Source organism: Balaenoptera acutorostrata, chromosome 5, assembly GCF_949987535.1.
Source record: "Balaenoptera acutorostrata chromosome 5, mBalAcu1.1, whole genome shotgun sequence".
NCBI classification, from domain to species: Eukaryota; Metazoa; Chordata; class Mammalia; order Artiodactyla; family Balaenopteridae; genus Balaenoptera; species Balaenoptera acutorostrata.
Genome location: NC_080068.1, coordinates 6,210,250 through 6,282,338, shown reverse-complemented (window position 1 = coordinate 6,282,338; position 72,089 = coordinate 6,210,250). Strand labels below are relative to the sequence as shown.

General features: G+C 35.1%; 1 pseudogene; it reads left to right on the top strand.

Moving 5' to 3' along the window:
• The first annotated feature begins 23,421 nt into the window (after nucleotides 1-23,421).
• On the top strand, nucleotides 23,422-38,187 carry LOC130708261 (tubulin beta chain-like; annotated as a pseudogene).
• The last annotated feature ends 33,902 nt before the right edge of the window (nucleotides 38,188-72,089 follow it).

Below are 72,089 nucleotides of genomic sequence, written 5' to 3'. Positions count from 1 at the left end.
TAAATTGAATGAATGAATGAATGAATGAATGAATAAATAGAAAATCTGTTTTACACGAATAAGTTAATACTGACCCTCAAGAGTCATTTTTACATTATTACTGTATTGCCTTTATCTACATGAAATGCATCTGTTCATCTTTTTATCCTTTATGACTTATGCAAACAGATCAAATTCTTACTTTATTCAAGGCCCAGATAATGTATTAATTTTTATAATGTTACTTCATTCTTTCTTTTTAATTCTTTTTTCCCTGTTCTTTATGTCCGATGGGTATATAACATGATATAACAGACATTTATGTGTGTCTGAATTGTCTACATATTTTACTATGGAAATTTAAATATACATGAATAATATAAACTAGTGTAAGGTACCTAAGTATTCTACCTTCAGCAATTAACTTCTCATGTCCTATTGTGTCTCCTTTAAACCTTTCAACTCTCCCCCCTCCTGTATTGTTTTAAACTAAATCCTAAACATCATATTATTTCATTCATAAATATTTGAGTATATATTATATTTATGAACTAAAAGATAAATTATTTTCAGTAAAATCACTTGGTGGTGAATAAATACATGCTTCAGGGTTGATTGAAAAGTTTAAGTTTTGGTTGAAATCAGTGAAAGGGATCTGTGTTAGCTTTCCATGATAATTACATGAAATTATCAAAAGTGATTATTAAAAACTGTTATTTTACCCTAATACCATTTTTTTATTATCATTGTTGAACCCAATGTTATAACGGCAGGTGAGAAACACTTCAATACCATGAAGTCCTGTATGACTCATCCAATTGAATAAGGGTTCCATTAAAAAAATGATACTGGTTATAGTTGTTGTTGTTTTGTTTTTGTTTTGTAGATGCTATTTATCAGATTGCTGTAATGTATTTCTATTCCTAACCTGCAGGATTTTTAAAAATCATGAGTGGGTGTTGGATTTTGTCTAATGATTTCTTGTGTCAGTTGACAAAGTCATATGATTTTTCTTCTCTAATTGATATGATTTATTGCATTATCTGATTTTAGAGTGCTGAAACAACCTTGTATGTCTTGCATATATCTCACTTGGCCGTTGTGTATAATTATATTCGTATGTTGCTAAATTTGGTTTGATAGTGTATTGGTGAAGATTTTCATCTCTGTGTTGACCTATAGCTTTCTTTTCTTGTGATGTCTTCATCTGTCTCTAGTTTCAGTAATATACTGATCTCATATGAGTGGCTAAAAATTACTTTCTTTTATATTTTCTGGAAGAGATTGTGCATAATTGTAAATTCTTTCATATATGTTTCCTAGAATTCTCCAGTGAGCCCATTGATTTATTTTTCTGGAGTTTTTAAATTATTCCCTCAATTTATTCGATGGTAATAGAGATATTGAGACTATCTCAGTTTAGCTGAGTTTTGTTAATTTGTGGCTTTCAAGGAAAAATTGACCCATTTCTTCCAAGTTGTTTATAGCCATTATTTTTTTAATGGCTAAAAAAATCTGCAGTTATATCTCCTTTTTCATTTCTGATATGGGCCGTTTATGTTTTCTCTTTTTTCATTTTTGTCATTTAAATAAGCTCATCATTTGTACTGATACTTTTTTCAAATAACCAGCATTTTTATCACTGATTTTCTCTATTGTTTTCCTATTTTCAACTTAATTGATTTAATTTTTCTTCTGCTTGCTTTTGGCTTATTTTGTTCTCCCTTTTATAGTTTCATGGGGTGGAAAATTAGTTTATTCATTTGAGCACTTTCCTTGTTCCTAATATGAGCATGTAATGCTATAAATTTCCCTCTCAGCACTGCTTTAGCTGCATACTACTTATTTTTATATTCATTTCTGTACATTTTTAAAAATGTCCTTTAAGTCTTCTTTACTTTACTCTAGAATTATTTACAAGTACATTGTCTAATCTCCACATGCTTAGAGATTTTCCTGTTGTATTTGTATGTTTTACTTCTACTTTGATTACATAATAGATAACTCATTCTATGATATCTTTTTTTTTTTTTTTTTAATTTGAGATGTATTTTACAATCCAGGCTATGGTATATCTTGGTAAATATTCCATGGCCACTTGAAACAAATGTGCATTCTGCTGCTGTTGGGTAGACTATACTATGTATGACAGTTAGATCATATTGATTGGTTGTGTTTTCAGGTATTTTATATCCTTGCTGATTTTCTGCCTAGTAGCTCTATCAATTTTCATTATAGATTTGCTCATTTCTCCCTTAAATTCTGTCATCTTTCTTCATTTATTTTGAGGCTCTGTGTTTGATGCATACTGATTTAAGTTGATTATGTCTTCCTGGTGGATTGTTTCTATTAGCATTATAATCATCCTCTTTGTCTCGAAATTTATCTGTGCTTAGAAGTCTACTCTAATGGATAATAACATACTCATTCCTGCTTCTTACATTTTTTATTCACTTTCAAGACATATTTAATATCACACACATCTATTTTTATGTTTTTTTAAACAAATATCTCTTAAAATATATTAATTTTATTATGGAAAGATGAACTTTTGAAAATAATCCTCAGAATTACCCATGCTAATTTTAAAAAAAGTAATGTTGAGTAATCAAGAAATATACATTATGTAATTACTTATTGAGTCACTAATCAAATTATGATAGAAGAAAAATCTGAAAACCATTCAACTGCCCATGATCAGATCTAGAAATATAGGGAATGAGACTCTATGAGAGGAATTAACACACACAAGTCATGATACCAGTAACACAAGGCAGTTAGGTAGGGTACCATGTGGGACAACAATCCAGGTTTGAAAAAGGGAGAAATGAAGTAAATAAATTGTCAGAACTAGTACACAAAGATGATGCTTAAATAACAGCTACATTTACTTGATGCTGTTGATATTTAAGAATCAAGCTATGTTGGGATAAATAATGTATATTTTGATGTAGTCTATCTTACACAAATCACTTCTCCCACAAGTATCATGTGGACAGTGAAACAGTCAAGATTATTATGGCTTGAGCAAAAATAGCACAGTGATTACACATATACAGGGATAATAATATTGATGATAATACTAGACATGGACCAATGTATTGAGCTGAATACTTATGTGCCAGGTACTCTGATAAGCAATTTATATGCATTTCTCCGTTTAATTATCCCCCAAATCACATGAGATTGATGCAACAAGGAAGTAATTATTTTCCTTAGGAGAATTACTTTCTGGACTATGTTAGTATACACTAATATGAATCCAACTCCCCTGAAGTTTGTGTAAGCACTGGATTTTCTGATTTATTTTCTATTTATTTACTAATGTTTTAATTGATTTAAGTTCTACTGATTATGATGATCGTTGTTAAGCATTATCTAGCTTTTGTATTCACTGAATTGTTTTAAATCTGATTTCCATCATCAGGCAGTTAAAAATAAAATAACTATGCAAAATTTGTATACAGTGAGAGGAAAAATTTTACTTTTCTAGTGTTTGAACTCTGTACTGTCAAACCATCTCTCTTAAGTCAGATATAGTTTTCCCTATATAAATTCATTTTTCTTACTATTTTCAATTCATTGACTAAAGCTTAGCAGATTTACCTAGAGCAATGACAGTGGTGTTTGTAAAACGATGAATCTTTCTTCGATTCTAGAATATATAGCATATATGAAAACTTTTATAACTTTTAAAATGTTATTAAAAATAAAGCACTGTCAAGGTATTATTTCAGCCCTGCTGTGACACATCTGAGGACATTTTTTTTTCAATATTTTTTTTTTATGATTGGAAAATATATGCCAGAAACATAAAAAAGAAATTCAACAAGAAAATACCCATTAATTACCAAGGGTAACAATATTCTATAAATAAAAAAAACATAAAAAAGAGAAACATAAAAAAGAGATTCAACAAGAAAATACCCATTAATTACCAAGGGTAACAATATTCTATATGTTTCTGGTTATATCCATAAATATGTACAAATATATACATATATACACTATTATATAAATATTTACATTTTTGAAAAGTAAAATCATGTTATAAAGCTTTATTTCATTTATGGTTTTTATCAAAAATATTTCCCTGCACCATTAAATATTCTTTCAAAACATAATTTTAAAAACAGAGCCATATTCTCAAAATGCACATACTAGATTTCCTTTAATTATCTCCCTATTGTTGGGATTGTAACTGATTAAAAACTGATCATTTTAAACACACTGGGGATATATTTTAAAAGAATCCAAGGTGTTGATGTATGAGTGCAGTGGGGTGTCTTCTTAACATATGCCTCCAAAGAATTCATCAGCCTTCTGTAAGATCGACCTTCTAGCTCTCCAAGGTTCTATTTTTCACTAGGAAATGTTTTAATATATAGCAAGCAATTATAATAGTGCTATCACAGTACCTGAGGCATTTAATCACACGTGATTCTACCCTCTTTGCCCAACTGTATCGGAATTATCTTGATGAGAAAAAAAGTACTTACCCTCAGCAGGGCTGCAGTAAAACCAGTGGAAAAAAGAAATATAAAAGATCAAGCAGAAAAGGCCTGGGAAGTGCATGAGAAACTGTACCTGGGTTTAGGGGACTGGTTCCTACTCTCTGCTGAGCACTTAAGTATTGTCATGCCTTGGGGAAAGTCACTTAAATTCTCTAGACCTCTGACCCCTCATCTGATAATTTACCTCGAATAGTAATTTTTGCTCCAAAAATTTTAATTTATCCTTAGAGGGAATAAATGCCTCAATCGATGTAATCTTGTATCAAAGTGACCTATCTGAAACCAGGTGAAAATTATACACATTAATTCCATATATCTGGCTATGTTTACCAATGAGGTTTATGTAATTAAAGCTTGAGTTACTCGAGATGATTAATGTCATGTGGTTAAAGTTCAGAGCATTTTTCTAAATGTTTCTCTACTATTTTTTACTCCTGCATAAACTCAATACATTCTTGTAAACTATACAGTAAATACACATATTAACTTATCTTTCATATAAACATAAGAATTTCATTTTTATCTCTAAAATAATTCATTTTATATTGAGTAGACATTCAAATCAAAAATAAATTTGGGGGCTTCCCTGGTGGCGCAGTGGTTGAGAGTCTGCCTGCCAATGCAGTGGACACGGGTTCGAGCCCTGGTCTGGGAAGATCCCACATGCCGCGGAGCAGCTGGGCCCGTGAGCCACAACTACTGAGCCTGCGCGTCTGGAGCCTATGCTCCGCAACGAGAGGCCGCGATAGTGAGAGGCCCGCGCACCGCGATGAAGAGTGGCCCCCGCTTGCCGCAACTAGAGAAAGCCCTTGCACAGAAACGAAGACCCAACACAGCCAAAAATAAATAAATAAATAAATTTAAAAAAAGAAAAAAAAATTATAAAAAAAATAAATAAATAAATTTGGGAATAATTAATATTATTATACTATTGAGTCCCATCAGGATGAAATTTAAAAATCCTTCTGGCAAAAAGAATCTCTTAGAATCTGATATTTTCACTTTCAGAAGAAATATTACTCAAAAAGAGGTTCTTTCTGACAACATGTACTAGAAAAATAAATGGATGGGACTCAGCCAGCTTATTGTGTATGAGCAGAGAAATGAGAGAGACCTAGCCCTAGCAGATAATAAAATACTCCTACAGTATTAGATCAATATGGTATTGGCCCTTGAATAAAAACTGAGATCAAAGAAGTAGAAATGAGAATCTACAAAACAAGTCTGACATTAGTAGAAAAAAATATTAAATATTCAAAAGTAAAACTGGGGCAATTGTTAGATACTTGGATCTAAAACAAGGATATAATCTTCCTTCTCAATTTCACCAAATGAGTTCAGTATGAATCAAAGTGAAAGAAAGAATATTTATAAAACGGAAAATAAAACACCATAATTAGCAGAAAAAAATGTTGATGTATTTTAGTTACTGATACTGTAACTGAGCAGGACCCTACGAGGCCTTCCCAGAATAGACCCCCACCATGTCCATCGCCTGCCTTTTGTCTGTAGAAAAACTTTAGTCAAAGAATAAATTTAATCAAAGAACTGAGAAAATGCAGAAAGAAAGGAAAACAGTCAAGTAAGAAAAAATAATAATACTTTAGCCATTAAACAAAGTCAAGGACCTTTAGCTCTTCCTCCAGGGCTATAGATAATATTCTGAGTGATGTCCTTTGAGCTGTTTTGCAGCTACTGAAACCCCACCAGGTGGAAGAAGTTAACTGTATGCTTCCCACAAGAAGGTAGATCCCAGACCTCTTGGAACCAGAAGGTTGATGATGCTGACTCCCGATTACCTCACCACCAACCAATCAGAAAAATGTCCATGAGCTGACCATGCCCTGCTCCTTGAACTCTGTAACACTCCTCACTACAAGCTCCAGGGCGGGACACACAGTCTTGAGTCTTGGCCCCCTTTGCCTGGCAAAACAATAAAGCTATTCTTTTCTGCTTCACCCAGAACTCTGTCTCTGCGTTTCGATTTGGCACCGATGAACAAAGACCGAGCTTCGGCAACATTACTATGCTATAAAACTGTTTCTTAGCAAAAGACCAAAAATAAAAATACATGAAGACTAAAAGTGGCAGATTTGACAGCAAAAAGCTACAATCAAAATGTAACGAGGGAAGTCAAAGGTAAAATAAGAAAAACTGAAGAAAGCAAGTGCATCATAGCCAGTATCACAGGTGAACTATCTGTTTAATATCTTTAACAAATAAGGAGATTTTATAAATCAATATGAAAAGTTTATGTGTGAAAAAGAAAAATGGCAAAGAAATGAAATTGATTAATTAGAAAAGAAAATATATAAAAGACAAATAAGCAAATGTGACGTATTTGACCATGCTTGTAAGCAAACAAAAGCAAATCAAGGAGACATACGATATATAATATTTACCTGCAACATTTCTATTACAAATGATGTGGGACACTATCACAGATTACAGTGCAGAAGCGCCAACTTTATTTTGTCCCATTTAACATCAAAAGCTTTCCAAGTTCATGGCGTTTGTTCAATCACTTCAATTCCAGCAATTTATCTTCAGCTAAAACGGGCAAGTGTATAAAGGTGTGATTAAGAAGATGTATTGGAGCAGTTTATACCAGTGAAAAGTTGGAACAACTTAAATGTTTTTCAACAGGAGACTGGTTAAATTAATCATGGTTTATTTAAGAGGAAAGTTCCATTGGTCAAAATAACGACAATAAATGTAGATACTCACTAACAAGCAAAAATGTATACAATAGACGCTAGTAGTATTTCTATTTATTTTGTATGTAATTTATTGACTGTACTTTTAAAGAGCCAGATCCAGATCCGCTTGTTTCTCCTAAATGGCATTGCTATAAATGACACTTTTGGAAGAACCCAATTAGTGAACATACAAACACATTTATAAAAATACAAACATAGATTTTTCTGTCATATCTTTTACAATATAAGGTAGTTGACAAAGTGTTTCTGTAAATATGTTTAAATTAATCTGATCAAATAAGTGGCTATACAAGGTCATTTTGAAAGAAAATATTAAATGTTTTAAAAGAAGCAAATTATTTATATAATTTAATACAATTTTTATAATATAGACCCACTGTGAGGAAATTAGACAAAAATGAATAGTTTTTACATGTTGATCAATATATCCTGTATGCCTTATGTATTTACAAGATGTGCACTTATAAACTCGCATACACTTCAGACTGTTAATAAGTTTTCCTTGGACTTGCATAAACATAAGGTTTTTCTGATGTTTCTGGAGTTAAATATCTCTTAGATAATGCTCAAAATGAGTTAGCCTTACAGTATATATCACAGTGACTTGAATATTGTAAATGAGTTAAGTAATTGTATATCCATTTGTATGCCTTCTGACATTTCATTAAATCCTGTAGGGTGATGTAGAGTTTATAACTTTAAGGAGAGTATTTCTGGAGTGGAATTGAAATTCTTTGCTGCCAGGCAAAAGAAAAAAAAAAAAAAAAGGTCTGAGTGGGAGTTATTAATTCTTGCATAGTTTCAGTCTTTTTTAAAATATTGATACTTGAAAATGTGCACTGAAAGTGTTGGTTTGTATGTATGTCTCAGAATTAGAGGAAATGTGACCTGACTTTATGTATCTAGTAGTTATCAGTAAAATAGTTTAAATATCTATCATCCTCCACAGCTAACCTTCATTGTCCAGTACAAAAAGGAGGAAAATAAGGTCAAGGCTATCTGAGGTCTGTCTGTTTCAAGATGGAAGAAGTAAAGTGAGAAGAAAGCCCAGAGAAAACTACATGTATAGGAGGCTTTACTTTATTCTTATCAATTTTTAAAACAAAATTATCAAATATTTGTTATCTAAATCTGTTCTAATTTAAGATATTTGAATAGTCAAAGGGGCTGCAGCTACCACGTGTCTGATCTTTCAAGATTGTCCTCGTACGTAAAATGGACCCAAACTGCAGTGGGACTGCTGTTAAAGCTGCTTGGGTGACAGTTTATAAAATGTCATATAAATTTTGCAGCACAAAAGAGGTGTTCTGCGCTTTATCTCTTTGTCTCCTGGATAAATACTTGTTCTTCATTTTAGCTAGATGCCCAGCAAGTTTCAGGCGAACTTACCTATTTTTCATTTCATCATGTATTCAGTACAGTATTTTGTTAGGTAAATCTAACAAAGCTGACTTGAGAATCAGTGTTTCTAGCTCCCGGGGGCGCAGCTTCTTGGTTGTGTGACCTGATGAATAGAACTCATCAGGATCCACCTTTGGAAGGACTCCACACCTGGTTCATGCTCTGCTGTTGCCGTCTTGAAATTCTGAATAGTTTTGAACCCTTCAAATTATGTGGTCAGCCCTGCTCACCCCTTACACACACACCCCTGATGATGCAGACAGTTGGGACTGAGCTAGTGGGCTTGGTCATAACACAGCACTTACAGGGAACTTTTCTAGACTCTGAATGTTTTAACTATTAAAATTTAAAACAATTACAGACTCATAGAAAGTTGTCAAATTAGTACAGAAAAATCATGTGTACCCTTCCCCCAGTGGCAACATCTTACATAATTCTAGAGCAGCATTAAAACCAAGAAACTGACCTTGGTACAATCTAAGACCTTATTCAGATTTCACCAGTTTTTACCCGAACTCAGGTGTCAGTGTGTGTGCATGTGGTGCGTGTGTGTTTGTGTTTCTATTCAATTTTATCCCTCAAGATTCAGGCGATTACTACCACAACCAAAACACAAACTGTTCAAGCTCCTTTTCTGATGTCCTTTTATAGCAGGAGTTTTTATTTTAAAGACATAGCAATTTACTTAAACAAAACAACTTGTGCATTAATTACATCTGGCATTAACTTTAGCATTTACTATTTGTTGGGACCATTTAATTCTTTTTAAAACATTAACACTTGTAATCCATCTAAGAAGCCCATGAAGTAGATACTATTGTCCCCATTTCACAGCTGAGGATATTTATATATGAATTGTCAGAATATGTGAAATCCTAATTCCTTAACCTATGGAGGCTATGCTGTCTCTCCAAATAGTGAACACTTATTTTTAAAAGTCACTGTTTATTTGCTATTTATTCATCTTCAAACTTGTCCAAATGTTTTATTAATTTTAAATGAAAAATATTAATTATTGTTAGAAAATGTTTCCTTATTTTGGACCCTTGCCCATAAATCCCAATCACATACTATTTTAAAAAATATGTTCTTTTAAACAAGCATTTGCAAAAAATATTAATATAAATGATTAATGTTTTATCCATCCTAAAGTCGTTATGTATGATATCTTAAACATGTAAATCAATTTATGAAACACAGATTTTGGGTTAAGCAGTAAAATAAAAAAAAATAATAACCTTCCAATAAGCCAAGATTCATGGAAATAATTATAAATTGGGCAATTAAAATCAAGTTTTTAAATTCTCAAGTAAGTTAATTATAGAAATTATTTTACCCTATAAATACATTATTTTCTACTTTAATGTAGGGAAGTTAAAATTTATAATCAAATTTATCATGGCCATATATTGAAAACTGCATATTTAAGCCAATTTCCATTCTAAAAAACTATAAAATAAGTTGTTTTTCGAGGACTAGTCTGTACGTTTGAGCCTTAGTTATCATGTATGCTCTATCTGAATATGTACAACTGACATGCTGTGCTGTATGTATTTAAGTTTAAATATTTCACAGGAATTTTGAAATTAGATGTGTTATGTATGCTCAGGAATGATATTTTGGTTTTATTGTTTTTTTAGAGAATGCTAGAGGACAGAATGATTTGGAGAGTTGGGCTATAATATATATTATTTGCTGTAGAATAGGGCTGTTTTATTTGAAGCTCTGATTATTACTTATCTACCTTATTTCTAACAAACATAAAGTCTTGTGATAAATCTAGTCTGCTACAAAAAAAAAAAAAATACTTTCAGTGTTAGCTTGTGCTTGTCAGGGCAGTAGGGAGCGTTAATTGAATAATATATCCCATATGCTTTCTTTTTATATGTGCATGAAAATCAGAGACAGTAAAAGTATAGTCCTAAATGATAACAAGAAGGCATAAGACTAAAGACAGCTAAATGGTGGTCAAAGGAAATATAAAATTGATTCTAAATTTGATTATGTACTCTGGGGATATATGGAGCTTATCACATTTTTAGTGCACATACACTTGAGATAAAAATATGCTAACTGAAAACCCAGAACTCCTTATCCTTTAATAATGAACAGGAAAAAGATCTCATGGCACTTTTCTTCAGCTGTAAGAGAGACCCTGCTGAGATCATAGTACTCACAATCTATGCACCTGGAAATGTAGCTTCCATTCTTTGCCAGGTGCACTCATTCACATTTTGACAACTCACATTCTGAAATGCACATTTCAATGAGCCTCAGGGCCTCCTACTGTCTCCCATCACTACTCTAAGGGAGTAAACCAATTTTACATACACATATATCCATTCTTTTTCAGAAACTTTTCCCATATAGGTTATTACAGAGTACTGAGTACAGTTCCCTGTGCTGTACAGTAGGTCCTTGTTGATTATCTATTTTATATATAGCAGTGTGTATATGTTAATCCCTACTCCTAATATATCCCTCACCCCACCTTTCCCCTTTGGTATCCATAAGTTATGTATATGTAAAACTGAGTCACTTTGCTGTACACCTGAAACTAACACAACATTGTAAAAAAACTATACTCTAATATAAAATAAAAATTTAATTAAACAAACAAAACAGAGTAAACCAGCTTCCAACAAACCTTCCTAGGAATTGTCCAAATCCAACAGTCACTTCAGATACCAAGTACCCTGCGCTGACTCTGAGGTATAGAGTGAGTAAATAATGTTAGTTAGTTTGATTTCTTTAGTTAGTTTTCTTTTTTTCAGGCATCCCTTCCATTGTTATCATTTTGAAACACAAATATTAGTTAATAAAATGATTGGTATGCAAAGTTTTTTATCACTAATAATGTTCACTTTCCCTTCATGTTTATTTTTGTCTAATAAAGCTATCTGTGCTCTTTTTGGTTGTTGCTTTTATTTCCTACTCAATCGTCTTTCTTGTCTTGGGTGAATGCCTAGTAAAGTACACATTGCTCATTTTTGCTCTCTCTTATTTATCCAATTGTGATGATTTTTAAAATAGGACCTTAAAAAAATAGGACTTTTTAGACCATTTCTGTATAGTGTGGCATTTCTTTTGTGCTTTCTGTTTACCAGCTTTATCTAAAATATCCATTATTCCCTCTCTCTCTCTCTCTTAGATTTCACTATTAATATGTATATAGGATTTCTTCAACAGTAGAATCAAAAGTTAATCACCATTTCTTTCTTCCACCAGAGTGAAATATGAACCTTAGAATCAATTCAACGAGATCACTCTGTTGCCATTTAATGCTATTGTTTTCTAATATTTTAATTCCACATTTAGATTTTTAAAATTTAGTCATTATTATTATATTTCACTTTGTCTGTGTTCAATTTTCTTCTTCCAGAAGAGCATTCTTTAGAAGTCATTTCAGTGAAATTCTATTGGTGACAAATTCTTTAAGTTGTATCAGTCCAAGCCTGTCTAGTTCAGCCGTTTTCTTGTTCTTAAATGATACATTACCAAGTTTAACATTCTAGTTTGGCAAATTTGCTCAGAACAACATTATTCAATTCTAGGTTCAATTTTTCCTCTTTTAAAGTCTTCTACTCTGTATAATTGCAATTATTTGTGTGCTTCCCTCTGATTTTACTTTGAATTTTTTTCTTTATTTTGGGTGTTTGGCAGTTTACTTTAAATAAGTTTATGCTTTATCATGTTTGGGATTTGTGAAGCTTCCTGAATTGGTGATATATGCTATTTCTGTCTTGAATAGTTCCTCCCTTACACATTGTTTTTTGGTCTTTCCTCTGAATTTCCTATTTCTTTCATTTTGTATTACTTTTATTTTAAACTCTCTCACATTTTCCCCAACTCTTTATTTCTCTGTGATCTATTATGAAAGAGTTTACAGACCTATTTCCTAATGTAATAATTATCGCATAAGTTATATCTAAACAGAAGTGTTAAGCATCTTTATTTTTTGAATTTCAATTATTATATATTTCATATCAAGTAATTGTATTTCTTTTAAAAATATACCAGTTAATGGTATATTACTTTATCATGTTTTCAATTTCCTCTAATATTTATACATTTACATTTTTCATCTATAGCCAATATTTTTATTTTCTGGAGTCTGACAATTTTCTAATACAGCTATTTTTTGTTTCCCCTGATTCTCTTTTATGGTGGTTTGTTTTATTACTTATTTTGTAATTTGGAATTGTGACCTTGTATTTCATTGCTTTAATCTGTGGAAATGCTCTGAGATTCTATTTGAAGGGTATATTTTGGCAATCGAGATGTTTGCTTGCTTCTAGCAGGTGATCTAGTGATTAAATGGTCCAATACTACATTTTGATGCTAATGTCCTAGCATCAGCTTTTGTTAGAGTGATCACACAGAAGGTGTAGTTTGGAACCCCAAATCCATTTGAAGATAGGCCTGTGATTTTGAATTCTTAGAGGAGACTTTTTTTTCTTTTCTTACCAAGATATCAGGTCAAGATAGAAGCTGCTTTAATTTCCCTTCTCTTTTCCTGTGGGATGTTCCTTTTCTAGTCTTCCTTTCACTTACCTGTAGCTACTGAAGTTCACAGTTTTGCCTCAAGTGGCTCCAAAGCATTGTCTTCCATACCTGCATGGACTTTATCAGCAAAATTCCCAAGAGGAAGTGAAAGTTTTGTGAGGAACTTAGCTCTGTAAGTTTTAGCACTGTATTTTTGGCCCCTGGGAATTTCACCTCTTTATATGTTTTCCTACCATTTAAAGCAATGTGTACTAAACGTTTTCAATAGTTTTTAAAAAGATTTGTGTACATTCCTAGCTGATACCTGAATTTATCCTAAATAACCCACTTCCTTTCCATCCCACTCCAGTAGGAGTTTTTACTCATTCTTACATATCCTAACATAGAGCCAGGAGGAGAATTCTTCTTCATCTGTACTTTCATCCTGTTTCCCAACCACTAACATTACAACCTCCAACTAAAGTCCTCTCCTTGGAATCCTTCTGAACTTGTCATCATCAATATCATCACCATCAATCGAGTGCCTGATATCAATCTAGGGAAAAGTCTAAGCACTTTTGCACATACTGATTCACTTCCTACTAGGAAATGATTACTATTACTGTACCCATTTTGTAAATGCAGACTCTGAGGTATAGAGTGAGTAAATCATGTGGTCAAGTGTGTAAATGATGAATTCAGGATCTGATTCTAGAAAATTTGTTTTCAGGGCCTATGCTCATAATGACTATTCTATGTGTTTTACTCCCCCGTGTTCTGTTTTCTGATTTCCAACACTAATTAAGTATTTAGCAATCTGGTTCACCAGCTTCCTCTTAAAACCAACTTCTGCCGTAATTACAAACATTTTAAAATATATGGGACAACTCATCAAAGACGCTAGGTTAATGTCCATTGATTTTTTTTCAATATCAGTCATTTTCAATTCCATTCCACTTCAACAGCGTACTCCAAATTGTCAGCTCTAGACCTTATTCTTTATATTTTTGCAGTTTCCACCTCTGGAATCCTTAAATGTATTTTGCTATAGTTTCAGCTCTTTCAATATCTTATTTACAAGGCACCTGTCTTTTGAGGGAGATCTCTACATGGAAAGGTCTCATAATCTCTCTGTGCTTCAATTTCCTCACTTACAAACTAACACTTTCTCCAAATATTTTATAACTTCAGTGAGATAGCATGTGTAAGGCTGTACCATAAATCCAGAGAATGGTTCTGATTAAAAGCCTGAATTGCACGCCTCATTAAATAGTAAATTCTCTCCTAGCACTTCAGTTGTGTCTTTTTTTTTTTACCATTATTTGTATTTTTAAAATCGAATTTAGCTATTTAATATTTTTCATTTTATTTATTTTTATTGAAATATAGTTGGTGTACAATATTATGTTAGTTTCAGGTATATGACATAGGGATTTGACATTTAAATACATTACAAAGTGATCACTGTAATAAGTCTAGTAACCATCTGTTCTGGTAGAAAGTTATTACAGTATTATTGACCATATTCCTTATGTTGTATAATACATCCTGTTGACTTATTTATTTGTGCCTTAATCTTGCCTTCATCCACTGACCAATTCTGTTTTCTTGTAAAATTACTATTCCTTGTAATTATTTGGTTTATATAATTTACTTGCTTACTGTCTTACATTGCAAGTATCAGTAGAAAATGTTAAATAGCTGTGGTTGTGTTCTGTGTGGTGCATCTGGGTTTCAGGAGCAGATTATTGACTTTAAAGTGTCTATCTGTATTTGGAGAAATGTCAAAATGATAAAGCAATTCTAGATTAATAAAGAAATGACCTTGTGTCTGAATTTTTGTATAATATCAGAGAAGACAATCATGGGTTTCACAGCAAACTTTTAATAACTTGGCAAGTGTGAAATATTTGCCCAGTGTGAAGACTGTTCTTTGCTTGTAATCAAGTCAAATATTTATAGCAAATATAATCTTAATATTTAAACATAGTTTAAAATCTTTATATTTGTAACCTAGGTATACTTGTAAAAATCCTTGAAGATAATTAAATACAATTAAGAAAAATAATCAAATTATACTTTTTACTTGATTTTATGTGGTACACCACAGACCTATTTAAAAATATCAACATAGATAATCTGCCAGTTTCTACTAAAATTTAAAAATACTGGTTAGATTCTATGCCTATTAGCTTACATACAGTCCAACTAACAGTAGCATGTTGGTAAATACAATATAAATATATCAAGAGAATTTAATGCCCAATTGATTTACTCATTTATCATAGAATTTTACTCTAACTGTATAAAGGATATTAGCCATTTCTAGGCAGAAAAGGAATGTGAAGTAATGAGCTGATGGAAAGTTTGAACAAAATGGAAAAAAACTTTTTTAACCAATTACCAGCACAACCATTTAATCTACAAGAATTCATACTACAGTTTAACAGCCTATTGAAAATGTCAAGTCATTTTAGAAATCCAGCCCCTCAATTCAAATGTTTGTAAAATTACTCTGGAAGTGCTGGAAGCATCAGCATTTTTTCTCTCTATCCTTTTATTTATCTATTTGTGCCTACGGGGAGACTTAGTTCCTTACTTTCTAGGTAGTTTTATTTTGTGATGTGAGATAAAAAGACTGTCTGAGAAGCATATTCTACTCCTCCCTGAGGAAGAAACTAAACTGATTAAAATCTTGTCTACTGTACTTTCAAGAGTGTCACTTTTCATTTGCTATTCTTACAGCGTTGTGCACATACCTAAAGAGAAAAAAAAAAAAAACAACTTGGCAATTGATTTTATTTTTATAAAATGTGTTTTCTTTAATGGTTTATTTCTACAGTTTAACTTCCTGTTTATTCTTGGTGTAACTTAAAATTGTTCAGCTAATGATGTCTCATGACTGCTGATGTTGGTAACAATGAAGGTAGGACCTCAATATGTTTTTCTTTTCATTGTTAATTAATATATTAAACCCGAATTCCAGGGAGGTGTATATCCTGTTGCAGAGAAGGAAACTGCATTCAAGTAAGAGATATGTAAATCGTTCAGAGTGAGTCCACATACTTCTATACACTTTATTTCCATCAAAGTTAGATCAATTTTAGGCTTAAATTGACTTTCTAATATTCTGATACAGTGGTAATCAGTTTAATCAGGTCTGTGGTCAAACAGAGACCCCTATCTGTAATCAGATGTTGCTGTCTTTGCCTTACCTTTTGTGACTCATCTGTTTTGTTTGGAGTTGAATACAATTTCATTCACTTGAAACATTACTTTTGGATTAATATACAAACATACATAGCAGCTTAGGAATACAGATATTTCTGACAGCACAAAAACCAACCTGATATTTCTGTTAGTACACTGGTCATGGGTAAAATGCCAAATGCAATATGTAATGCAGTGTATTTAAATCATCCTGGACATTACTCCTTGTGAAACTTAGTGCTCACAGAAATGACACTGCTATACTCCTAGGTATTTCTTGGGTTTGGGGGGGACAATACTGTAGCTAGTACTTACTTTGGAAGTTTGTATTGCTTGCAAAATGTGGTTGAACAGCAGTTTGTACCTAAATCTCCTTTAAGGATATTTGTAAGCAACTTATTAAACCTGTTACTGATAGCATGAGGAAGACCCAGAGTTTTTCCCGTTGTATATGATGATTCTTTGAAAAAGATCTCAAGATTAAATATATTTAAAACATAAAATTTACAAAAATGTGGCCAATGTTTTGAAAACAGATAATTTCTAAGAAAATAGAAGAAATTACTTAATGAAAACATTATACATATATATGTAAATGTACAAATCAATCCTTTGAGGGGAAGAATTAGTCTGAGTTTTCTATCACTAGTATCAACTTCTTCAGTTTCCTACTATAGTTGCAAGAAAATAAAGGCATTTATTGTATATTCCAGGACCCATTGCTCTTCACTGGTTTTTTTCTTTAAATCCCTTTTAATTTTCTGGTTTATGTTTGAATTTGAGACTTGTTGTTGAAGCAGATTTCATTCATATTCATGACTTCATTTACCAACTATACAAAAATGACTCTCATGTTAATATCTCCACCACAGAGTTCTCCTTTTTTTTTTTTTTTAATTTTTATTTATTTATTTATGGCTGTGTTGGGTCTTCGTTTCTGTGCGAGGGCTTTCTCTAGTTGCGGCAAGCGGGGGCCACTCTTCATCGCGGGGCGCGGGCCTGTCACTGTCGCGGCCTCTCTAGTTGCGGAGCACAGGCTCCAGACGCGCAGGCTCAGTAACTGTGGCTCACGGGCCTAGTTGCTCCGCGGCATGTGGGATCTTCCCAGACCAGGGCTCGAACCTGTGTCCCCTGCATTGGCAGGCAGATTCTCAACCACTGCGCCACCAGGGAAGCCCCAGAGTTCTCTTTTGACTTCCATACTTGCATAGCCAATGGATTCCACCAAGTTATCTCCAGGCTATCTCAGTGTCACCTCACATTGACTGTAGCCAAAATTACGCCTGTGACTGAGGGACACTGTTTCTCATCTCAGTGAAAGTATCCCTAACCAACTGTTTTTCAAGTCAGAAACCTTATAACCTTGATGATGTTCTGCTTATAGAACAAGTAGTCTATCATCAAGTCCACTCTAATTTATTAAATAGCTCTCAAATAATTAATGTCTTTTCCCCTAATGGTACCACTACAGGAGTCCAATGTTTTATCAAGGCAAATCGCCCAAAGCTAATCCTCTCCTAGTTAGTTCGTTCACACCTACATCTTATTCAATGTAGTTGCCACACTCAGGCCACAGAGGTCACATCACAGATGAAAATCTGAGCTTGCCTGTGCTCCTCTTTTCATTCCTCAAACCTTCCTTATGGCTCATGGAGCAAAGAGTCAAACCTTAACACGGTTTCAAACTCCTGCATCATTTTGCTAATTTATTTTCCACGTGCTCTCTTTGTTTCAGTTACAGCAACCTCTTAGCACTTTCTCCAAAATGCTGTGACCGGTGCCACTTAAAGTCCCTGTGAAACTGCTACATCCTTTGCCTAGATGATAATTTTGCCCTTTTCTTCTTGGTTAATTTCTACTGACCTTCAGTCCACTGCTCAATGTTACTTTCTTAAAGGAGCCTTCATTAAGCCTAGGACTAAATTGGATTCCCTGGTTATACGGCCACATAGTTCCCTATGCTTTTCTTTCATTGCACTTATTATAGTTTACAGTTTACAATTTGGCGTTACTTAATTACTTTCTGTTTACCACACACAGCTCTAAGTTTTGTATGGCCTGGATAAACAGTCATACCTGTTTATTCCACCACTGAATTTTTGGCCATAATTAATTGCCTGGAAATCACCAAATATACGTTGGCTAATAAATATTTTGTCTGAAAAATAATTTTAAACTTTTACTGGTTTGGTACCTGTTCACAGCTACCCACATACCGTGATATCCATAATATTAGTGACTATGGTTCTGAAATTGGGTGTGTGAACCCCCAAATAAATAACCCACAAAATTATCATTATAAGATTACTCATTTGTGATTATAACAGGTCAGAATATAAGCAAATGGTTTTCTCTGTTCTTTCACATTTCCTCTTCCTAAAATCATTGCTTTGTCATACAAATGTCAGCATAGACCCAATAGATCCCTGTAAAAGTTATCATTCTGCTTCTGATCTGTTTCTTCCATTTTCAAAATGGCAATATTTTGTTTAAAAAAAGAATAAAACAAAAGTTGAGGAGTTGAGAAGGAATAAAAAAGGCAGGTTCCAAATTGTGCCTACTATTACTTGATTAATATTCTTGTGAGATATCCTCCTAAATAATCAGATCCCAAACCAATTTTCTACATGAACTAAACAGTGAAGGTCGTATGAAATGTACTTAAAGCTCTACTCCTATCTCACAGTAGTAAAAAGAGGGCAGTGCATTGTGATGCAGACTTGCTGAAGCATTCAGCTTAGTTCTCTAGCAGTTTCCCATGAATATCATTATCCTGCCCATAAAAAGAAGAACAGGTAGTAATGGGCAAAGCACTACCCACAGTAAGATGAAAAGCCCTCTCAGCTAGCAACTCAAACACTTGACATTTGAATGTTTGGGAATTACCAACAGGGGCAGGGAAGCAAGGCAATAAGGATATTAGGTTAAGGTGTAAGGAATTAGGCAGAGAATCTACTGTTACCACTGAGAGATATTGAACTGAGCTTGGCATTTGGCAAAGGTTATATATTTGAGAGTTACAATAAAATATGAAAAGCTAATGGAAATGAGTGTCCTAATCAGAAGCAGTATTGAGAACAAGTCTTAAAGGTCTTTCTTTAAAAAAATGGAGCATACAGTAAATGAGGCAGTTTCATATCATTATATTTTTCATGTATGTACTTTATAGCATTCAATATATATTGTAATGAGGCATTTTTTAATACTAAATAAGCATTCTCAAAAGGAAGGTAGATGCACATTTAATTAATAACTGAATTGTTTTTGAATAAAATTTATTTGCATAATCTAATGTGAACTACATATTAAACTATAAGGACTACTAATAAATAACTTTTATCGTCAAAAGAAAAATAAAGTTCAGAGCTAAAATCTAGGAGTTCTGAATGAATAATAAACATACAAGAGTCAGACTTACATTAAGTTTACACGTGATTTTAATAGAAATATGCCAAGATAAACATTCTTTATCTAATATTTTGTCATTGTAAACATTCTAAGTCATTAATATTAAACAAGAATATTAATTTTGAAGTAAATGTTCTTTACTGGTTGTTTAGAAATCAATGATTATTTGCTACTTATTTTAAACTTTAACTGTATTGCTATTGAAAATGATCATAAATTATTCTGACATTTAAAATGTCACAAGTATTTAGACAATAAAAGAACAATTATAGGGCTTCCCTGGTGGTGCAGTGGTTGAGAGTCTGCCTGCCAATGCAGGGGACAAGGGTTCGGGCCCTGGTCTGGGAGGATCCCACATGCCGCGGAGTAACTGGGCCCGTGAGCCACAATTGCTGAGCCTGTGCGTCTGGAGCCTGTGCTCCGCAACAAGAGAGGCCGCGATAGTGAGAGGCCTGCGCACCGCGATGAAGAGTGGCCCCCGCTTGCCGCGGCTGGGGAGGGCCCTCGCACGGAGGCGGAGACCCAACACAGCCATAAATAAATAAATAAATAAAAATTTAAAACTTTAAAAAAAAAAAAAAAAGAACAATTATAAACTCTGGACAGAATAGAAAATAAAACTACCTGAGGGCTCTGACGAATGAATAAAAACAGGGAGAATTTAGAGAAGTTCAGCCTGAAAGGAAGGGACACACATGAATGTATTTCCTGTTTTAGGTCCAGAGGGGCTGAAACACCATCAGGAAATACAGTCGTATTTCTAGAAAGAAGAAACAGGTGAAGGTGCCCCGTCCCGGAGAATCAGGGTCACCAGAAAGTGATCAGAAAACCTGGGGAAGAAAAGAACCATAGAAAGAAACTCCACATTCTGTGTAAGATCGTGTACTTGTCCAGGAAAAACTGAAAGCAGTCTGATTGGACATCTGAGCTCCCGGCCATCAAAGGTACGGCAGACTTTTGGTCCAACCTAGACTTTGCTAGACAAAAAACATCAACTCCCTTCAGAACAATATAAAATAATTCAGAATGCCCACAACACAAGGTTCAGAGTATCCAGGAGACAATCCCAAATTACCTGACATATAAAAAGCAGGGTAAATGGAATCATTCTCTCAAGAAAATGAAAAGCAGCAAACACCAAATGACCCAGATGTGGGTTTTAACAGACAAAGACTTCAAAACATTTCTTAATATTTGTAATTGTGGCAAATGAATTAAATATAGAAAATTTCACCAAAGAAATAAAAAATATTTTAAATGGACTATTTAGAATGGAAAAATGAAATCTCTGAAATGAAATATTGAGAAGCAGGGCTTAATTTCAGAAAGGAGATGTCAGAGGAAAGATTTAGGAAGTTTGAAGATAGATTAATAGAGATAATATCATCCAACTTGAAGAGAGAAAAAAAAAAAATGAATAAAATGGTCAGAGCCCCTGAGATGTGTGGCATATTTTTCCCCAGAAGCTTTGGCCATTTTATTCACTCATTTATCTACATATGGATAATTGAAATGCCAAAGAAGAAAAGTGAGAGAATTGAACAAATAAAGTGTTTGTACAAATAATTGCTGACTATCCCCCAAATTAGAGAAAAACATAGATTTAGAGATTCGAGAAGGATAATCCAAACAGAGTAAATAGAAACACACACACACACACACAAGTACATCAAAGTTAAACTATTAAAAGCCAAAATTAATAGAAATGATTGAATTCAATTAGAAAAATACACATTAAATATCGAGGAACAATTATTATAATGTTCTCTGACTTCTCTGCAGAAACCATGCAGGTTAAAAGAGTGAAGAAACATTTTTAAGGCTAAGGGAAAAAAAGAACAAAGATGAAGTAGATTTAAGTAAAGAAAATCTAAGACAAACTTGATACTGAACCCACACTGAGAGAGAAATGTTAAATAAACTAATTATTATTTAATTAATTATTCCAAAGAGAATTCTAATCTTAAAGAATGAATAATGAACATAATAACTGGTAAATATCTGAGTGAATATAAACATATATTTATAAATATATTATTTATTTATATATAAATATATGTTATACATATACCAAATATTTATATATGAAACAAATATATATATACCAATCAAAGTAAAGCACACTTTTTGAAACAAATAACAAGGTCAATTCTAAAGTTGGTAAAGAAACAAACTTAACGAAAGAACAAATTTGGGAGAAAAACATTACCCAATTTCAAGATGTAAGTTTATAATAATCAAGACTCTGGGTTCACAGACTTGTTCTGAAAGGGAGAAGATAGTAAGTACCTTAGCATTTGCCATCTATGTATATGGTCATTTCACCATTCCAATGGCAGAGTTCTGCCATTTTAGCATGAAAGCTGCATGGCCGACTTTGTAAACAAACAGGTTGGCTTAGTTCTAATAAAATTTTATGAAAATTGGCAGCAGGCCCAATTTCCTTGTGGGTCATAGTTTGCTGACCCTGAACAAGACTGTGGAATTTGTGAAAAGCCTCAACCTATAGATTGATGGAACAAAATGAAGTCCAGAATAGACCCTCTTGTATGGTCAGTTTTCAACAAAGCTGCTAAATCAACTCATTGATGAAAGATGGGTAGTAGTTTCTTGATGTAGTTATAATTTGCATTTCCCAAGTAATGATGTTGAATGCCTTTTGTCTTTAAGAAGTTTATCATTAAAGTCTGTTAAAATCTACTTTGGGTGAAAATTTTAAAAGACTAGCAGTGCAAAGATTTGATGCAGATGCGGAGCAACAGGAACTCATATACTGATTATGAGAATATAAGTTACCCATGGATTTTAGAAAATAATTTGGCAACTTCTTCAAATGTTAAACAAACACCTACCATATAACCCAACAATTTTATCCTCAGTTATTTAGACAAGGGAAATAAGAAAAGTCCAAACAAAGACTTATAAATGAATGTTCACAGGAGATTTATTCATAATAGCCCAGCCTGAAAAAAATCCTGTGAGTATGGATTGATGAATAAACAAACTATGACATCTCCATACAATTAAATAATACCAGCAATAAAATGTAACAAACCTCTGAAACAAGCAACAACAGGGATGAATGTCATAATCACTACACTGACTGAAAGAAGTCAGATATATATAAAATTTTAGAAAATGCCATCTAATCTATAGTGACCAAAAAACAATCACTAGTTGCTTATGATTGGGAATGGTGGACGATATTAAGGAATAAGGGTTCCTTTAGGGATCATAGAAATGTTTTATATTTTGATTCTGGTGGTGGTTTTACAGAAGTATATAATTTTAAAATCTCATCACATTTTTAATGTTAAATGTATGCAGTTTACCATAGGCAATTCATATCTCAATGAAGTTCATATAAGTGAAAATTGCATAATAAATATACTATTATATTATTTACATGTAAATCTAATTTAGGAAGATGTTTTTAATGTAACAATGCAATATAAAGGACTCTTTTTGTAGTTAATGCTGTTTAAGTATTTGAAAGAACTTTTTGTGGAATAACAGCCCAACAACTTATAGTGAGGTGAAATCCATCATGCTAAAATTCTGAGACTGGCCTTGTGTATTGATTTCATTGGTAACAAAGAATGTCCATTTTTTTAACAATCTGAGTCCATTCAGTAACAGAACTCACACAGTAGTTTGAAAAAGGAACATTTAATATAAAGATTAGACTACCGTTAACTAGTAACATGATTTCCTACGAGGATAAAGAGAATTCTGGGGAACATAAGAATAGCAGTTGTAGGAATAAGGAGTAACAGGATCTGATGGTAAGAATATCCTTACTTCATTACCTTAAACGACAGATAAAACAACAGAGTAATATGCCAAATATGAATAAACAAAGCACAGTCTGATTTGATCGTACATGGAATTTTACCTTAGTGGATTAACAGCTGGTCTTAATTCTTTACCTATTGCTTTGCCAGAAGCAGAGCAGATAGATATTTGAAAATAGTGTCTGACTTACACATTTATGCACAAACGCCTTGCTTTCTAGTTTTCCTACTTAAGGCTGATTCCATTCTCCTATGCAGTCTTTCCAGAATTTTTTATTACTTTTCTCAAAGAAAAAAGACATTTTTGGTTGGACACTATTTTACTTACTACAGTAGAATAGTTGTTTGCTTTCCTGTGCTTACAGACTCATCAAAGCTGTCCTCAAGAGATCATCTAATATGATCTCACATCCTTACATCATATATCTGATTCTATTAAATTTTTAAAGCACAACAGTAGTTCTTATTCCGTAACAGTCAAGTCCCCTAAATGGGTTCCCTATTTCCAGTACTCTGTTTTATCTTAAACCTTGCCTCTCGTAATCTAATTTATGTATGTTATCAGACATTATTGCTTCATGTTCATTGGGATCAATATTTGGCTGGTTAAGGTAAAACACCGACTCTAGCAGAAGATCATTAACAAAATTATACTATATATCATTAACATTGTTTTTTAATTTAAAACATAAAAAGTACATTCGTTCAGTAACCTATTATGTAGAGCCAATTTTTCCATAGGTATAATCTTAATAATGACTAACATTTGTCATCGTTCATTTAAATAGTACACCCACGGGACATCTACAATATTCAGTTGAGCTCTCTAAGCTAAGAATAATTCTAAAGACAATGGCAAATTAATCTGTATTCATTATCATTTACAAAACTTACAGAATTTCAAATAAATATTATTCTTTCACTTTTCACTCCTTCCATTGGCTTATATAATACATGGTACATACCTCCTTTATTGTGCTTCACAGACACTGTTGTTTTTTGGTTTTTGGTTTTTTTTTTTTTACAAATTGAAAGTTTTTGGCATTGACCATTTTTCCAACAGCATTGGCTCATCGTCTCTGTGTCAGATTTTGGTAATTCTCACAATATTTCAACCTTTTTTGTTATCATATTTGTTACGGTCATCTGTGACCAGCCCTCTCGCAAGGTGTCCCACCAGTGGGGGAGCCCTACAACTTACCCTCTCACTCCACCAGCTCTTAGAAAACGCACATGAGACCTATTGCATTGATAACAAGGCCCATCTGCTATGGAACCCTCAAGCTGACCACACCACCTGTGCTCCTCCGGCCAGCTCAAAGCTGATCTGTGTGAGCTGGATGTGAACAGGGGGCCCTTCCCTTGCCTGCCTTTCTTCATGCCCATCTTCACCCCACTGACCAGCAGGGGAGCCAGCAGTACCGGGTCTTCAAGGTGCCAGGGCTTACCCAGCAGATGTTCCACTCCAAGAACATCATGGCCGCCTACGACCCCGCTATGGCCCTACCTGACTGTGGCTGCCAAGTTCGAAGGCTGTTTGTCCGTGCAGGAGGTGGCATGAGCACGTGCCTAACTCTGAAACAAGAACAGGAGCCATTATATACAGAACAGAAATAGGCCCACAGACATAGAAAACAAACTTATGTTTACAAGGGGAAAGAAAGGTGAGGGATAAATTAGGAATTTGGGATTAGAATATTCTCACTACTATATATAAAACAGATAAACAACAAGGACCTACTGTATAGCACAGGGGACTATATCTAATATCTTATAATAACCTATAGTGGAAAAGAATCTGAAAAAGAATATATACATAAATATGTATATATATATATATATATATACATATATATATATATATATGTTTATATATATATATGTGATTCACTTTTCTATACACCTGAAACATTGTAAACCAACTATACTTCAATAAAAAAATAAAAGAAAAAGAAAGAACAGCAGCTATTTTGTCAAGTAGATCCCCAACTATGTGAAAGCAGCTATCTATGACATCCCACCCCAGGGGCTAAAAAAGTCCACCACCTTCACTGGCAACAGCCCGGCCACCCAGGAGCTGTTCAAGCACATCCCTGAACAGTTCACAATCATGTCCAGAGCAAGGCTTTCCTGTACTGGTGCTCAGGTGAGGACTGGATGAGATGAAGGTCACCCAGGCTGAGAGCAGCCTGAACGACCTGCTGTCCAAGTACTAGTAGTACCAGGATGCCATAACCAAGGAGAGGGGCAAGCTGTCTTATTTTAAGAAATACCACAAGCATCCCAACCTTCAGCAACCACCACCCTGATCAGCCAGCAGCCATCAACATCAAGGCAACAGGCTCCACCAGCAAAAAGATTATGACTCACTGAGAGCTCAGATGATGGTTAGCATTTTTAGCAAAGTATTTTTAAATTATGATATCTACATTGCTTTTTTAGACATAACACTACTGCAGTTAGACTGTAGACTGCACTTGTCCTATAGTAGTGTAAATATAGCTTTTATATGCACTGAACCCAAAAAATTTGTGTGACTCACTTTATTGTTGGCTTTATCTTATTGCAGTGATCTGGAACCAAACCTGCAACATTTCCAGGGTATGCCTGTACTTCTTTAAATTATTTGGTGCTATTATAAGTAAAACTAACATAAATAAATCAAACAAAATAAAATCATAGTGAGCATATATTTCATCCGATAAAGTTGTTCCTTAGCATACTAGTGAATAACCTAGTAATGTCAGCATTAAGTATCAGTCAATATGGTAAACAGATTAATGGTGGTAAAATGACAAAGTCTTTTGAGTTAAAATTGTTTTTCAGAGTTTCTACTTACTTACTCTTCCTGTTCTAATATACACTAACAAAATTGATCACTTACATATTTAATGAATCTCTGCAAATATGTACAATACAAAGACATGCACCATGTTTTACTGAAAAAAAGTACCAACTTCAGAAATACTTACTCAACCATACATCTATTTATCATTTACTCAACCATGGATTTAATCTCTTCTTTCACACTGGGCACTGTGCTAACGCTTGTATACAGAAGGACAGAAGAGTTCAAAGCCTGAGTGGATTCAAGTCCAGCTTTTCTTACTACATGAGTGATTCAGAAAAAAAAGTCACTTTCTTATTCTAATTATCAATGTTTTCTTCTGTAAGATAGAAAGTATACATTGAACTGATGAAAACTAAATGAGTTAGTACAGAGATGAAACTCACACAAACATTAATATAAATAATTGTTAACAGTACTTGTTTTTATCAACACAAAGTTTTTAAAAATGATGCTTATTGTAAGTAAGAAAAAAGAGAGATAAATGAAAAGTGAGAGATAAGTAACCATAACTTCAAACCGTATGCAAGCTTGGGAGACACTGACCAAATAAGAGTAAGTAGACCAATCTCGAGGTTTCTGAAGGAGAAAAGGGGAGTCAGTATAAACTGCCCTGATAAGCATTTTGTTAGTTTGTTTGGCTCTGTTTCCTTTCTCAGATATGGAATAATTATGAAAGAGGTAAAGTCATCAGCACTGAAGAGAGAAATCATAATATCTCCTTAGACACAAAAAATGAGGATCTCATTAAATTGAGCTAGGAAAATGTTACTTAAGACAAACCAGTGTTTATCCATGAAAACTTCCAAGGCACTGCAAGTGTGCATGGTCTTGACTGTATACGGTTAATTATCACAGACCTCCTTTTTATATTCTTCTCTGAAAAACATCCCCTCCTTTTATGAAACACATGATCATACATGTCATCGGGATATGGAAAGAATGGATATCTAAATCCCCAGATAAGTTGCAATTTAATTTTTAGGTAAAAGAACTTCACATTGATTTTAGTTCCTGTAATACTAAAGTGAACTATTTTTGTTTTCAAATTAACCTCTCAATGTAAACCCTCTGATAAAATGCTAATTTATAAGAAGATACATTCATACCTCTTACTAAAAGTATACCCTGAATCTTCATCAAGAATTTCTCTTCTGTGATTTATTTTATTTTCTTCAATTTTAAGTTTTACGGTCAAAGTTTTGGAACTTTAGTGTCTTTCATGATTTTTAAGCTAGTAGTTTACACTTAGAAAATAATTTTATCCTACTATGTCCATAACAAATGATGTTTGGCTACTATGAACCAAGACAAGTGTAGCTGAGGCAAGAATTGGACATTATGGGGTAAATTTTACACATATCATGTTTGGCAGGAATGTATTTATGTGGAGGCAGCAATTAAATCTAGAAAATGGATTAATACATTTATTAAACAAATATTTTTAGACAAGTATCCATGTGTCAGGCACTTTGCTACACACTGGGGATAAAGCAGAGAATAAAGTGTACAAAAATCTCTGCCTTTAAAGTGCTGCAAAGATATTCTATTTTTATTATCTTATGAATCTGGGTTTATAAGTAATAAGAAATCAGGAGATTGGGTATAGAAAGTTTGAGTGAGTTTTAGGTGATTTAAACCAATCTTATGCAAAGCGAGCTTATGCAGGAAGGAGCAGACAGGAGTCTAAATCAAATAAACATCACAGTCAGCACCTAAAGATTATCCATGATGGACCCCGATAAAGGGGGAATGAGTTCTGTACCAACAGGAATAATGAACTTGGGGGAAGTAAGGAACACTAGATGGCCTGCGCCATTATTGGGTGAAAATGTAGAGCAAAGCATGGCTTACTGTGAAGCTTCCTAGATGATTGAAGCAGCTGTCTGGCAAGGGGATGATCAGGTTGGCATGCTTAAAAGTGGAGTAAAAAACTTGTACACATTCTTCCTTCAAGCCAACCTTTAGAAATCAGTTATTCAAGATAGTTTACTTCTTCGCTGAGGAGAAGGAACTTTTGACTTAGTTTTAATTGCCATTATAGAAAATAGTAAAATCTGCCAACTCTATGTTTTCTACTGAGTTATCAACGACATGGTACAAGTATTTATTTCTTCCTTGTGTCAGAGAAGGTTAAAATTACTAAGAAAGCCGATTCATCCCTGAAAAACTACAGTTAAATCACAGGAAGCATGGCCTTGGGGCTTCTAGGGTAAGGCAAGGTTCACTTTGTCCTTCAGATTGTGGCTTTTGTATTGTACAGACATGACGTTTTGGTTGAAATTTGTGTTTGACAAGTCTGTAATGTAATTTTCCAGAATGTGTTGAAGTGGAACCCAATATCATTGGCTTCATTCAGTAGATTTTCTGCCTGAAGGAACATACCATTACTATTCTATTTACTTTTACAACCAATGAAAAAATGGATTATTTCAATTTGTGAAGTTCTTTTACACATAATTTTCCAAAAGATAAAGATCATATAGCAATCCCTATATTTGTTCATGATTGAGCATTGATTGACTCTGATCTGTAAGAAATTCCCTATGTTGAGTTACATTTTGGCATTACTTGTCCTAACAGTTAACAAGTAGTATATTGGCTTAAGGAATATATATGAATAGAGGGAGAATTCTGTGGAATGATTTAAAGGGGGTTCATGTAAAAGTCATCCATAAGTACAGAGAATGAAAAAGGGATTTTACAATATAAAACCAATTCACAATCTGAGAGGAGAAATGATGCTGAGTCAAATACCTGTGCCAAGTGAAAAAGCACTGGGGTCTTGTGACACAGGCCTTTTGGGAATAAGAAGCAGAGATAAGGCTGAGGGTATTGGAGCTCAGAGATCAGGTATAGGTCATGCTGTCATCAGAGGGAGACCTAGGTTTTTCTGGCCAGGAATGTAACAAAGAAAAGAAAAGATTTATAGGTTTTAGGTATTGGAGTAAAAAAGTTAAGCCAGACATGATTTTTTAAACACTAGCTAACATGAAATTAGAATTTTAAAGTCAAATATTATTTAACTTTTTCCATCAGATTAATCAAGGTTACCCTTGTGACTGTAGGGAAACTATGACAACTTGAAAAAGAGGCTACTACTGGACATTATTGCAATTTTTAAATGTTTTCCTAAGTGTTTTTTTTTTTTTTCTGCATGTCTCGTTTCCATTAATAAAAGGTGGGAAATCTATATCTCTTGACATTCAAATTGTAACTTTAATCAATCTATTTAATGTAGTGAACTTGAGAATAAAATAAATAAAATACTTTATTAATATAAGAGAAACCTAAACAACAGTGAATTTTTGATATTAAATGTATAAAAAGTTCTTATTTGCTTTTGTTCTCTACTTTTCAACATGAAGATATTGTATGCAGATAGAAATCATGATGCTGAAATCGTAGGTAGGTTATGCAAGAAAATGGAAATCTTAGAACTTCAGCATAAAAGGCCATCATATAACATAAGACTGATTATTTTTTATAGTAGGAGCACGTGCATAAAGTGTTCAAACAAAGGGTATTATGAATCAGGTACCTGACTATATCCTGTGGCGCCAGACTGTACAGTCAATCCAGCTTTTTAAAAATTTTCCATTAATTTTTCTGCCGGTCTCCAGGAAGCTTAGACAAATATGATAAGAACCCCCTGGTACTTCTCAAGCCTATCATAACCAGCAGGAAATCATTCATGTGAGGTTATTTGAAAATGAAGCAAGCATAAACTTCTGGGCTCTGGGTCTTTTTAAAGAGAATATGAAATATTCACTTTGCTTGAGTCAGAGCTGACTTTGCTTCGTCCTTCTCACTGATGCTTTATATATAAATCTCTATCTCAACTTGCCCAGGCCTGTGAAAGTTGCCTGACCTTTCTGCCTTAGCTTCCCTCCCTATGGTCCAGCCTCTTCTTTTGCTGGACTATGATGAGAGAACTTGGCTGATGCCTCTTATCAATCAACAGTCCATGGCATGTGGTTTCCATAGGAATTAAATGAGATAATACACATAGGGGCTTAGCATATTTCCAGTATGATACATTTTATAGTTAAATGCTCTTTCCATACCTTAAAATTTTGAAATAAAATTTAAATTTCTCATGCTACACAACAATTCCACACCTAGATATCTACATAAGGGAAATGAAAACTATGTTTACATAACCACATGCATGCAAATATTCATAGCAGTGTTACTCATAATAGCCAAAAGCTGGAAATATCTACATTTCCATCAACTGGTGAATGATAAAATATGTATACTGGCTGTATATTGTGCCCCATAAATCCATGTCCATTTGGAACCTTGGAATATGACCTTATTTGGAGGTATTTGCAGATGTAATTAGTTAAACAAGGTCATGTTGAATTAAGTTGGATCCTAATCCAATGATTGGTATTTTTATACTAAAAGAAAATAGAGGAAAAACATAGACAAAAAGGTAGAACCTCATGTGACGATGGAGACAGAGATTGGAGTGATGTCTTTACAAACCCTGGAACACCAGGGATTTCTGGCAATCACCAGAAGTTAGGCAACATCACTAATCATTAGAGAAATGTGAATCAAAACTACAATGTGGTATCACCTCACACCAGTCAGAATGGCCATCATCCAAAAATCTACAAACAATAAATGCTGGAGAGGGTGTGTAGAAAAGGGAACCCTGTTGCACTGTTGGTGGGAATGTAAATTGATATAGCCACTATGGAGAACAGTATGGAGGTTCCTTAAAAAACTAAAAATAGAACTACCATATGACCCAGCAATCCCACTACTGGGCATATACCCTGAGAAAACCATAACTCAAAAAGAGTCATGTACCAAAATGTTCATTGCAGCTCTATTTACAATAGCCAGGACATGAAAGCAACCTAAGTGTCCATCGACAGATGAATGGATAAAGAAGATGTGGCACATGTATACAATGGAATATTACTCAGCCAAATAAGGAAATAAATTTGAGTTATTTGTAGTGAGGTGCGTAGACCTAGAGTCTGTCATACAGTGTGAAGTAAGTCAGAAAGTGAAAGACAAATACTGTATGCTAACACACATATATGGAATCTAAAGAAAAATGGTTCTGAAAAACCTAAGGGCAGGACAGGAATAAAGACATAGAGAATGGGCTTAAGGACACAGGGAGGGGTAAGGGTAAGCTGGGACGAAATGAGAGAGTAGCATGGACTACTATATGCTACCAAATGTGAAATAGATAGCTAGTGGGAAGCAGCAGCATAGCACCGGGAGGTCAGCTCGGTGCTTTGTGACCACCTAGAGGGGTGGGATAGGGAGGGTGGGAGGGAGACACAAGATGGAGGGGATATGGGGATATATGTATACGTATAGCTGATTCACTTTGTTATGCAGCAGAAGCTAACACAACAATGTAAAGCAATTATACTCCAAAAAAGATGTTAAAAAAAAAATTAACCCCACAAAAACAACAAAAATTATCCACTATATTTGAGTAGTTTCTCAAAACCAAAAGCATAATGAAATAGTTTAAAATAGGACATTTCATTAGAAACTGTCAATGAACTGAGAAAGCTGCATAAGTGATTAAATAAACATAAACATGTAGTTCATATACACTTGGATTTAAAAAAGTAACTCTAATATGCATATAATTAAATCATTCAAGTTGATTATATTTTAATAAGTAATACTTCATTTTACAATGCTTATGCAGTATCATATGAGAAGTCTCTCTTTTCTCACTTAGTTTACAAATATGTCCTTTTGCATTTATTTCAAATTTTGCAGGCTGCAATTTAGAAAATATTTAAGAAACAGTAATGCAAGACCCAAGTAAACTAATTCTAAAGACTATATTAGTTCCGTTTAAGGCTCTCACCATTATTCACCGTGTTCTATGTTTTCTGCATTTCATTTTCCTTACCTTTCTCTCCTTTTTCTTTTTCTTTCCTAGGATTAAATAAGTAAAGTTCTTTAAAATAAAAGCAACAATGTATCTATTATTGATCCATCCCGATCATTATTCTCCCTTTTCCAGCCACTAGCGATTACAATGTTGTATGTTATTTATGTTTAGGAACAAAGCCATAATAAGCATTGTACATTTTACTTTCATTATCAAGAACCTGAATATTAAATGGCAAAAGCAGGCACAGCATGGATCTACAAGTGTGGTGTGCGATCTCTTTCATATGTCTTGTCTTTACACTTGTGAATTGGATAAATGCAGCCATACATGTTTTTGACAGCTAATTAAACGTGAATATGTGCAATTATATGCCAGTTTACCACCACTATTTGTGGAAATAAGATGGGGTTTTTATAATTTGTACTGAAATACTTTAACTTCTGTTACTTTACAAACCTGATTTTATGATACCTACTGAAACATTCAAATTGAAATTTCCATTGTGTGTGGGGGTTATATACATATATATTTATTACTTATTTGTTTTTGTTTTTTTTTTTTAACTATTAGGCTTCTATTTAAAAAAAATTTCCTTCTTCTCATGTACCCTTCCCGCGTGTGTCCTCTACTTTCAAGTTTCTTTCAACCCCCTCGGTAAGTTCCTCTCTTTTTGTGGCGAGCTCCGTCCTGAAAGCACATTTTAATAAATCTCATATAATGCCAAATCTGTGAGAAGCAAATAATGTTAGTTTGGAAATAAGTTTGAAGGCCTTGGCTTTTTCATTATTTTTAGCTTTTGTCTTTTGTAAAAATTCTTAGGGGAAGAACACACTGTAGGGCTTCTAAAATACTTAGATTCATGAGAAAACATATGTTCTTACTAAATTGGCATGCCATTATCTTGAGTTAGTCACAGAGACCAGGAGTAATTAGTCAGCCTCTGAGTTATGATGGAAGATGATGTGTCCCAGAATGATATATGTATCAAAATATAGCCTAAACTGAGCCCAAATTCAACAAAATATCTTGGATTTCAAACAGCTTATACTTTTAACTGTGTTCTTCCATCCTGCTTTCCCCTATAAAGTTGATCATAAAATATGAGAAAAATGTAAGGAACATAAGATGATCATAAAAAGAGGAGTAGAGATTTAAAACGGAGAATCAATTAGGACCACAAAAATGTATAAGTCCAGTATAAACGAACAATGGGCCACAGATCTGGCTGTAAGCTTTGGAAATTAAAATGAAATGAGGAATTAAGTAGATTGATATTGCACAATAACAAAAAAAATAGAAACAAACCAACTGCTCATCTTAAGGTGAAAAATTAATTTTATCCCAAAGTTCCCTGTAAAATTGACACCACTGTAATTAGCAATGCCTTTAAAAGCAGGATTATAGTAAACATCGAAGTTTTTCTTCTAACTTCCCTCAAAAAAATGTTAATGAGACTCATGTTCTGTAAAAACATTTCCAAAGGGCAATCATAAATGGCAAAATCTAAGCTCTCTGTTGGCCTCGTTAAATTACAATGTAGATGTTTACTGAATATTTTTCAAACATTTCTTTATAAATACCATTATTTCTCAAAACTGTATGTCCTATATAAATGTGTTAACAACAAATTGCTAATATCCTAAACTAATTTTGGTTAAAGAGTTTCCAGAATTGCCTTTGGGAAACCACCCATTTGATCTGCATGCTTTTTCCCATCCTGCTGTTACCCTGGAGGGCAGTAATGGGTCCTAACCACTCAGTGTAGAGAGATCCAAACAGGCATGCTTTCTAAGCAAAGACCATGAGAAATTGAGATGTTTGCTGAGACTTTTGAGACAGAGTTTTATTCTTTCTTTAAAAGACAAATTTAGATGTGTATCTTTTTGACATTCTGCCACAAATTGTTGTTACCACTGTATAGCACCTGAGCATGACTCCATCACAATGTAGGACAGCATCACATGGGTTCTGATGTTACGTGTGAGTGGTAGTCGAGTAGAAACAGGGAGCAGACTACTAGTAACTTACTATTATTTAACTATGCCATTTTGCCTAAGTCAGATTTGTTGTATTTTCTATTAATTTATGTTTAAATGTTCCATACTTATGAAGTAGTATATACACAGGGATAAAAATTTAAAGGGTGAAAAATGGTATCAGGGTACAAAGTAAATATTTTTCTATTCCTGACTCTGAAGATGAACAGAGTCAATTTACCACTGCAAAGGTGAAAATTGTTAAGAGTGCCTGTGTGCTTCCAGAAATATTCTATGCATACACAAGACAATATATTTAAAATTCCTTTATTTACTACACAAGTAGTAGCATATTCCTCACCCTTTTCTACTTAATTATTTCACTAAAAAATGTATCTTGGAAATTCCTCCATATTAAAAGGACTGTCTCTTGTTTAATGACTTTATGATTTATATAACTAATCCTCCAGAAAAATCTGGTTGAATTGATCTAATTTTTTGCCACTATATATAATGATGCAATAAATAACCATATATATGTTTTGTTCAGTTTTTTGTACGGTTGCAAATATAAGTATATATGTGTATGAACACACACTCACAAATGCAAAATTGTCCCCACAGTGATCGTACTAATTTACTTTTCTACCACCAGAGTATGAAAATATTGACACCCCCCCCCCCCCCCCCCCCAGATCTCCTGACATAGTGTGTTATCCACTTTTGGAAACTTTGATCACCTGAGGGATTAAAAATTAATCTACATGGTTAATTATTAGAGAAATGCAAATCAAACTACAATGAGATGTCACCTCATAGCAGTGAGAATGGCCATCATCAAAGAGTCTACAAACAATAAATGCTGGAGAGGGTGTGGAGAAAAGGGAACCCTCTTACACTCTTGGTGTGAATGTAAATTGATACAGCCACTATGGAGAACAGTATGGAGGTTCCTTAAGAAACTAAAAATAGAGCTATCCCAGAGATGGTAGCTTCTCCTGCCTCTGTGTCACCTCACCGTTTGCTTTTTGCATTTTTAGTCCTCCAATGTCTGTTTAACCAATTCTCTGTTTTAAAATGAAGGAATGAACCCAGAGGACATTATGCTAAGTGAAATAAGCCAGTCACAGAAGGACAAATACTGCATGATTCCACTTATAAGAAGAATCTAAAATAGTCAGACTCATAGAAGCAGAGAGTGGAATGGTGAATGTCAGTGACTGCGGGGAGAGGAGAATGGGGAAATGTCTGTCAGTGAGTGCAAAGTTTCAGTTACGCAAGATGAATAAATTCTAGAGATCTGCTGTACAACGTTGTGCCGATAGTTAACCATATGGTTAAATGCACTTAAGAACTTGTTAAAAGGGTTTATGTTAAGCATTCTTACAGGAATTCCCTGGCAGTCAAGTGGTTAGGACTCCGAGCTTCCACTGCTGGGGCCCAGGGTTCAATCCCTGGTTGGGGAACTAAGACCCCGCATGCCACACAACAAAGAAGCATAAAAAACAAACAAACAAAAACAGTGTTCTTACAACAACAAAGAAGAAGCACAAGGAAATTTTTGGAGGTAATTGATATATCTATTACTTTGTGGTGATGGTTTCATGGGTGTATGTGTATGTACAAAGTCATCAAACTATATACGTTAAATATGTACATCAGTTGTATATCAACTGCACCTAAATAAAGCTTTTCAAAATAAATAGATAAAATAAAATGTCTCCATTAAAAAAATAAAAAATAAAAAAAATAAAAAAAAAATAAAAATAGAGCTATCATATGATCCAGCAATTCCACTCCTGGGCATATCTCTGGAGAAAAAGATGGTTCGAAAGGATACATGCACCCCAATATTCATTGCAGCACTGTTTACAATAGCCAAGACATGGAAGCAACCTAAATGTCCATCAACAGATGAATGGAGAAAGAGAATGTGGTACACATATACAGTGGAACATTACTCAGCCATTAAAACAAATGAAATAATGCCATTTGCAGCAACATGGATGGACCAGGTGATTATCATACTAAGTGAAGTAAGACAGAGAAAGGCAAGTATCATATGATATTACTTATATGTGGAATCTAAAAATAATGATACAAATGAACTTATTTACAAAACAGAAACAGACTCACAGACTTAGAGAACGAACTTAAGGTTACCGGGGGGATGAGTGGGGGGAGGGATAGATTAGGAGTTTGGGGTTCACATGTACACACTGCTATATTTAAAATAGATAACCAACAAGGACCTACTGTATAGCACAGAGAACTCTGCTCAATATTCTGTAATAACCTAAATGGGAAAATAATTTTAAAAAGTATAGATACATGTATATATATGACTGAATCACTCTGCTGTATGCCTGAAGTCAACACAATATTGTAAATCAGCTATACTTCAATATAAAATTAAAATGTTTTAAAAATACGTAATAAACTAAAGGACAAAAAAAAAACTAATCTATGTTTTTTCTTATTCTAAATAACATTGAATTTTCATTTTAATTTCTTGGTTTGTGAACTAACTTCACATCCTTTGTCAAATTTCTTTGGATTGTTAATCTTTATTATTATTTTTTTTCTTATTTTTTAACTGGTTGTGGAAATCAGTCCTTTGTTATAAGTTACAAGTTTTCACAAGTTTTGTATTTGTTTCTTCATTTTGTATATGCATTTTTTCTTCATGAAAAATTTAAAATTTTGATTTATTTAAAATTACCATCCTTTGTTTTATATCTTTGTATGTGTATGTTTGCAATTTATAACATATATTTGAAAGTCTTTTCCAAGATTACTAAAAAATTGTATAAGATTATCATTTCCTTTTTGGACATTTATATCTTTGATATACCTGGAAATAATTTTAGTAAAAGGTGGGAGTTATGGCTCAACTTATTTTCCCAGAAGACTAATCAGTAATTAACACTATTTTTTAAAAATTCCACTCATACCTCATGGGTATGAAATGCTACTTACCCCTTCCATTTTTATTTCTTTTTCATGTTATGGTAACACCATGTTGCTTTAATTATTTCAGTAGTATTATATGATATTTATTACCTAGCAAGTGTCATTCCTACATCATCTATTATTACTATTTTTGTTGTATTTTTTCTTATTTCTACTTTGCTTTTTATTTATAAACTTTAAAATCAACTAGTCTACTTCCCCTTTAAGTGGGAAAAAGTGTGAGTTTTTTTTTTTTAATTTCTTAATGTATAGACTAATTTAAGAGACTTCACTTATTTTTGTAGGTCTTTATTTTTTCCCAATAATATGGTAGAATCTTCTCTTTTTGTTTAAATATCCCTTCTGTTCCACAGAGTCACATTTTAAAGTCTCTTTATACCTCTATTATAAATGTCTTAGTTTTATTAGATATTTTAACATTTATTCTATTATGAAAAAGCATTGTGGTAGGCATAATTCTAAGATGATCCACAGTTATCTTCTACTTGTATAATCCTTTCTACATTTTTGTGGAAGCTGTGAATTTGATGATTCAAATGATTATACCTACCATGACTATATTACATTATTTGGCTAAAGGGAGATGATCCTGGGTAAACCTGGTTTATCAGATGAGCCCTTTAAAAGCAGAGTTTCCTCCTCGTGGTCATAGAAGAGAAAGACAGATATGGGAAGCACCAGAAGGATTTGACATTCTGTTGCTGGCTTGAAGATAGAAGACGAAGAGGGTCATCGGGTAATATCCTGAGGGTCATCCCTAGGGACTGAGAGTGGTCCTGGGCCTACAGGCAGCAAAGCAACAGAGACTTCAATGGGACAACCTTAAGGAACAAACTCTGCTAATAACAGGCATGAGCTTGGATAACGATCTTGAGCTTCAAATAAGAAGGCATCAAGCTGACAGCTTGATTTCAGTGCGAGCAAAGAACCGAGTCATGCTGTGCCGGACTGACGAACAGAACTGTATACTGAGTACATTAGTGCTGTTATAAGCCACTCAATTCTTGTTAATTTTTTATGCTTCAATAGAAAACTAATGCAGGCACGTCCATCATTTTATCTTCTAACAGCCTGTTATTAGTTACTTATTTTCATACTCTATTTTTGTGCTAAATGATCTCATTTCATCATTTCATAACTAGCCAAAAATATCAGTTTCTGTTGTTTAGTTTTTCAGGCAAGCAAATATATCATCTGCAAATAAAAATGAATTTACTTTTTATTTTTCTTTAAAAAAATTTTTTTTAAATAAAAAGCTCAGAAATCAGTGTTTATTAATTTTACATTTGCTAAAAGCAATTTATCAGGAGAGAAGATTAACAGGCAAATTAAAACTTAAGTCCCATCATACCGATGTAATAAAGTTTGCCTTGTCATAAAGTATTCCTAAAAGCTTCAGAAGTATGAAAACATATTCAAAAGGCTGATGCTTATATGCATTTGGTAACATTAAGATGCATTTGATTACACTTAATACATAATTTTTTATGTATTAAAATCATGTCTTCTAAATTGAAAGTACCCTGGTTTGCAAAAAGTTTAGATATTCATTCATTCTTCTGGTATGTCCTTTTTAGAAATCCAATTTAAATAAATGCTCCAGATAGTTGATTTCTTAATTTCAATTTCTCTGCTTTTTATTTTACATTTAAAAATATTTTCCCCTGCTCAATATTTTTGACCGTTATTACAAAATAGTGCTACCTTATAAAAGAAATTGCAGACATTCTTATAGCAGACACTGCTGTCACACCTATGTTTTTGTTTGTTTGTTTGTTTTTAACTGGGATTGCCCAAAACTCTCTGCTTGACAGCTATTTTCTGCTGCAGAAATAGCTACAGTCATTCTACAGAACATGGCATAAATGTTGAAGATGATTACTACTTTCCTATTGCTACTATAAAAGATTACCTCAAATTTAGCAGCTTAACCAATACAAATGTATTATCTTATAGTTCTGTAGGTAGAGATCTGACACAGTCTCACTGGGCTAAAAAGCAATGTGTTGGCAAGATCATGTTCCTTTGTGGAGACTGAAGGACAATCTATTTCCTTGTCTTTCCAACTGGTGGAGACAGCCCACATCCTTAGTTTATGCCTTCTTTGCTCCATATTCAAACCCAAAACAGTGGGTTATATTCTTCTCATAACAGGTCACTCTAACCTGATGCTCTTCTTCTGCCTCCTTCTACTGGTTTTAAAGTCTCTGATGATTACACTGGATCCAGGTGGATAACCAAGGATAATCTTATTTTTTTAATACATATTTATTGGAATATAATTGCTTTACAATGCTGTGTTCATTTCTGTTGTACAATAAAGTGAATCAGCCATATGTATACATATATCCCTATATCCCCTCCCTCTTGAGCCTCCCTCCCACCCTTCCTATCCTACCCATCTAGGTTGTCACAAAGCACCAAACTGATCTCCCTGTGCAATGCTGCTGCTTCCCACTAGCTATCCATTTTGCATTCGGTAGTGTACATATGTCAATGCTACTCTCACTTCACCAGAGCTTCCCCCTCCCACCCTGTGTCCTCAAGTCCATTCTCTACATCTACGTCTTTATTCCTGCCCTGTCACTAGGTTCATCAGTACCAATTTTTTTTTTTTTAAATTCTGTATATATGCATTAGCGTACCGTATTTGTTTTTCTCTTTCTGACTTACTTCACTCTGTATGACAGACTCTAGGTCCATCCACCTCACTACAAGCAACTCAATTTCATTTATTTTTATGGCTGAGTAGTATTCCACTGTATACATAGCCTTTGCCAAAGGCTATGTATCCCCAGTTTAATAAACCCTGAAAACAATAAACCTGTCTTCTTGTTTCCAGACCACACTGATTATTTTCTAGGATCTATTTCTAATTTAGGACAATGATTTGATTTAATATTCTATTTTTTCATGAGATTTCTTTTTTAGCAAAGAGCTAATTAATTGAGCAACACAGTAAAGTGAAACAATTTTTCCTTTAAACAATTTTTTAAACCAAAAAAAAAGTAACAAGTAGAATCTTGATAAACAAATGGATCATTTACAAAACCCCATTTTTATGTCATGTAGAGTATTCAAGTCAATGGCCAACAATGTGAAAATATATAATATTAACTAATTATATTTTATATATAACTAATATGTATTTTATATAAATATATTATAAACAGTGGCATACATTAAAGAATGCTGCATTTATCTTCCAGAGTTTTAAATTTATCATTTAATGGATTACATTATTGTTTTTCAATTTTCTGAAAGAAAAGTTTTAGTCATTATTAGAAACTAATGTAAAACACGCCCACAAGACATGAAGAAAAATTAAATTTCAATCATTATTGTACATTTTTTCAGAAATCAAAAATTCTTTCACATGATATCAACAAAAATCTCTTGCCCTTCTCTGGCATGTTAGTCTAGAGTTGATGATATATTATTCCTAAAGTTAATAAATACTATAAGCTAAATGAGGCTTAAAGGAAACTAATTATTCTTGTCCCATTTTCTCTTCAAATCTTTCCTTTTTATTATTGACATATTCATCACTTATTACAGAAACAATGAAAATTAAAAATGGAAATGAAATGATAGCCAGATTAGCCTACATCTCAGGCTGAATGTAGAAAATCACATATTTCATGGATTTTCCAGAAAAAAAAAAAAAGATAGGTGATGATGGTGATGATGATGATAATATAGACAGATTTATCAATAGATATCTGGACACAACAGCCAATGAATAATAGCAGGTGTAACCACTCTCCCCCAGCAACATAGTCCATTCATTCTGTTGGAAAGTGAACACAATGACTCAAATGAACAGATCCATTTGGAAAGAAAAATAATAAATTGGAAGCAACACAGTGATCACTGCTGTATCTCTCTGAGCATTTTCTTTTATTTTCTCTAAGTTTACTCTCTGGGAAGTTTCCTTGTATATACTATACTTCATGACCAGAGATGAGCTGGAAACAGAAAAATAGCTCTTCAAGAATCTCTACCTATTGTGTGGCTTACCTTCTATATATATGTTTAGAAATGCCTAAACTTTTCTTAGAGTTTGAAAAATTATGGAACATTGCTGAAAAGGCCTGAGGTTTGTTCATTTTGCAACTAAATGTACAGACACACACACATACACACAGAGGATCTTACTACAGGATGCAATAAATAGCTGATAGAATATGTATACATTTTACTTTTCAAGTCTGCTATTGCTGTAAGCTTGGTAGACACACAGTTTGATTCCCCACTTATATTAGTTTAAAGTGTATTCAGCTATTTGTACCTCAGAGCAAGGATTGCCAACTCAGCCAAATCCACAGACTGGGGTCTCTCACTTACAACACCCAGGTTATGGTAGCAATTTGTTTCAGTAAGAACATCTGAGGTTCAAAGACTCAAAAAAACACCTGAGGTTCCAAACCACAAAGCCAGCATCAAATTTAGGGTGAGACAACATCAATATTTCCATTGATGATAGGAAAAGAATAACTCCTGTTTTAGGGTGAATTGTCCCGGAAGAGCACCTGAGACATGGACTTAGGAGCAATTATTTTATTGGCAGGTTATCTTGGGAAATATCAGTAGTGCAGAGCTGAAATAGAATGTGTGGGGAAAGGAGCCAGGGAGAGTGAGGAAATGACAAGTTTACTCAATGGTACCAATGGGAGATATTTGTCAGCATCAGACTTTTCCTACAAAAAGGGAGTGTATGTTGGTTTCCTATCACTCCCACAACATATTACCACAAACACAACATCTTTACACAACACAAAATTATTAGCTTACAGTTCTGGAGGTCACATGTCCAAATGAGTTTCACATAACCAAGATACTGGCAGGGCCGTGTTCCTGATTCTGGAGGCCTTGGGGGAGATGTGTTCATTGCCTTTTCCCAGCTTCTGAAGTTGTCTTCATTCCTCTGCTGTGTCCTTCCATCCTCAAGGCAGCAGTAATGTTTGGTCTTTCTTCCATCACTCACTTCTCTGCCTCTCTCTTCCATTTTTAAAGGGCACTTACCATTACTCTGGCTGACCTCGTTAATCCAAGATAATCTCTTTAAGGTCAGCTGATTAGAAACCTTAATTTCAGTTGCAATTTCTCCCTGAAATGTAACACTATATCAAAAGTTTCCAGGGATTAGGATATGGAAGTCTTCGGATGGACGTGAGGGGTTAATCTGCCTACCACAGTGAGGAAGTTTGGTTGCAATTTTCATCTGCCATTATGTTGGGGGCTTCTCTTAAGCACTATGACTCATGTTGCTGAACACGCTCCTGTAGCAAGGTGAGTAGTTCTTATAAGGTCTCAGGTGATTGCACTAAGAACAGCATATATGTGACTGCTAAGTTGTGCTGTTGCCTTTTACACTGCTTCGTTGCATAACTCAGACCCACCCATGCCTCCACAATACCATCTGTTCTGTCATTAACTTATCAAGGCAGTAGTCAGTCAGAATTTCTTAATTAAAAAAAAAAAAATTACCAAAGAAGAATTAGAGAGAAAAGCTATACCTCTAGACATCGTTGCTCTAGTTGGTTCCTAAACTGGAATTTATAAAAACCATCATCTCCCTCCTCTGCTACACGTTCTAGATTTCCCCTCACAACCCACCAGTGTGTGGTCTAGTGCAGGATGCTCTTCTCATGTAGTAACTAATACTTTCATCCCTGAAGAGTTTAGCCTCTGGCTAGTGTGCCCTTGTGAGGACATGGTTTCTGTGTTTGTCTGTTAATGATTAATATTGAGCAAGAAACAATAGGAGACATCTACTTAGTGAGTGCCTTGAGTTTTAGATGTAATTCTTCCAGCCCTGGTCGTGAAGAATCAATCTCTATCTCCTTATGAAACTCTCAGTTAATTATTACTGCCTCTATAGTAACTTGCTTCATTGCTTGCCAGTCCAGAGGCATAAAGATTGCAAAATGATTAGGTGACAGTTATAGCTTCAGGTTTAGTAGAAACTTTACTGTTGACCAGAGGTATATCAAAGATGGCAGCATTCTTTCATAGGTTCAGACAAAAAGAGTGTGCTTTGTATAGAATTCAGAAACACTAATGAGCTGTTTACATTGTGGTTGTTGTTTTTTAATCAACATGCACCAGCAACTAACCACTAACAACTTCAGTGATAAAATACTCATCCTTGTCAGGAATGCACACTTACACCATATCTCCCTCCACCTTCCACTCCACGCTTGGTTGGTATGCCACTGCTATTGCCTAGTTGTAGCAGCTATCACTTAAGGACCAGAGTCTCTAATTCAGGAAAGCCTTTTCCAGTGCAAATTTCCAAATAGATCACTGGCATTAATGGTTAGAGGAGAGACACATAGTTCTACATTTAAAAATTTTTTCTGGACCAGTATATTTTAGTTGTTGGAATTAAGAAACATATAACGACCATTGTATGTGTGTGTGTGTGTGTGTGTGTGTGTGTGTGTGTGTGTGTGTGTATGTATACACACACACACACACATAGGCTGCTCATTCATGCAAAGTGTCACCACTAAGCCTTAGCTGCACATTTAAGAGTCCATTAGAACATTCTTTCAGACTTCCATCTTCCAGATGAACTAGTAAAAGAAAAATGTTCTGATGTTTAAATGGAAAAATAGATCCTGAAGAAATACGGCGATTGTCGCATCTTCTTTGTTATGAAGTAATATCTTTATCCAAAGTGTTCTTAGGTAACAATCATGTCAGTAAATCAGATACTCTAAAAGGTTCACAAAGCGCTGCTCCATGATGGGTAAGAAGACAAACCTTAATCCGGAACGTATATCAATCCCAGAAAAGATGATGTATTGTTCTCTCGAGGATAGAAGAGGTCTAATAAAATCAACTTGATACCGATGTAATCATATCAAAGGCTCAGCCGTCGATTCTGCTCCTGTGGGACATGGTGGACTTAGCATGTCTCCCCAGCAGGAAAGTTGATTCAGCTACTATCACAGCTGCAATTTCATGCCTGATGGGCACTGACAAGAGACACAAACATCTACACGTTTTGTCCTAATTTCCATGGGCCCATCATCAAACCTCCTTCCAGGCCTCTTTACTTTCAGGTACCTGACAATCCAATCAGGCAATTTCTTACTATTCAGGAATCAATATATATATACTCTGCTTATCTCCTTATCTTTAACCACTTCTCCTTCCATATCAGGTTGGTGGCCAGCTGAAAGGTGGAATGATTTCCCCTCATTCTGCCTTTTGGTTCCCCACTAAGTAGCGGAGTAGCAGTCTCTTCTCAGTTCACTTCAGCATACTGAGACCCAGTCTCAGGTTTTTCTCCTCTGGTTGCAGGAAATTCTCCAGAAGGCTATAGGGATTAGCTAGAAGAGAGGCATTAGGTAATAACTATGCACGTCCTGAGGTGTGAGCTTCTTATTTCTGAAAATTAATTATTCCTCTGCACCTGCTTGCTTCCTACCCTGAGCGTACTAATTCCATTTTATGAGATTGTTGTTGTTCATACTCAAGCTTTTGAGGTGGTGGATCTTACAATGCACAGTTCAAGATACCCAACTCTGGACACCGTCAAATGATGTGTGAAGGTCAGATAGAGTGTCTACTAGGACCCAAAAGCATCTCAAGAGCTGATTTTCAAGTGATGAATGATTCCTTGTTACAGCAGCATGACTCTGAATCACACCCCAGGGTGTATTCATCCCCTGCAAAGCTCCTATTTAGACTGGCCAGAGAGTCCACACACTATCCTATCTTTTATTTCTTTTATGTTCTGGCATCTTCTGGGTCCTATGAACTAAATTGCAGTCATTTGAACATCAGTCTGAATGTCCTACAGAACACTCTCTTGCTCAGGCCCATTTAAAACTTGAAGCTTTATGATTCACCTGATAAGTGGGTTGTAGTAGTATGACTAAGTGATTTATATATTACCTTCAAAAGGCAAAGAGGCTTAGAGAACTTCGTGCTCTTTTCAGTGGTAAGATGTGCAAGATGAAATAATTTTTCATTACATTAGAAGGGATGTTCCAGCATACACTAGACAAGGGCAAAAGCTTTCTTTGAAAAGGTCCAAATAGTATACTTTGGGCAGTAAGGGCTATGTTGCAACTACCCAACTTGATAATGTGGCAGGGCAGAAAAGTGACCTTAACCTGGGGAAATAGTGTGAATATACATTGCCATGTCTCTCAGGCAAATGCTCTTTCTGATTATCCTTTCTCATGGAAATCAAAAAGAACCCTGTTATTAGATTAGCAGAAAATTCCAGAGTCTGAGTTAATCATTTTTATTTTATTAAATAAGTAAATTGGTTTATTTAGGTTAAATTTAGGTTAAATTTGGTTAACCTAATTTTGCTTAAATTTAGGTCCATGTTATCTGCCTATGATTCTTCTTGTTTCTGTATACATCAAAGCTATAAATTAAATAGTGATGTGATGGTGACTAGCACTTTTACATCCTTTAATTCTTTGAACATGGCTCTGATCTTTGCCATTTCAAATGGAATAAGATATTGTTTCTGATTTATTATTTTGTCCCAGTCTAGGGTGGAGGAAGAGGTACAGTTTCAGAAATGTTCACTTGGTCTTTTTCTTTAATTATAATGTGAATGACTTCACAGGTCAGAGAACCCATGTGAGGATTCCATTGCCATCTATTTATTCTTATGATAAAATCAAGTGTGGGGAAATCGTTTTAGAATTATTCAGCAGACCACTGGACCTATGATGAGATGAGTTTCGGCATTGACTCTTTCACCTGGGCTTTATAGGGAAAGAGCATTGTGTTATTTTGATCCCCATGACATTAATGTCAACTAATACCCTGCATCCAGCAGTCCATGAAATTCTGTATATTTTCCTTTCCCAATGGATAGCTACTCTCATACATGGGCTCAAGTCCCTTTGAGAGAAAAATAGTGATTGTACATACTTGCTGTGACATTTTGTACTTCCTCAAGTGTACCTGGCCTCCAGTTTAATCAATGTCCTCTAGGCTGAGAAATATCTCAAGTCTGGAAAACTTTCAATGTATTGTGATCGTTCACTGTGACATTTAACATCAGCCTTCTTTTGTTTAACAATCATTCACTCTTGATATTTTCTGGTTACTTATGTCAAGCAACAACTTCATTGACTGCCCACCTATTTTGCTTCTAGGCAGAAACAAACTGGTCCCTTGCCACCATCAGTGATGCCTATGGTTAAAGTGTGTATGGATTGCCAGTCATCGTGCACCTAATGCTTATATGTTGACACCCTATGTCTGCTCTTCAAGAATCCTGACCTCTCCACTGACATTAGGTAGGCAAATCAAAGCTGAATATCTCACCATCATTCCTTGATCACAAAGGACAGCCACCACTAACTTTCTCAGATATGCCAATGCCTCCCTCACTAGTACATTTCTTATCTCCGTGTGTGTGAAGGAGTGCTTTATGGGTCATCCTGGGAATCATTTTCAGTCACCAGGTTCTCAGGTCTTAGATAACATTCATTCCAACATGCCTACATTTCAGAGCCATTTGAGCTGAAAATCTGTACTTTGTCGAGACAGTTATGACAGCTCTAACTCATTTACTATAAACCATAGCTGTTCCAGATACATATGATTTCAGGCATCCTTGCCAATATGTTAAATTTTGAGTCCTGAGAGAATTCCCCCATATTGACAAATTTCCCCTTCCATTCATTTATCCTTCCTTCACTGGTCCAGCCCCGTCAAGATGCACACTCAGGCATTATCTTGCAATTGCTGCCAGTGTATGCTAACCACATTTCTTAGCTCCTTGGTGAATACTTTCTCTTTTCACAGCAGGGACAGTCCTTTAGGCTCTATTATGCTGAGGTTTGACTCTTGCTATTGATGTAGAAACAATGAAGGGAGACAGTGGAAAACATCTTTCTCAGCTGAGAGCTTTTCATGGTCAGGTAATGAGAGACTGCATTCCTCTAACAAAAAGGAAAGGAGCCATTTCTGCCAACCTAGAACATTTAGAAGATTTGAGTTCAGATATCTCTAGCACTTCCCCCAAAATACCAATCCCAGGTCTCTGAGTTCCCCTCTTTTCATAATATTTTAGCATGGGAGCCAGTGATTGAACTTTAGCTTGCTTTATAATTCCACTGCTTTTGCTACCAAACCCTGGGCCTGATTTCCATCACAGTTTGAATTTGCCGGTAGGGGATGAGTGTCCCTTTAAGCAGTGCAATGCCAGCCTTTTAACTTTCACACTGTGCCTTGGATCAAGTGTTTGCTGACCTCAGCCTGTTATTTTCTTCAAAGTTTTTATGGCCATTAACAACTGTCAGACAACCTCTCAATCCTTATTACCATTCCTCCCTTCACCTTCTAGTTCTCAATCTACTGCACGAAATCGTCCATCCCTTTCTGCCTTTTACCCCCATTCTCAAGTAAAAATATTAATAATTTGTGATGCTTATGTATATTAGGGATAACTATCACCCTGGTTTCAACAGGCAATGGATTTCTAGCTAACCATATGACCAGTGAGTAATCTAGTTGTAGAATTCCATTGTAAGAGTCTATTCCCAAGGACAGTTATGTTACTAATTGTCTTAGGTAAGATCTTCATCTCAATAACAGGAAAAAAAAAGATTTTAAACACTGATTTGAGAACACTGAGCATATGAATTAGAGCAAGTGGGGCTCAATCCCACTTGTAACCTATGAAGACAGTGAAGATCAGATCTTAGAGGTGTACCATCGCAGGGGTGTGGAAGCTGGGATATTCTCCTAGGCAGAATAGTTGCCCCCCACACCACCAAAGACACCCATGTCCTAATCCCCACAAATGTGAATATTTTAGCTTACATGGCAAAGGGGAATTAACATTGCCTATGGAATTAAACTTCTGAATCATTTGGTTTTAAAATGAGATTGGGGGCAGAGTCAAGATGGTGACCTGGGAAGACACAGAGTTCACATCTCCCTACAGCTAGGGTGCCTGCTGGATGCTGGTGGGGGAACTTGATGCCCAAGGAGATGGGAGGAACCCCCAAGTGAACTGGTAGGACGTGGGGAGACTGAGGGGGAAGGAGAAGTGGAAGCTGGACAGAACAGGCACCCCTGAGGGGTGGCTGAGAGGGGGCAGTGGTTCCCACGCCTGGAGGGACCTTCTGGGGCTCGGATGGGAGGAAAGTGCTGAACATTTCCCAATTGGCAGGAGAAATCTGCCTGGTTCTGGGGCCGGGTCCTACACCCCCAGAGGCCCCATCCAGACTTTGTTGGTCCTCAGGGCATAGGAGGGAGGCCAGGGGAGAACAGGAGAGGCAGGAGGGAGGGGAACCCCAGCATGGGAGGAGTGAGAGAGGAGTGGAGGGCATTTGCCCCACACACTTGGGCTCAGGAAACCTGCTGGGCTCCCCAGCGGGGTCCCCAACCCTCTGAGACCAGAGGCAAGTCTGGGCTCCGTCTGTGCCATTGAGCCTAACCCACACTGCCTACACACCCCCAGGGCCTTTTCCAGCCCTGTGTGTCCTAAAAACAGGCCACACTCTCCACAGCCAAGACCTTTTCCAGCTTTTTTTTTCTCCTCTTTTTTACGCTTGTGGTTCTGTTTTACCTTCCAGTTACTGTTTCATCTACATTTTTATTTTTACTTTATTTCTAACATATCTGTTAGTTTCCTAGTCTAATTTTATTTTTTACTCTTTGTTATTGTTCTTTTTTTCTTTTTTTTGCCACTTCGCACAACTTGTGGGATCTTGGTTCAAGAGCCGTGGGTCAGGCCGAAGCTCCTGTGGTAGGACCTCAGAGTCTGAAACACTGGATTGACAGAAAACCTCAAACCCCAGGGAATATTTATCAGAGTGAGGTCTCCCAGAGGTCCTCATCTTGGCAAAAATATCCAGCTCTACCCAACAGCCTACAAACTCCAGTGTTGAAAGCCTGAGGCCAAACAACCAGTAAGACAGGAACAATCTCACCCATCAAAAAAAAAAAAAAAAAAATGGAATGGCAAAATAATATGTCACAGATAAAGGAGCAAAGTAAAAAGCTACAAGAAAAAATAAATGAAGAGCAAATAGGCAATCTACCCGAAAAAGGATTCAGAGTAATGATAGTAAAGATGATGCAGAATCGTGGAAATAGAATGGAGGCACAGATTAAGAAAATACACGAAATGTTTAACAAAGAAGTAGAAGGACTAAAGAACAACCAAACAAAGAAGAACAACACAATAACTGAAATGAAAAATAAACTAGAAGGAATGAAAAACAGAATAACTGAGGCAGAAGAACGAATAAGTGAGCTGGAATACAAAATGGTGGAAATAACTGCCAAGGAGCAGAATAAAGAAAAAAGAATTGAAGACAATCTCAGAGACCTCTGGGACAACACTAAATGCACCAACATTTGAATTAAAGGGGTCCCAGAAGAAGAAGAGAAGAAGAAAGAGTCTGAGAAAATATTTGAAGAGATTATAGTGGAAAACTTCCCTAATATGGGAAAGGAAATAGTCACCCAAGTCCAGGAAGCACAGAGAGTCCCATACAGGATAAACCCTAGCAGACACATACCAAGACACATATTACTCAAACTAACAAAAATTAAATTCAAAGAAAAAATATTAAAAGCAGCAAGGGAAAAACAAAATATAACATACAAAGGAATGGCCAGAAGGGAGTGGCAGGATATACTTAAAGTGATGAAAGAGAAAAACCTACAACCAAGATTACTCTACCTAGCAAGGATCTCATTCAGATTCAATGGAGAAATCAAAAGCTTTTCAGACGAGCAAAGGCTAAGAGAATTCAGCACCACCAAACGAGCTTTACAACGAATGCTAAATAATCTTCTCTAAGTGGGAAAAACAAAAGAAGGAACACCCACAAAAACAAACCTGAAACAATTAAGAAAATGGTAATAGGAGCATACATATCGATAATGACCTTGAATGTAAATGGTTAAATGCCACAACCAAAAGATGCAGACTGGCTGAATGGATACAAACACAAGACCCATATATATGCTGTCTACAAGAGACCCACTTCAGACCTAGCGACACATACAGACTGAAAGTGAAGGCATGGAAAAAGATATTCCATGCAAATGGAAAGCAAAAGAAAGCTGGAGTAACAATACTCATTTCAGATAAAATAGACATTAAAATAAAGACTGGTATAAGAGATAAGGAAGGACACTACATAATGATCAAGGCATCAATCCAAGAAGAAGATATAACAATTATAAATATTTATCCACCCAACATAGGGACATCTCAGTACATAAAGCAAATACTAACGACCATGAAAGGGGAAATTGACAGTAATGCAATAATAGTAGGGGACTTTAACACCCCACTTACAACAATAGACAGAGCATCCAAACACAAAATTAAAAGGAAACACATGCTTAAGTGATGCAATAGACAAGTAGATTTAATTGATATTTATAGAACATTCCACCCGAAAGTTGCAAAATACACTTTCTTCTCAAGTGCACATGGAACATTCCCCAGGATAGATTACATCTTGGTTCACAAATCAGGCCTTGGAAATTTTAAGAAAACTGAAATCATATCAAGCATCTTTTCTGACCACAATGCTATGAAACTGGAAATCAATTACAGGAAGAAAACAGTGAAAAAACCCCACAAATACATGGATGCTAAACATTGCACGGCTAAATAACCAAGAGATCACTGAAGAAATCAAAGAAAAAATTTAAAAATACATAGAAACAATTGAAAATGAAAAAATGACAACCCAAAACCTATGGGACACAGCAAAAGCAGTTGTAAGAGGGAAGTTTATAGCAGTTCAATCTCACCTCAAGAAATAAGAAAAATCTCAAACCGTCTAACTCTACACCTAAAGCAACTACAGAAAGAAGAACAAAGAAAACCCAAAGTCAGTAGAAGGAAAGAAATCATAAATATCAGAGCAGAAATAAATGAAATAGAAACGAAGAAGACAGCAGCAAAGATCAATTAAACTAAGAGCTGGTTCTTTGAGAAGATGAACAGTATTGATAAACTCTTATCCAGACTCATCAAGAAAATAAGGGAGAGAACAAAAATCAATAAAATTAGAAATGAGGGCTTCCCTGGTGGCGTAGTGGTTGAGAATCTGCCTGCCAATGCAGGGGACGTGGGTTCGAGCCCTGGTCTGGGAAGATCCCACATGCCGCGGAGCAACTGGGCCCATGAGCCACAACTACTGGGCCTGAGCGTCTGGAGCCTGTGCTCCGCAACAAGAGAGGCCGCGATAGTGAGAGGCCCACGCACCATGATGAGGAGTGGCCCCCACTTGCCGCAACTGGAGAAAGCCCTCGCACAGAAACGAAGACCCAACACAGCCAAAAAAAAAAAAAATAAATAAATAAATAATAAATAAAAAAAATTAAAAAAAAATAAATAAAATAAAATTAGAAATGAAAAAGGAGAAATCACAACTGACACTCAGAAATTCAAAGGATTATAAGAGACTACTACAAACAACTATATGCCATTAAAATGGACAACCATGAAGAAATGGACAAATTCTTGGAAAGGTACAATTGCCCAATACTGAACCAGGAAGAATTAGAAAATATAAATAGACCTATCACAAGTAATGAAATTTAAACTGTAATTAAAAATCTTCCAAGAAACAAAACTTCAAGACCAGACGGCTTCACAGGTGAATTCTATCAAACATTTAGAGAAGAGCTAACATCAATCCTTCTCAAACTCCTCCAGAAAATTGCAGAAGGAAGAACACTCCCAAATTCATTCTAAGAAGCCACCATCACCCTGATACCAAAACCACAAAAAAAGATATCATAAAAAAAGAAAATTACAGACCAATATCACTGATGAACTTAGATGCAAAATCCTGAACAAAATACTAGCAAACAGAATCCAACAACGTATTAAAAGGATGATACACCATGGTCTAGTGGGATTTATCCCAGGGACGCAAGGATTCTTCAATATACACTAATCAATCAATGTGATACACCATATTAACAAATCAAGGAATAAAAACCATATGATCTCAATAGACGCAGAAAAAGTTTTAGACAAAATTCAACACCCATTTTTGATAAAAACTCTCCAGAAAATGGGCATAGAGGGAACCTACCTCAACATAATAAAGGTCATATATGACAAACCCACAGCCAACATCATATTCAATGGTGAAAATGTGAAAGCATTTCCAGTAAGGTCAGGAACAAGACAAGGGTGTCCACTCTCACAACTCTTATTCAACATAGTTTTGGAAGTCCTAGCCACAGCAATCAGAGAAAATAAAGAAATAAAAGGAATACAAATTGGAAAAGAAGAGGTAAAACTGTCACTGTTTGCAGATGACATGATACTATATAGAGAATATCCTAAAGATGCCACCAGAAAATTACTAGAAGTAATCAATGAATTTGGTATGGTTGCAGGATGTAAAATTAATGCACAGAAATCTGGCATTCTTATACACTAATAACAAAAGATTAGAAAGAGAAATTAAAGAAACAATCCCATTTACCATCACAACAAAAATAATAAAATACCTACGAATAAGCCTACCTAAGGAGGTGAAAGACTTGTACTCAGAAAACTATAAAACACTGGTAAAAGAAATCAAAGATGGCATAAACAAATGAAGAAATATACCATGTTCTTGGATTGGAAGAATCAATATTGTGAAAATGACTATACTACCAAAAGCAATCTACAGATTCAATGCAATCTCTATCAAACTACCAATGGCATTCTTCACAGAATTAGACCAAACATTTTACGATTTGTATAGCAACACAAAAGACCCCAAATATCCAAAGCAATCTTGAGAAAGAAAAACGGAGCTGGAGGAATCAGGCTCCCTGACTTCAAATTATACTACAAAGCTACAGTAATCAAGACAGTATGGTACTGGCACAAAAACAGAAATATCGAACAATGGTACAGGATAGAAAGCCCAGAGTTAAACCCACGCACATATAGTCACCTAATTTATGACAAAAGAGGCAAGAACATACAATGGAGAAAAGACAGCCTCCTCAGTAAGTGGTGCCGGAAAACTGGACAGCTTCATGTAAAAGAATGAAATCAGAACACTACCTAACACTATACACAAAAATAAACTCCAGTTGGATTAAAGACCTAAATGTAAGACCAGACACTATAAAACTCCTAGAGGAAAACAAAGGAAAACCACTCTTTGACATATACCACAGCAACATCTTTTTTGACCCACCTCCTAGAGTAATGAAAATGAAAACAAAAATAAACAAATGGGACCTAATTAAACTTAAAAGCTTTTGCACAGCAACAGAAATTATAAATAAGGCAAAACACAACCCTCAGAATGGGAGAAAATATTTGCAAATGAAACAATGGATAGAGGATTTATCTCCAAAATATGCAAACAGCTCATGGAGCTCAATATCAAAAAAAAAAAAAAAAAAAAAAAAAAAAACAATTAAAAAATGGGCAGGAAACCTAAATAGACATTTCACCAAGAAGACATACAATGGCCAAGAGGCACATGAAAAGATGCTCAACATCACTAATTATTAGAGAAATGCAAATCAAAACTACAATGAAAAAAAAAAAACAAAACTACAATGAGGTATCACCTCACACCAGTTAGAATGGGCATCATCAGAAAATCTTCAAACAATCAATGCTGGAGAGGGTGTGGTGAAATGGGAACCATCCTGCACTGTTGGTGGGAATGTAAACTGATACAACCACTATGGAGAACAGTATGGAGGTTCCTTAAAAAACTAAAAATAGAACTACCATATGACCCAGCAATCCCACTATAGGGCATATACCCTGAAAAACATAATTCAAAAAGAGACACGGACCACAATGTTCATTGCAGCACTATTAACAGTAGCCAGGACATGGAAGCAACCTAAAAGTCCATCAACTAGTGAACGGATAAAGCAGATGTGGCACAGATATACAATGGAATATTAGTCAGCCATAAAAAGAAACAAAATTGAGTTACTTGTAGTGATGTGGATGGACCTAGAGTCTGTCATAGTGAGTGAAGTTAAGTCAGAAAGAGAAAAAACTAATACCATATGCTAACACATATATATGGAATCTAAAAAAAAAAAAAATGGTAATGATGAACCTAGTGACAGTGCACGAATAAAGACGTAGACATAGAGAATGGACTTGAGGACATGGGGTGGGAGGGGTAACCTGGGGTGAAGCGAGAGTAGCATCAACATATATACACTACCAAATTAAAACAGGTAGCTAGTGGGAAGCAGCAGCATTGCACAGGGAGATCAGCTTGGTGCTTTGTGATGACCTGGAAGGGTGGGATGGGGAAGATGGGAGGGAGGCTCAAAAGGGAGGGGAGATGGAGATATATGTATACATATGGCTGATTCACTTTGCTGTATGTACAACAGAAATTAACACAGCATTGTGAAGCAATTATACACCAATAAATATGTATTAAAAAATAAAATAAATAAAAGTAACCTATTTTTTACCAAATATAGCCAAATTAAGAGTAATTTATTTGCAGAATAAGTCTGGTTTTAGTAAATGTGGCCTGATTAATTACATAAGTGTAATGAAATTACCAACTGATCACATAGGCTCTTTTATTTTTTTTTATTTTATTTATTTATTTATTTTGGTCATACAAATTATTTTAATCTCCATTTCAACTTTGCAAAGGGAGTATGATGTGTCTCATATAAAAAACGAGGCATTTGAAGCTCAGGTTTTGAGGTTTTCTCAGGATCCCAAGTGAGAGAGGATTTGAATCTAGTTGCCCTGTCCTCAGTGTTCTTTTTTTTTTTTTTTTTAAACATCTTTACTGAAGTATAATTGCTTTACAATGTTGTGTTAGTTTCTGCTTCATAACAAAGTGAGTCAGCTATACATATACATATGTTCCCATATCTCTTCCCTCTTGCATCTCCCTCCCTCCCACCCTCCCTATCCCACCCCTCTAGGTGGTCACAAAGCACCGAGCTGATCTCCCTGTGCTATGCGGCTGCTTCCCACTAGCTATCTATTTTACGTTTGGTAGTGTATATATGTCCATGCCACTCTCTCACCCAGTCACATCTCACCCCTCCCCCTCCCCATATCCTCAAGTTCATTCTCTAGTAGGTCTGTGTCTTTATTCCCGTCTTGCCACTAGGTTCTTCATGACCTTTTTTTTTTTTCTTTCCTTAGACTCCATATATATATGTTAGCATACTGTATTTGTTTTTCTCTTTCTGACTTACTTCACTCTGTATGACAGACTCTAATTCAATCCACCTCATTACAAATACCTCCATTTCATTTCTTTTTATGGCTGAGTAATATTCCATTGTATATATGTGCCACATCGTCTTTATCCATTCATCCGATGATGGACACTTAGGTTGCTTCCATGTCCTGGCTATTGTAAATAGAGCTGCAATGCACATTTTGGTACATGACTCTTTTTGAACTATGGTTGTCTCAGGGTATATGCCCAGTAGTGGGATTGCTGGGTCGTATGGTAGTTCTATTTTTAGTTTTTTAAGGAACCTGCATACTGTTCTCCATAGTGGCTGTATCCATTTACATTCCCACCAACAGTGCAAGAGTGTTCCCGTTCCTCAACACCCTCTCCAGCATTTATTGTTTCTAGATTTTTTGATGATGGCCATTCTGACCGGTGTGAGATGATATCTCATTGTAGTTTTGATTTGCATTTCTCTAATGATTAATGATGTTGAGCATTCTTTCATGTGTCTGTTGGCCATCTGTATATCTTCTTTGGAGAAATGTCTATTTAGGTCTTCTGCCCATTCGTGGATTGGGTTGTTTGTTTTTTTGTTATTGAGCTGCATGAGCTACTTGTAAATCTTGGAGATTAATCCTTTGTCAGTTGCTTCATTTGCAAATATTTTCTCCCATTCTGAGGGTTGTCTTTTGGTCTTGTTTATGGTTTCCTTTGCTGTGCAAAAGCTTTTAAGTTTCATTAGGTCCCATTTGTTTATTTGTGTTTTTATTTCCATTTCTCTAGGAGCTGGGTCAAAAAGAATCTTGCTGTGATTTATGTCATAGAGTGTTCTGCCTAGGTTTTCCTCTAAGAGTTTGATAATGTCTGGCCTTACACTTAGGCCTTTAATCCATTTTGAGTTTATTTTTGTGTATGGTGTCAGGGAGTGTTCTAATTTCATACTTTTACATGTAACTGTCCAGTTTTCCCAGCACCACTTATTGAAGAGGCTGTCTTTTCTCCACTGTATATGCTTGCCTCCTTTATCAAAGATAAGGTGACCATATGTGCATGGGTTTATCTCTGGGCTTTCTATCCTGTTCCATTGATCTATATTTCTGTTTTTGTGCCAGTACCAAACTGTCTTGATTACTGTAGCTTTGTAATATAGTCTGAAGTCAGGGAGCCTGATTCCTCCAGCTCCATTTTTCGTTCTCAAGATTGCTTTGGCTATTCGGGGTCTTTTGTGTTTCCATACAAATTGTGAAATTTTTTGTTCTAGTTCTGTGAAAAATTCCAGTGGTAGTTAGATAGGCATTGCATTGAATCTGTAGATAGCTTTGGGTAGTATACTCATTTTCACAATGTTGATTCTTCCAATCCAAGAACATGGTATATCTCTCCATCTATTTGTATCATCTTTAATTTCTTTCATCAGTGTCTTATAATTTTCTGCATACAGGTCTTTTGTCTCCTTAGGTAGGTTTATTCCTAGATATTTTATTCTTTTTGTTGCAATGGTAAACGGGAGTGTTTTCTTAATTTCACTTTCAGATTTTTTGTCATTAGTGTATGGGAATGCAAGAGATTTCTGTGCATTAATTTTGGATCCTGCTACTTTACCAAATTCATTGATTAGCTCTAGGAGTTTTCTGGTAGCATCTTTAGGATTCTCTATGTATAGTATCATGACATCTGCAAACAGTGACAGCTTTACTTCTTCTTTTCCGATTTGGATTCCTTTTATTTCTTTTTCTTCCCTGATTGCTGTGGCTAACACTTCCAAAACTATGTTGAATAATAGTGGTGAGAGTGGGCAACCTTGTCTTGTTCCTGATCTTAGTGGAAATGCTTCCAGTTTTTCACCATTGAGGACAATGTTGGCTGTGGGTTTGTCATATATGGCCTTTATTATGTTGAGGAAAGTTCCCTCTATGCCTACTTTCTGCAGGGCTTTTATCATAAATGGGTGTTGAATTTTGTCGGAAGCTTTCTCTGCATCGATTGAGATGATCATATGGTTTTTCTCCTTCAATTTGTTAATATGGTGTATCACGTTGATTGATTTGTGTATATTGAAGAATCCTTGCATTCCTGGGATAAACCCCACTTGATCATGGTGTATGATCCTTTTAATGTGCTGTTGGATTCTGTTTGCTAGTATTTTGTTGAGGATTTTTGCATCTATGTTCATCAGTGATATTGGCCTGTAGTTTTCTTTCTTTGTGACATCTTTGTCTGGTTTGGGTGTCAGGGTGATGGTGGCCTCATAGAATGAGTTGGGGAGTGTTCCTCCCTCTGCAATATTTTGGAAGAGTTTGAGAAGGAAAGGTGTTAGCTCTTCTCTAAATGTTTGATAGAATTCGCCTGTGAAACCATCTGGTCCTGGGCTTTTGTTTGTTGGAAGGTTTTTAATCACAGTTTCAATTTCAGTGCTTGTGACTGGTCTGTTCATATTTTCTATTTCTTCCTGGTTCAGTCTCGGCAATTTGTGCATTTCTAAGAATCTGTCCATTTCTTCCAGGTTGTCCATTTTATTGGCATAGGGTTGCTTGTAGTAATCTCTCATGATCATTTGTATTTTTGCAGTGTCAGTGGTTATTTCTCCTTTTTCATTTCTAATTCTATTGATTTGAGTCTTCTCCCTTTTTCTCTTGATGAGTCTGGCTAATGGTTTATCAATTATGTTATCTACTCAAAGAACCAGCTTTTAGTTTCATTGATTTTTGCTATTGTTTCCTTCATTTCTTTTTCATTTATTTGTGATCTGATCTTTATGATTTCTTTCCTTCTGCTAGTTTTGGGGTTTTTTTGTTCTTCTTTCTCTAATTGCTTTAGGTGCAAGGTTAGGTTGTTTATTCGAGATGTTTCCTGTTTCTTGAGGTAGGCTTGTATTGCTATAAACTTCCCTCAGCACTGCTTTTGCTGCGTCCCATAGGTTTTGGGTCGACATGTCTCCATTGTCATTTGTTTCTAGGTATTTTTTGGTTTCCCTTTTGATTTCTTCAGTGATCACTTCGTTATTAAGTAGTGTATTGTGTAGCCTCCATGTGTTTGTATTTTTTACAGATATTTACCTGTAATTGGTATCTAGTCTCATAGCATTGTGGTCGGAAAAGATACTTGATAAGATTTCAATTTTCTTAAATTTACCAAGGCTTGATTTGTGACCCAAGACATGATCTATCCTGGAGAATGCTCCATGAGCACTTGAGAAAAATGTGTATTCTGTTGTTTTTGGGTGGAATGTCCTATAAATATCAATTAAGTCCATCTTGTTTAATGTATCATTTAAAGCTTGTGTTTCCTTATTTATTTTCATTTTGGATGATCTGTCCATTGGTGAAAGTGGGTGTTAAAGTCCCCTACTATGATTGTGTTGCTGTCAATTTCCCCTTTTATGGCTGTTAGTATTTGCCTTATATATTGAGGTGCTCCTATGTTGGGTGCATAAATATTGACAAGTGTTATACCTTCCTCTTGGATTGATCCCTTGATCATTATATAGTGTCCTTCTTTGTCTCTTGTAATAGTCTTTATTTTAAAGTCTATTTTGTCTGATATGAGAATTGCTACTCCAGCTTTCTTTTGATTTCCATTTGCATGGAATATCTTTTTCCATCCCCTCACTTTCAGTCTGTATGTGTCTCTAGGTCTGAAGTGGGTCTCTTGTAGACAGCATATATATGGGTCTTGTTTTTGTATCCATTCACCCAGTCTGTGTCTTTTGGTGGGAGCCTTTAATCCATTTACATTTAAGGTAATTATCACTATGTATGTTCCTATTCCCATTTTCTTAAATGTTTTGGGTTTGTTATTGTAGGTGTTTTCCTTCTCTTGTGTTTCTTGCCTAGAGAAGTTCCTTTAGCATTTGTTGTAAAGCTGGTTTGGTGGTGCTGAACTCTCTCAGCTTTTGCTTGTCTGTAAAGGTTTTAATTTCTCCATCAAATCTGAATGAGATCCTTGCTGGGTAGATTAATCTTGGTTGTAGGTTTTTCTCCTTCATCACTTTAAGTATATCCTGCCACTCCCTTCTGGCTTGCAGAGTTTCTGCTGAAAGATCAGCTGTTAACCTTATGGCTATTCCCTTGTGTGTTATTTGTTGTTTTTCCCTTGTTGCTTTTCATATGTTTTCTTTATATTTAATTTTTGACAGTTTGATTAATATGTGTCTTCTCGTGTTTCTCCTTCGATTTATCCTGTAAGGTACTCTCTGTGCTTCCAGGACTTGATTAACTATTTCCTTTCCCAGATTAGGGAAGTTTTCATCTAAAATCTCTTCAAATATTTTCTCAGTCCCTTTCTTTTTCTCTTCTTCTTCTGGGACCCCTGTAATTCGAATGTTGGTGTGTTTAATGTTGTCCCAGAGGTCTCTGAGACTGTCCTCAGTTCTTTTCATTCTTTTTTCTTTATCCTGCTCTGCAGTAGTTATTTCCACCATTTTATCTTCCAGGTCACTTATCCGTTTTTCTGCCTCAGTTATTCTGCTATTGATCCCATCTAGAGTATTTTTAATTTCATTTATTGTGTTTTTCATCCTTGCTTGTTTCCTCTTTAGTTCTTCTACGTCCTTGTTAAATGTTTCTTGCATTTTGTCTATTCTATCTCCAAGATTTTGGATCCTCCTTACTATGATTATTCTGAATTCTTTTTCAGGTAGACTACCTATTTCCTCTTCATTTGTTAGGTCTGGTGTGTTTTGACCCTGCTTCTTCATCTGCTGTGCGTTTCTCTTTCATCTCATTTTGCTTATCTTACTGTGTTTGGGGTCTCCTTTTCACAGGCTGCAGGTTCGTAGTTCCCGTTGTTTTTGGTAGCTGTCCCCAGTGGCTAAGGTTGGTTCAGTGGGTTGTTTAGGCTTCCTGGTGGAGGGAACTAGTGCCTGTGTTCTGGTGGATTAGGCTGGATCTTGTCTTTCTGGTGGGCATGTCCACGTCTGGTGGTGTATTTTGGGGTGTCTGTGGCCTTATTATGATTTTAGGCAGCCTCTCTGCAAATGGATGAGGCTGTGTTCCTGTCTTGCTAGTTGTTTGGCATGGGGTGTCCAGCAGTGTAGCTTGCTGGTTGTTGAGTGAAGCTGGGTCTTGATGTTGAGATGGAGATCTCTGAGAGATATTCGTCATTTGGTATTACGTGGAGCTGGGAGGTCTCTTGTGGACCAGTGTCTTGAAGTTGGCTCTCCCACCTCAGAGGTACGGCCCTGATGACTGGCTGGAGCACCAAGAGCCTTTCATCCACACAGCTCAGAGTAAAAGGGAGAAAAAATAGAAAGAAAGAAAGAGGATATAATATAGTGAAGTAAAATAAAGCTATTATAAAGCAAAGCTATACAGACAAAATCTCACGCCGAAGCATATACATATACACTCACAAAAAAAGAAAAAGGGGAAAAATTAATATATCCTGCTCCCAAAGTCCACCTCCTGAATTTGGGATGATTTGTTGTCTATTCAGTTATTCAACAGATGCAGGTACATCACGTTTTTTGTGGAGCTTTAATCCGCTGCTTCTGAGGCTGCTGGGAGAAATTTCCCTTTCTATTCTTTGTTCGCACAGCTCCCGGGGTTCAGCTTTTGATTTGGACCCGCCTCTGCATGTAGGTCGCCTGAGGGCGTCTGTTCCCGCCCAGACAGGACGGGGTTAAAGGAGCAGCTGCTTCCGGGGCTCTGGCTCACTCAGGTGGGGGGAGGGAGCGGTACGGAGGAGGCGGGGCGCGCCTGCGGCGTCAGAGGCGTCGTGACATTGCAGCAGCCCGAGGCGCGCCGTGCGTTCTCCCGGGGAAGTTGTCCCCGGCTCACGGGAGCCTGGCCGTGGCGGGCTGCACCAGCTCCCGGGAGGGGCGGTGTGGAGAGTGACCTGGGCTCGCACACAGGCTTCTTGGTGGCGGCAGCAGCAGCCTTAGCGTCTCAGGCCCGTCTCTGGGGTCCGCGCTGATGGCCGCGGCTCGTGCCTGTCTCTGGAGCTCGTTTAGGCAGCGCTCTGAATCCCCTCTCCTCGCGCACCAGGGAACAAAGAGGTAAGAAAAAGTCTCTTGTCTCTTCGGCAGCTGCAGACTTTTCCCGGGCTCCCTCCCGGCTCGCTGTGGCGCACTAGCCCCCTTCAGGCTGTGTTCACGCCCCCAACCCCAGTCCTCTCCCTGTGATCCGACCACAGCCCGAGCCTCAGCTCCCAGCCCCGCCCGCTCCGGCGGGGGAGCAGACAAGCCTCTCGGGCTGGTGAGTGCTGCTCGGCGCCGAGCCTCCGTGCGGGAATCTCTCCGCTTTGCCCTCCGCACCCCTGTGGCTGCGCTCTCCTCCGCGGCTCCGAAGCTCCCCCCTCTGCCACCCGCAGTCTCCACCCACGAAGGAGCTTCCTAGTGTGTGGACACCTTTCCTCCTTCACGGCTCCCTCCCACTGGTGCAGGGCCCGTCCCTATTCTTTTGTCTCTGTTGTTTCTTTTTTCTTTTGCCCTCCCCAGGTACGTGGGGTAGTTTCTTGCCTTTTGGGAGGTCTGACGTCTTCTGCCAGCATTCAGTGGGTGTTCTGTAGGAGCAGTTCCACGTGTAGATGTATTTCTAATGTATCTGTGGGAAGGAAGGTGATCTCCGCGTCTTACTCTTCCGCCATCTTCTTCTCCCCTCCTAGGCTCTTTTAATTTGCCTTTGCCGGAACTTTTCATAAGGAATCTCAGAACTTTTAAAAGGCCTCTCATGGTCAGGAAACTCATGCTAAAGACTTATCAGATTTTGCCTTGAATACCTATAGATTTGGGTGGATTTCTCTCTTTGAGATGCTCAAATTATCTTAGGGTTCTTGCATCTGCCAGGAAATTTCTTTCCTTACTCACCTGGTAAGGCTGCTGGAAACCCTGTAAGCAAATCACTAGACTGTTTTTCCAAGGAGCTTTGTGGCTTCATAAAGTCCACCTTAGTTCTATAAAGCTGTCTGGTCGTATCTGAGTCTATGCATGTCTCTCTCAAACAAAATATTCCAGTCAAAGCCTTGGTAATATAACGAATGTTTCCTATTGTGTCCTGTTATAAGGAGAACAGTTTCTTATTGAACTTTCGTAAATAACTATATTGCCATGAAAATAAGAATACTCAACTAAGAATTTCCAAATTCTGGAGGGGTCAGAGAAAAAGAAATTTTTCTTTGTTTACAAAACTCATTGTTAGCTTAAGGGAAATGTTTTTCATAACTGGAAAATAAAGATTAAAAAAAACAGTTATATTTCAGTGAAAAAACGTAAAAATTATAACCATATTCATCAGTTTAGTCAGTTCTGTGTAACTAATTCCTGTTGATCTTGCTCTTTTGTTAGCAGTTTATGAAGCCATCAGATTTTCCATTAGAGTACTGTAATTTCTTACCCAACTTAGTGATATGATCAAAAAGTTATCAGAAATCTTTATTTGTCAAAAAGCCCCTTTTATGAATATTCTTGAAGATTTTCATTTTTGTAAAAGAGTTAGAGTAAAATAATAACTGTCTATAAATGACAAAAGACTTAAAATGCCATGGTTAAAGATCTGACTACAGTGCAACTGACAAATAAATTTGGTTATATCTGCAACATACAACATTTTAAGGTAATAGCTAAAATTATAACACTATACCCAGACATTTACAGCTTTTGGGACCTCAGATAATTTCAAGGACATTTATATTAATAACATTTACCCATAATGTATAACCTCAGAAAGTTTATCATCACTCACTTGATAATGTTTTCCATGTAACATACTAAGTAAGCCTAATTAGTTTAATATCTCTCTTTGAATATTTTCAGGGACCCTCTGCAGCATCCCAAAGTCAGCGAGAGGTGAAAGAAACTTCATTTAAAATCTGATTTGGGGAAAGATATCAAAAGGTCTTAAAACATTTGGTCAAATAGGATTATAGGTCACTATGAAGCAATACTTGTTCACTTAACCAAAGAGACAATAAAAGGTTTCAAATGCAAATACAGAAAGTTACAACAGATTAATTAAAAGTTAAAGAAGCTTTATCACTTGTTAGGAAAAGCAGATCAATCATCCAAGAAAACTTTGTTTTCTAATAGAGAAAATCAAATTCTAGTTTTGCATCAGCTCACTTTTCATATCAAAATTCATTTACTTAATTAAACATATTGTAATCTTAGCCAGTCCTGACCATTAATAAAACTATTTTTTCAGGGTTTCTTTTCCATAAACATTCTATAACTTTCTTTGTGACATTCAGATTTTGTCTTATGTTTTTGTTTCTCTCTCTCTCTCTCTCTCTCTCTCCTTTTATCAGCTTAGGACAAAATTAATTTTTTTCTTTAACAAAATACATTTCCATTCCTTTCACCTCTTTTGTTGGCATAAAAAGATGTTTTCCTGATTATTTTATTAATTTTAATTACTAAAGTTCCCCTTATCTTTCCTCTCCCTTGCTCTATCCCAGAAGATTCAGGGACTTTGAGAAGCCAAATGAGGGAGGAAGGGTGAAAGTGATTCAGTAAGGAAACTAGATGGACCAAAGAAGTCTTCTAAAATTTTCTTGCCTGAGACAAGCTCCAGTTACATGAGCAGGAGTAGCTACAGTCATATAAGATTGTAACCTTGAATAGTAAGTGTGACTGAACTCTAAGGACAGAATCAGATCCATATCCTTGTCTTGGAGTTATCATAAACCACTTCGTACTAATCAGGAGTGACCAGAGAAGGGCAGAGTCTTCAACTAAGGGAAGAAGAAGAACTTGCTCCACATTATGCATTTGGAAGTTAAGTTAGGAGAGGAAAAAAGAAAACAAGAACTTTCTGATTACACACTATGAATTGTTTTCTCAACAAAAGATACAAATTTAAAAGAGAATATTTTAAAAATCAGAGTCTATTTTGCCATGTTATATAATTTACAACTGTTCAAAATAACTGATACCAATAAAGAACCAAAGAGACATTGAACAATAAATTTATCCAAAGTAAAAAAAAAAAAAAAAATACTCCATTTATGAACACTTACCCACAAAGCTTGCTAATTTATGAGGGACTGTGTAAAACAGTTCTAGTGTTTAAAGCTTTTAAATATTCACTTCTCTTGACTTAATTATACACCACTTCTAAATGTTTACCTATTTCTCTATTTATTTGCTCTTCAGTTCATAAAAACAAAATTTGCTATTTTAAGTGGGATAGTCATATGCTTCTGCACATTTAAATAACTGGGACCAAATAATTTGACTGTAAGAATGTTACAAAAGTAATTTATATTGGAAATACCTTGGTAAATTAAATTTAACCTCTTACTGATATGATTATTTGATGTACTTATCATAATGCACATTTTGTAACATGAATTATAATGCTCTATAGACAAAGAAACAGAAGTAAAAAGAAAAAATAGTATAGAATTTTGGCTGAAAATACTACTGTAAACATGGATATATGTAGAGACCCTATACACCACATTGCTTACCTTGGAAGAACATTATGGCATATAATCTTCATTACCACATATTACAGTAAACTTCTGTGAAATACTCCATACCCAGATGTCATTGGGCACAAAGGATTGTTTATATATTTCCAAAGAAGGAACATCAACTATTTGGAGAAAAGTTTTACAAGTTTGAGAGGGTCCTTGAGTTTAGAAAGTGTCAATATTCCTGAACTTTGTCCTTAAAGTCATCTTCTAGAATCTGATATGTCCTATCAGGATGTGATTATGCGATCATGCTCGTAAGATAAATGATTCCTATCAGCTTCAGTGTGTTCTTACCTACCATTCATCTTCTTGATTCCACCCTCAGTGAGTGATGCATGCAACAAGCTTAAAACTGGTCAAGGTTACTAAATATATGGGCTTCGGAGATGAATGCTGGAGTGGGCAATCAGATTTTGACAAAGAGAAAATAAAGTACTTCAGATTTCTGACAACTGAGTGCTGTCCAGATAAAATTCTCTAGCTGTTAAACTGCTGGAAGAGTATCATCAACTGAAAACACAATTTTGATCTTAAGGTTGTTGTTATTACCTTCAGCTGACACAACTCTTGAAATATTAGTATGCATCCACAAGGAACACAACAATTCTGAATTGGAATGGAAATATCAGCATTGTTACTATTCCATTTCTGCTACAGCATTCACTGCAATATGCCTTCTTGTACAATTAGAAATCTGTCTGTTTTTCTCAACACATTTAGAGGACTTAGTATATCTGTCTGTTTAGCTAACAGAAAGTGAGTGCTATATAATTGAGCTTAGGGAAAAGAGATCTTATGTGTCTCTTGCCATATCATTCCTCTATCCACAAAAAAGAGGGGTTATTATGAATGGATCATAATTTTGAAGGACATTCTAGTGTCTGAGTATGAAAAGTTTTAACAAGGCTAGACTGTCATTGCTTATGAGACTGGTTCCATTAACTCTCCTGCTTTTTTATGATGAAAATTATAAAGGATCACTGCTACTCATTTAGGGTGATTTCTCTGTGAATAAATGCTTTATACTTACTCTTTAGCATCAAGACAAAGGACTTATGCTATGGTCTGAGCACTGGTCTAGAGCATACAGTATCAGCCCATTCTGTGGTAGGCATCAAGGACAGATTTTATTATTTTTGTTGCTTGATTTTTTTCTTTTATTTTCTTGCTGACTATTGGTGAATACACTTTTTCATGCCACTGAAGTGTTAAATTATATTGCTTGAATTGATTTATTCTTCATTGTGGCAATTATGAGTTCAAGAAATAGAACTTACTGAACCATACTCATGACTCAGATATTTTATATTTTGATTTTAAAGTTTGGCTCTGGAGCCTCAGCTTATAAACCACTGCTTCGTTTGCTTTTCCACTATTTATTCCCACTCATTTGAAGACTACATTGGGTGGAAAGGTGGTTGGACCAACATACATTTATTCATTCCTGTATCTTCTGCTTTATTAATAATTCATAATGTGTTTTAATATGACACTTTACTAGCACCCGATTATTGCTTGTCTAATATATATTTTTATATTGGGACCTCTTCCTCTGTAGGTAGCAGAAGCTATTTAATTTCCTTAGCTTTAAAGTATATCTTTTTAATGATTTTTATATAAATTAGAAAATAACCTCATACTATTGTTCTAATTTACAAACTTTAAAGGATTTAGCACCTTTCATCACCATAGCAACTAGTAGCCTAAACAGGGAGAGGTTAACCATCTGTAAAACTTTGCCTATAATTTGAGATATTTGTTCCAGAAGGTCTTCTCTCTCATCTTTCCAAATATCAAAAATCACAAGACATCTTCTGTTAAACATAAAAATGGCAAAATACAAAAAATATAATAATACAGAATATATTCCACTTCTGAGAAATTACAGGTATCTTGCAGCATGTATTTTAAAATAGATTTAGAAAAGTAGGTGGAAAACTACTCTTCAAGTCATTTCAATCAAATTTAATTTTTTAAAAGTGTGAAGATTTCTTAAAGCAAATATATAAGTTGGAATTTTGTGCCCAGGAAATCTATTCTCAATTACTTAAATTATATAGAATTATTTGCAGATCAACCAGGTATTTTATTTTAAACTTGAAGATGGGACCGCACACAATAGATGTATAATTCAAAAACAGGGTATGTTTTAGGTACTACTATTCAGTGAATCATTTTTATGACAAAAATTATAATAAGCTAAGTATGGTACAAAATCTGTATCTTTTAACAAGGCTAGGAAATAGTATTAAATTATAGCATCCTCATTACAACCCTAATTCAGTCACTTCACATTACTTTTGTCCAGGTTGATGTGTGCATTCACAGTCATGGCCAGATTTCCATTACTACCTTCTCCTGTCATTTATCATTAGTGTAGGATAGAAAGCCAAAAAAGAAACCTAACGTGATAAGGAATATATAAAAGGAATACAGCAAGTAAAACGAAGTGTTCCAAATAATCTTCCTTGCATATTCTGGTACATTATAAGTTGGGGGAAGAATATTATTTCTTCTTTTATTTCCTTTCTAATATTATTATAAAACTGCTCATATGGGAAATATGCTAATGCAATATTATTAAACAATGTATGATCGTGAGCAATTTATAAATTAAGAAAGTCAATTGAAAGCTAGCCCCTTATCCCAGTTCCCTTCTCAGAATTCATGGAGATGGATAAAGTATAGAACTGTGATGAAAGGCTCAGGTGAAGTTATACTATGGGGAATTTTAGCCTGACCCTATGCCACTTTTCCTTAGTGGGGCCCAGTAATCCCAAAAGCTATCACCTTTCGTTCATAAAGCTTCCTACCTAGAACAAAACGAATCCTTGAAAGGCTGAGATGGAGAAAGATTTTCTAACTATCTGGAAAAGTCATAGAGCCCAGTTAACAGTGGGCTTTCTTAGGAGTGTTTCACATCATTATCAAGCACAATGGGCCAACCTCTCCTCTAAATGAGGTACTCTGTCTTTCGATGTCCTTAGCTATCAAATCCATGAAGTCATCCAACTAATTGCTTGAAAACCAGCAAGATGGGTTATAAGGAAACGAGTAAAGTAAGACAGTAAATCACATAAAACCTCTTTATTGTTCATAAAAACACTCATTGGCTTTTCAGGAAAAAATTAATTATATATTGCAACCAGAATATAATAAAAATGTACCAGGCATTTAAACGAAATTCCAGTGCATATCCAAGGCAAGATTTTGTTCAGTGACCTTACTGGTGATTAACAAAATAGAGAAATCATCACCCTCAAGTAAGCTATTATCCTCCAAAATGGAGGGAAAAAACAAAACAAAACTAACAACACTTTAAAAAAGTACTTTCTTTTTTCTCATTAAAAGTGAGACATTTTGATCATGTTAGATATGTTTGCTTAATTCTCAATATCCATTTGCTCCTCCTGTGTGCCTTGCTCTATATCTGAAAACTACATTTCCCAGAATCTCCTCTACATGTCCTAGATAAAAATTAGGCTTTACTAATTTTATGAACTTAAAAGATTTATAAGGCAGAAAGGAAGCCAAGGCCAACTTAGTGGTGTTTTGCTCTTTTATCTAGCAAGAAAAGTCTGAGGACATGCGTGTCTCCTTACTTCAGTCAATATCTTCCTGGATACGTAAGGCACTTGCAGATTCAATTGGGCAGCCTCCTCATCCTGGCTTTCTTATCCCTAGACCAGCAGGTTCAGCAGTGGCCTGATGCTCACTCATTTGGCCTTTCCAATTATTTTGTAAAATTTGTGGATTAAAGGTCTTCCTGTTTAAAATACCTAGAATGGTTTTGATTCTTGGAACAAAGTCTAACCGATATAAGCAACAAGAAGTAGGAAATGGGGTTAGTTTATTTCTTATGTTCAAAACAATCAAAAATTTTTGCAGAACAAATTGCCTTTACCTGTGAAACAGACAAAAGTCTCAGGCATATAAACACAAAGGAAATAGTCTTTCTTTGGTGTCTTGGTCTCATCAGTTTCCAGTTATAGCCCAGGATTGATGCATCCACTATGTAACTATTAAATCTAGAGTTTCTTCCCTCGATCCTTAAGTGAGCAATATGAACAAGTCTTCAACATCATCCCCCCCGTAATCCATTCGCTTGGGATCTGCAAAAGAAAAGAAAGAGACCATTAAAAATGTCAGAGAAAAGAGTATTAAACAGCTACCACTGAAACATTTAACATATCTTTTGAAAAAGAAAGAAAGATTAAAATAATGCAGAGAAAAGTGTATTAAGTTTGAACCACTGAAACATTTTACATTAAAAAGGAGAAAACATGAAGTCACTGATAATTGCAAAAAGAAACATGAACCCAGCGATTATATTCCTTACATAAAACTTTTTATTATCTTATGAAAAAATTAAGTTTTAGAGAAAGAAATATGATTGCCAAAGCTATTAAACAATGGCATCATGGAGGCTCTACGCAGCAATATCATTCAGAGGCAAGCTGATTGATAAGCCACCATCTCGTCAATCTGTTTCCAATAGTTTGCAAAAGAATAAAGCATAAAAGTAAGACTTGTAGGGCCTTATTACCCATTAAACAAATGCCAGACATAGGTACAGCAAAAACATTTGGAAAACATGCAACTTTCAATGAATCAGACACTCTGAAAGGTACTGATTCTTTTATCTGCAGTACTCTTTCTAGAATTTACTTTAGGTTGGGCTTATCATTTACAATTTTTTTCAGTTTTCATTTTTCTGAAGGATATTTGCACTGGAACTAGAGTTCTGGGATAAGAGCTTATTTTCTTTCAGCATTTTAAAAGTGCTATACTTTGTTTTCTTCTGTTGAGAAGTCAGGATTCAAGCTTACTGTTTCCATTGAATTTTGTTTTCTAAAGTTTATTTTCTCAACTAATTTCAAAGGATACAAAGCATACAGAGTGTGTCTTTGCAGTAGAAGGAAACTAGAAACCAGAAACAAAAAAAAACCTAGAAAATATTCAGTGCTTGGAAATTAAGCAATACACTCCTATATAATTTATGGGTCAAAGAACAAATCACAATGGGTATTAAATAACACTTTGAAACAGTTTTTAAAAATATTTCATGTCAAACCTCTACTGATGCAGCTAGATAATCTTAATGCAACGATAATCTCTTTAAAGCGTATAATAGAAAACAAGACAGAAATTCAATGAACCAAGTATTTTCCTTAGAATTTAGAAAAATAAATAGCAAATTAAAGTAAAAGTGTGGAAAGAATAAAATAATAGAATCAATAGAAGAAATTAATAGAAGAAATACACTACAGAGAATTGTTAAATCAAAAGGTGGTTTTTGAAACTAAAGTTGATATATCTATAGAAACAAGTCAAGAAATGGATAGAGAAGATATACTTAAACTAGTACATAAATGATACTAGTATTTAGAAAGATAACACTACTATAGAACCTACAGTTACTATAATGTTAATAAAATAGTTCTATAAACACCACTGTGGGATAAATATGAGCAATATATATGCAATGAATACAATGTTAGAAAACCAACTATAATTAAAACTGACACAAATGAAATACTTTTCATATACACAAATGCACACACATGCACACACACACAGACAAAAACAATCCATAATTTCTTACAAAGAAAACTCAAGATTCACGTCACTGTGGTGAATGCAACGTGGCATCATAATATTATGTGAGATAAAGGGAGCTGAGGAAGAGTGCTGCAGGTCCCAATCCCCTTCACCTTATTTAAGGAGAAAGTTGAAATTCACATAAGGGTACAGTTGGGCTAAAGAGAGAAGGGCAGCATGCTAGCCTAGGTTCTAATATAAACTGGCTGTTATATTTCCATGCTCATTATTGAGGAGGTATAAGTGAATCACTGACTGCACATGAAGGGTCTCACTTAAAATTTCCAATATTTCCTCTCAAGGACTGTACATCTTTGGAGCTCTCAGGAGATTTGGGGTAGACAAAACTTTAGATTTAATAAAGATATAAAACAAATATACATCTTAATATCTTATTTAAGAGCCACCTAAAGGTGAATATATAGACAGACTAAAAGTAAAGATATTATTTAGTCAAATTTATAGAAAAAGAAAATAAAAAGATAAACAATTCTATGTATTATATGTCTCTTCTTTTTTAATCTTTAGTTTTCATTCCATTTCCATGTTTTGGGGTTGACTGTTTTATTTACTTAGTGCTTCCTCTTTAAACAAAAAATAACAAAGTGCCTCTGGGAATTTCTTACTTGATATATGTGTTTTATAAGCTGTTATGTAGTGTCTATATTGACATTATTTTCATTATTTTCTTATTTTCTTTTAATTTTAAAAGTTTAAAACAAATGTATTCCTATAATTTAAAGCTTAAACTTCATATTCATTTAGTTATTCAGCATACATTAATGAGAATTTATGTTTAGAATAAGAAATTAACATAGTCCCTAACATCAAAAAGCTCACAGAATATAAGGGATACCAATAAAATTATAAATAATCACAGAATAAAATATTTAAAACTATTTAAAATTCAAATTTTATGGAAAGGAAATTATTCTTTATCCAAATTTCATAGGTAAAATTGAATAAACTGAAAATTGAAATGAATAGGGTAAATTCAGTATACACAATATATAACAAAAGTTAAAGTAGAACACATTTACAATTTCATGATTTATCTCTAAAAATAAATTGTAAAAAAAAGAAAGTGTTGAGAAATCAAAATTTTAAATTTTGAATCTTTGTGTCAAAAAATAGAAACTAGTAAAAAAATTAAAACAAAATATTATTTTATATAACACATAAATCAAAGAAGAAATTAAAAGCACAGTAATGGAAAACTTAGAAAATAATATAAATGATAATGTGATATGGCCACATATGAGAATTAGACAAGTGAGAATTCATAAGAAATTTCAGTTACAAATGATCTTCAAAAAGAAACATTAAATAAACATAGTGGACAACTATAATACTGCAAATGGAATAGAAAAACAACCCAATGGAAAATATGATGTGACAAAGATAAAATCAGAAATAAGCACATAAAATAAGGAAAATTATAATGAACACAACTAAATTCATGTTTTTATAAAAATGTATCAAAAAACAGAAGACTTTGTGAGCTTCGTCTAGAGAATAAGACAGAAAGCACAAACAGCAATATATTAATAAAATACAGTTTAGGAAAATATAATGATGAAGATTGGGTAGTCTCCGCCTGATATAGTTAATAATATCAATGTACTATATTATTTTCTATATAATATGTAAATTTTTATAATTAAAATAGTAACCTGAATTTCCAATAATAGCACTCCATA